At 49.5% G+C, this 71111-nt stretch overlaps 4 protein-coding genes across 4 annotated transcripts; 2 read left to right on the top strand and 2 right to left on the bottom strand.

Annotated features, from left to right (window-relative positions):
* Positions 1-15573: 15573 nt before the first annotated feature.
* LOC123130647 (uncharacterized) lies at positions 15574-16743 on the top strand. The gene is made up of 2 exons (XM_044550480.1): positions 15574-16114; positions 16211-16743. The coding sequence occupies exons 1-2, from the start codon at positions 15752-15754 to the stop codon at positions 16406-16408; spliced, it is 561 nt and encodes a 186-aa protein (XP_044406415.1). The 5' UTR covers positions 15574-15751; the 3' UTR covers positions 16409-16743.
* A 2852-nt stretch (positions 16744-19595) lies between these two features.
* On the top strand, positions 19596-31969 carry LOC123127588 (uncharacterized). Its single transcript, XM_044547337.1, has 3 exons — positions 19596-20474; positions 22546-23522; positions 31267-31969. Exons 2-3 carry the CDS (start codon positions 23162-23164, stop codon positions 31740-31742), a joined length of 837 nt encoding a protein of 278 aa, XP_044403272.1. The 5' UTR covers positions 19596-20474; positions 22546-23161; the 3' UTR covers positions 31743-31969.
* Positions 31970-32060: 91 nt separating this feature from the next.
* Positions 32061-33009, bottom strand: LOC123129612 (uncharacterized). Its single transcript, XM_044549707.1, has one exon. The coding sequence runs from the start codon at positions 33007-33009 to the stop codon at positions 32446-32448; it is 564 nt and encodes a 187-aa protein (XP_044405642.1). The 3' UTR covers positions 32061-32445.
* Positions 33010-45900: 12891 nt separating this feature from the next.
* Positions 45901-50248, bottom strand: LOC123130646 (putative serine/threonine-protein kinase). Its single transcript, XM_044550479.1, has 7 exons — positions 50170-50248; positions 49992-50015; positions 49435-49902; positions 49228-49343; positions 48875-49135; positions 48510-48707; positions 45901-46364 (listed from the first exon to the last, which is right to left on the bottom strand). The coding sequence occupies exons 1-7, from the start codon at positions 50246-50248 to the stop codon at positions 46296-46298; spliced, it is 1215 nt and encodes a 404-aa protein (XP_044406414.1). The 3' UTR covers positions 45901-46295.
* Between the last annotated feature and the right edge of the window lie 20863 nt (positions 50249-71111).

The raw sequence follows: 71111 nt of genomic DNA, 5'->3' as shown, positions 1-71111 counted from the left end.
GAACTCCCGCATGATATAACAATCCTTCCATGCATGACGAGACGACTTGTTAGGATAATTGTGCTTTGGACAAGGGCCATTGAGTACTTCCTCAAGATTTTGTGACCTTCCTTCATTGAAGGGCGGCTTGCCATTACCATTATGACGTTGATTCTTAAATCTGACGATGGTGTTAGCCACAAAGTCTGACCCCCCGTTAGGGTATTTGCGCTTTCCATTGTTGACATGGTTATTCTGATTACCATTCTGAGCCAAGGCATGTTGATGCAGGCCCTTGCCACTGCCGTTTTTCTTGCCCTTACTAGATTTATCATCATCGTAACCCGAATCCTTTGTACCGCCAGAGTCAGAATACCTGGTTAGTACATCCATGAGCTTACCCATGTCCGTGCACCTGCGTTTGAGCCACCCTAGCTTCTGCACCAAAGGCTGAAAGTGACATTTTTTCTCCAAAAGCAACATACCTTGAGCCACCCCAATGATATCTAAAGACTGAATGATAGCCGCAACCCGGCGGACCCAATGATGGGACGACTCATCTTTGCGCTGCACATAATGTTGTAGATCCACAATTGTCATCGGCTGCTTGCAAGTGCCTTGAAAATTCCGGATGAAGCGCTCCTTCAACTCTGTCCAGGTATTTATGGAATTGGGGGCAGGCTCTTCAGCCATGTGCTAGCCGGCCCCTCCAACATCATAGTGAAATACTTGGCACATACTGCCTCACTGACATCCAACATCTCCATGGCCAGCTCGTAACTTTCAATCCAAGCCTATGTAGGGAGATCCGCCATGTAATTGGGCACCTTGTGAGGGCCTTTAAAATCCTTTGGCAAGCGCTCATTACGTAAAGCCGACACTAGGCACGATACTCCAATAGTTCTGGCACTCGACCCTGCTCCTACCGAGGCTGAAGGAATCACATGGGGTGGCTGATAAGCCCCCTGGTTTGCTGCCTCTGCCCCGCGGCGGGCTCTTGCATCGTCCGCAATTGCTTGAGCATTAGTCCTCGGATTAAGGGGTGGGCTATCATGGGACAGGTTACAACGTCGCTCACTGCTGGTGACCGCGGGCGACTCAACATGCCGGCTGTAACTACGACTCGGGAGGGGATTTGAGTACACATGATGACGACTGTATGAATACTTCTCTTATTGTGCAATCGCCATTTGAATAAGTTCAATGGCATTCAGTGCTTCCACCGCGATGGGTGACTCACCAGTAATAGGGAGCATGTTGAGTCGGGTGGCCGTTGCTACTATGTTATCCACCGGGTTAGAAAAGTGACCCGGTGGTGTTGCAAAACGCTTAGGTGGGGTCTGTCCCCGAGGCGGGTTTAGCACTAGTTCGCCCCTGCGGGCTAGCTTTGGCTGATGAGGCTGAGCCGCCGCCCTATTCCTGGGCACCTCTGCAACCAATGGGGGTATAACCGGTGCTCCTGGAGTACTTGGTCCTGGCCCTGGTGTGTTGAACAAATTCATGGGCTCATAATTTAAGGGCAAATGGGTCTGGTGCCTCCTTCGGAAGACTGCATTAGAAGTGTTTTGATCCAGACTTAAACGCCAAGCCTCTGCCTTGAGGCGCTTCGATTCAGCATTAACCTGAGCCTGCAACGCGGCCATCCGGGCACGTTCAGCATTGATATCCTTCTGGGCCTTGGTCATCTACTCCCGGAGTTTCGCAACTTCCGCATTATGCTCCTCTTGGTTTTCCGCCATGACCTCAGTCCCCATTAAGGTTGTCAAAGCATCCATCAACTCAAATAAGACTTGAGCCGGAGGCCTGACTGAGACAGACCCTGAGGGGCCAGTTGTTGTTGTTGCTCCGGCCGTCGTGTTGTTGAGAGCCGGTGTCGTGCCTGCCACGAAGATGGCGGCTCGGCACGGCGGCTCGTAGGGGTCCGGAATACTATCACCATCGGAACAGCCCCAAGCCCGCCGTTTTGAAGTTGGTAGATTGATTCCGTCTCTCCGGTCGAGGACTCATCACCTGAGTAGATGAGAGTCTCTCCTCCAGATGTGGAATTTTTCATAAGTTCCATGCCTTGCGTGAAGCCCATGAAGATGTGTTTCCGACCGGCTTGGATCCGGGCGAGTTGCGTGCGCCGAGCCGGCTCGACGAGGTTGGTGCAGATGTCTGGCTCAGGCTCAGGTCCGCCGATCTTGCCAATGAAGACGTGGATTCCGCCAAAGGGGACCCGACACCCATACTCGATTGAGTCGGCCTCGGGGCCCCAGCCAACGTCGTCGATGTAGAGCTTGTCGAGGCGACTCTTACCCATCCTGCCAACCAGGATTGCTGCCAACGACGTATCCCTCGATCCCTGGGAAAGAGCCCTTCAAGAACTCGAAACCACCGTGCACTGGCCCCACGATGGGCGCCAACTGTCGTGATTTTGTCATGACAGATGTCCTAGTCTGAGGACTTAGACGTGAGGCCATCGCAAACGGTGATTAGCTTGTTGGGGTTGAGTGGGTCAAATGACACGAGTTTACCCAGGTTTGGCCCCTCATGGTGGAGGTAAAATCCTACTCCTGCTTTTTTGCTTATTGCTTGAGTATTCATTACAAGGGAGCAGACTCGCTTGACCTAGCTATCGATTGATTCTCACCTGCCCTATTCTGTGCAGGGGAGTCGCCTTTATATACAGGCTGAGGCCTCTAGCTTACAAGAGTCCGGGTCGGGTCATGACCCGTGACGGAGCCTAACTCTAAGTCGCCTTGCCTTTTATGACAAGACACCGTATGTCGGCTTACACCACCGGGCCGCCTGCCGCCTTCTGGCTCCGGGCCCTAAGTCGGCCCATATTGTGAGCCGCCCTTCTGATCCAGCGTCTTGATCGTTCTGGCCCATCCGAAGTCCAGCTCCAAGAGTTGCCATCAATTTAACCCGGCCTTCACAGAGCAGGTTATACCGTGGGGTTATATCCTCAACACACACCGTCCGTTGAAGCACGCTAGTGACCCCGCACCACTGCCAAATCCACCAACAGAGAGACTGAGGGGCCTCCACTGTAACGCCCTCGATGCGGCTATATCTCCCACGTGTCGAGGCACGACTTAGAGGCATAACCACATTGAAAGCAATGTCGCAAGTGAGGTAATCTTCGCAAACAACCCATGTAATACATAAAGGGAAAGACATACATAGTTGGCTTACAATCGCCACTTCACACCAATACATGAATAAAGCATTACAACATCCAAATACAATCAAGGTCCGACTATGGAACCAAAATAAAAGATCAACCCAACATGTGACACGGTCCTGATCGCCCCAATTGGGCACCACTACTGATCATCAGGGAAAGACACATAGTAACGGCGTGAGTCTTCGTCAAACTCCCACTTGAGCTCACGTGCATCATCTGGAACGAAATCATCAGGCCCTGCATCTGGTTTGGAAGTAATCTGTGAGCCAGGGGGACTCAGCAATCTCGCACCCTCGCGATCAAGACTATTTAAGCTTATAGGTAAGGCAAGGTAATATGTGGAGCTGCAGCAAGCGACTAGCATAAATGGTGGCTAACCTGTTCGCAAAAGAGAGCGAGAAGAGAAGGCAAAGCTCGAACGAAGAACTAGAGAACAACCTACGGCAAACATTACTCCAACACCGTGTTCACTTCCCGGACTCCGCCGAGAAGAGACCATCACGGTAACACACACAGTTGATTGATTTTAATTAAGTTAAGGTTCAAGTTATCTACAACCGGACATTAACAAATTCCCATCTGCCCATAACCGCGGGCACGGCTTTCGAAAGTTCAAATCCCTGCAGGCGAGTCCCAACTTAGACCATGACAAGCTCTCACGGTCAACGAAGGATATACCTTCTCCCGAGACATTCCGATCAGACTCGGTATCCCGGTTCTACAAGATAATTTCGACAAGCTAAAACAAATCCAGCGACACCGCACGAATGTGCCGAAAAATCCCGATAGGAGCTACACATATCTCGTTCTCAGGGCACACTCAGATGAGCAATCCGTACAACTAAAACCAAACCTCGAGTTTCCCCGAGGGGGCGCTGCACAGGACTCTACTTTGGACCAACACTCAGAGGAGCACTGGCCCGGGGGGGGGGGGTTAAATAAGATGACCCTTGGGCTCCGGAAACCCAAGGGAAAAAGAGGCTAGGTGGCAAATGGTAAAATAAGGTTGGGCATTGCTGGAAGAGTTTTATTCAAGGCGATTTGTCAAGGGGTTCCCATTATTACCCAACCGCATAAGGAACGCAAAATCCGGGAACATAACACCGATATGACGGAAACTAGGGCGGCAAGAGTGGAACAAAACACTAGGCAAAAGGCCGAGCCTTCCACCCTTTACCAAGTATATAGATGCATTAATTAAATAAGATATATTGTGATAACCCAACAAGTAAACATGTTCCAACAAGGAATAACATCTCCATGTTCCAGCAAGGAACAAACTTCAATCTTCACCTGCAACTAACAATGCTATAAGAGGGGCTGAGCAAAGCGGTAACATAGCCAAACAACGGTTTGCTAGGACAAGGTGGGTTAGAGGCTTGGCTCAACAATATGGGAGGCATGATAAGCAAGTGGGAGGTATCACAGCATAGGCATAGCAAAAGAGCGAGCAACTAGCAAGCAAAGATAGAAGTGATTTCGAGGGTATGATCATCTTGCCTGCAAAGTTGTCATAGTTGACTGGATCCTCGAAAGCAAACTCAACGGGCTCCTCGCAAACGCGACGTTATCGGAACCAACCCGAAGAAGCAACACCGGAAAGAAGCACACAACATAGTAAACAACCACCACATAAGCATGACATGATGCACAACCAAGTATGATGCATGTCCGGTTTAAATATGCATGGCATGGCAAAGTGCACAAACAATACTACAAATTAAGTGGATCTCAATATGCAACGAGTTGCATATTGATGGAACACCACATGACTTATTTTGTTCTCTCTCGGTTATGTACCCAACAATATTAAATGTTATTAAGCATGGCAAGAGGTGAATCATAAAAGAAACTATCTAACTAAGCAATTTAAATGGGGCCGGATATAATAAACAACAAATCCGGTAAATCCCCATATGCATATATTAGATTTGGTACTGTTCTGCCCTAAACACAATTTTGAGTTATTAAACATGCAAGAAAAGTGCACCATGTTAAACTAGGCATTTTTCTACCCCATTTACATATAAAGTTTATTAAATTTGGAGCTATGGTTGAATAGTTATGAATTAAAGTATTTTAGCATGGCATCGGAGCAAATTATATGCAAACAACATTTTAAACATTTTAAGCATATATGAAAGTTGCAAATTATTAATCTACACAAAATTCTGTGCAAGTTTCATATAGAAATCATTTTAATATGATGCACGGTTATTAAGTTATTATATGCATGAACATGGAGGGTTTTTCTGCAAAACAGGTAAACTCTGGATAAAAGGCAAAATCGCAAACACGGAAAAAAAAACTACATTGGGCCAAATCTGCAGCCTGGCCCAACAGTGGAAAGGGAAAAAAGGGCGCTGGGGTCAGCTCACATTGGGCTGAGGCCCAGTCGATGCAGCAGGCCGGCTTGGGCTCGGTGAAGGAGGCAGGCCCGCTGGGGAGGCGCGATGAGGCACGAGGCGAGGCGCTGGACGAGTGGGCGGTCAACGCGGCTGTGTTCTACTCGCTCGTTCACGAAGCAGAGGACGTAGGGGGACGGCGGCAAAGCAGCAGCGGAGGGTGGCGGATCCGGCGGGCGATGCAGCAGGGGAAGCAGGAGCCATCGACGTCGTCTTCGTCGTGGATGTAGGCGCGCGGCGGTGCAGGCTTCGTCGGGCGCGGAGGACGGAGCTGAATCGAGGCAGAAGAAGGCCCGGGCGGCGGCTCTGCGAGGGGGCTTGGCACGGCAACGGAGCCGGTCTCCGGGAGGGGCGGCGCTTGACGGCAGGGCGACGCGAGCAGGGCTCTCGGTCTGGCGATCGCCAAGTTGGAGGCGGGGGTAGTTCGGTGGCGTCGGCGTGGATCCGGGTCGAGGAGGCTGCAGCGGCTTCCGGGCGAGGGAAAAAACAAGGGCGACGGGGAGGCAGCAACGGAGGGCGGCAACACCACGCGATGAGCTCGGGAGTTTTTCCATGGCGCCATTGTTCTCCTGTGAACAGAGAAAAGAGAGTGACGTGGTGAGGGAGGAAGCAGAGACAAAGGCGGCGGGGAGAGAAGATAGAGATGGAGAGGGGCAGCGGGGTGGAGCTCCTGCTGGTATTGCTCCGGCGAGGGGCAACAAGTGGTGATGGAGCTCCGACATGGAGCTGCTGCTACGCGGGTCAACGGGGAAACAACAACCATGGGGATCGGGAGGAGGAGCGGGGTTGGTCAGGCACGGAAACAGAGGAGGTGGGTGCCGACGGATCTGGGCGATGTGATGGGGAGTGGTGGCGGCAGCTGAGAGGATCCCTAGGAAATAGGGTTAGGTCCAAAATGGACTAGGGATAGACTATATATAAGGGAAGAAGGGATTTTTTGGATCATCCGATCAAAATCCGACAGGCGAGAATAAATATGCTAGGGAGTCCAATTAACAAAACGGAGACGCTTTGTAGATGTTTGGGGATGTTCCGGACACAACGGTGACGACTGCTCGGGTCGGGTCCGGGACAATTTCGGACGCGCACGTGAGGGGTTCGATGCACTGTGCAGAGAGGGTTTCAGACCGTGCGGTCGCATCGGACAACTCCGGAAGCGAAGAGGGGAAGGAGGATGGACTAGGTGGGCTGTGGCGAGACTGCGATGGGGAGAAGAGAGAGAGGGCCCGGCATCTGTTTCCGGAGACCGAAAACGTCCGACGTTAGACCGGCTATAATGCCGCTATAGTTAAACGTTGGGGCGTCAAACGAACTCCGAATGCGATGAATCTTGACAGGCGGTCTATCTACACTATAACAACATCGCATGCCAACTTTCAACCCAATCCGAGAACATTTTCCGGCCACTTATAAAATAATATTTCGGACATGGCGCGGGCGCGTGCAAGTGTGGTTGGGCTCAGAACGGACAACGGAGAGAACTCGGAGAACCCGGACGGATGCAGGTTTTGAAAACATGATGATGCAATGCACAAGATGACATGATAAGATGCGACACGCAAGCAAATGACATGGCAACGACAACGAATAACTGGAAGACACCTGGCGCATCGGTCTCGGGGCGTCACAACACTCCACCGCTACGAGAGGATCTCGTCCCGAGATCTAGAATGGCACCGGAGGGAAGAATGGAAGAGAAAGAGAAGAGGTAAAACTAAGTTGCTTCTTTGACAAAACGAGTGAGACCAAAGAACCTTGAAAAGGTTAAGCCATTTCGAGAAAAGAATACAACGGAGATGAACGAAGTTGAAAACACTCCGTTAGGAAAGAGGAACAAGGAAGAACAAATTCGGACAGCACTCCGGTTGGAACGGAAGTCAAAAACTTGATAAAATGAAAAGAACTTGAGCAAAAGGGCACAACACTCCGGTTAAAACGGTAAGCACGAAAAGAACATTATCTTTGATGAAACGAGATGATGGTTGAAGAAAGCAACATCACAATGCCTCCGGAACAAAAGAATAGAAGATAGATAATTGCCATAGGAGAATTGAGAAGAAAATGCCAACTTCTGCCACAAAAGAGGTTGAAGAGGCATCTTTAGGGGAAGGGTCGAACGGAGTTGTTGGAACACCAACAACGAAAAGAATAAGCTTGATATGGTCTTATGGAGTACCTCTCAAATTATGAGGTGACAACCTGCCACTCACGGAAAAAGAATTGGATTGGTATGAACAAGGAGACGAGGAACTTATTTCACCGGGAGGATAAAGAAGAACTTGGGTCCTTTATAAGCACCATAATAGCAACAATCCTTAGGGAAAAACTTTAGGTGAAATATATCCCAAGATAACTCCAACGAAGAGGTTGATGGATTTAAAATACCCCATTCTCCATAACTTGTGAAACATGAAACAAGAACTCAACTTATCAAGAATGACATAATACCATCTCCGATAATATGGTAGAAAGAATTGCACTCCTGATTGCAAGATGAAGAAACTTAAGCTCCTTGGAAAAGAATCTTGATGAACGCTTCGAGAAGGGAATAAATCCTTGATGAACCATCATGTATAGCCTCCATGAAGAAACTTCGGTAACAAAAGAATAAAAAGAAAGAGAAATTGAAAACACAAGGTGAAACCTTGTAATGATTTAGATGGATCTTTGCGACGAGATAAAGTGGAAACATGGAACTCCAGAAAAGAAAGATGAAACAAGTGAAACCGAGAATTTGAAGAGCCTCCGGAATAAGGAATTGAATTTACTCGATGAAACAAGAATAAGAATTACATTATGCTTATCCTTCACCAATTTAAATTGATGACAAACAATGGATTTGACATATTACTTATTCTCGTAGAAAGGATTAAGATAGATATAGCTTAAACTTGAGAAGGTCTTCCACGAACCACCGATAGGATGAAACAACGAAAGAATGGACCTGATAAACGAATGACGAGAAGTCTTGAATGAACCACCGTAAGAATTAAAATGACCGAAGGAAAGATAAAGGAACACCGGGAAGAATTATGAAATGAACGAGGATACTTGAGAGAATTTAGATACAAGTGAACGAAGGGATCACAAACTGATTAGAGAATATTGAATGATGCACCGGTAATATTGGAGAATGATAATTGATAGCTGAGAATGAATAAACCTGAAATGATGGCCTTCGGGGAATCAAACTGAAAAGACTCTTGAATTGCTCCGGATGGATGAAAAGAATTCTCACAATTGAGATCAATTATGAGAAGATGGCATAAAGCTAGCATCATGAATCTTGAAGAGAATGGATAATATATGGAGGTAAAACTCTTCTTCGGTCTTCAAATGCAGAGAATGACGATGAGAAACACCACCATGAATCATTGATGCACTCCGGAATGAAAAAAAAAGAGGAGAGGTTGAGCCAAAGATGAAAAGAATTTGAACGATCTTGGAGAAAACATAAGACTTATGATAATTCATTCTTACGTCAAACTTTAGAAAAGAATTTGAGAAGCTCTGGAAAAATAAGAAGAGTCAGGTAAGATCCTGGGAAAAGACCTGTGTGTTAGGGCCCACTCAAAAGATACACCATTGAACGATTTGAAGGAGAGATTGCACCGGTTGAATTAAATGACTTGAAAGAGATAACATCCTCGAAAGAGTTTGAACGAATGCAGAGTGGAAACACGAATCTCCGAGATATCTTGAGCACTCCGGAACAATTGAATAGCGAGAAGTGGATGAATATGAGGAGCACCGGCAAGAGAAAGTATTTGAAACGAGGAAAGAATATGATCAACAGAGTTTGAATTGGATCCACCGGAGAAGAAAAAAGAATGAATAATGGTGAACTAGAAACTCCGTTAAAATCTTCATGAGCATCACCGGGTAAGAACATTGATTGAAAAGAAAGAAGAGGCTTCACATGAAAAAGATGGATAGCTGATTAAGAAATCTTAGTCCTTGAAGAAAAAGGGTGGGAGGGTGGGAAAACAAGGTCAACTTGGAACGGATGAAGACAACACCATTGAGAAGAACTAGAAATAGATCTTGCTGATGTTGAAATGACCGGATCCACTTGAAGAGAAACACGCCGGTTGAAAGGATTGACATGACAAACTCGATGACCGAGAAGGATTAGTATTCACATAGGAATACGAGAACACCGCTTAGGAAAGGTATGGAATCAACATTTGACTTCGAAGCAACTCGAATACCACAACTGAAAACAAAACAAAAGATTGGCTTGCAAAATAAGCCGGAACAAACATATGATAGAGATTTCGTCCGAAGTTTTCGTGGTGGGGCCTACACGGGCTCGATCATACATCACCGTCATGTACAAGGTAGTGCACATGACATATGAAGCGTCCCCGAGTCGGCATAGCCAAGGACTCTTTAAGACACAACGAGACCACTGTAAAACCAACCGTGGATAGGCGGACCACTAGACGTCGAACCCCAATTTCATATCATACATCTGTCGGAAAGATATCCTAAGAGCTACTTGAATTCCCACTTATAAACTCCTGAAATTTTCCGGTTATGCAATCAGGTGTTGGGGATACAGGGGAAGCATAATATCTCACCCCAAACTAGCAAATCCTACATCCAGCTGTATCCATCCTTCAACACATAACCGAGAAAAACTTCGGAAATCGTCTACCTCAACCTTTGAAAAGCATCCGTTATACAAGTTATGGCAATACTCCCGAACTCCCGCCCCAGTACAGGGTGGCGTCAAGGTTATCTCACCAACAACTGCATAAAAGAGATTTTCGATGTCGACGAAACTAAACTCAGGTATTCCAGAACTGTAACGATAAAATTGTGACGACAACACCTCGGAGCTCAACTCCCCGGGACACTGCCACAACCCCTAAATGTCAGGAGGCACCAAGAACAATGTTCTCGTCACAAAACCATCGGAACGATTCCAAGATACCTGCGTGATCCTAATTTTTTTAGTGAAATTTGAGAAGAGAAGAGTCAAAACTCTACGTCAGGATGCCTTACCAGAGCGATGAAGGGACTGGGTAGTAAAAAAAATTCCCAACTCTCCGATATATATAATCCTAAATGACTCAAAACATTTTTCTAGACTCAACAAAGCCAGCTATTCGATCAAGCAGGGGTGCTCCTAAGGTCGGGGAAGGCTCTGATTACCAACTTGTAACGCCCTCGATGCGGCTATATCTCCCACGTGTCAAGGCATGACTTAGAGGCATAACCGCATTGAAAGCAGTGTCGCAAGTGAGGTAACCTTCGCAAACAACCCATGTAATACATAAAGGGAAAGAGATACATAGTTGGCTTACAATCGCCACTTCATACCAATACATGAATAAAGCATTACAACATCCAAATACAATCAAGGTCCGACTACGGAACCAAAATAAAAGATCAACCCAACATGCGACACAGTCCCGATCACCCCAACTGGGCACCACTACTGATCATCAGGGAAAGACACATAGTAATGGCGTGAGTCTTCATTGAACTCCCACTTGAGCTCAAGCGCATCATCTGGAACGGAATCATAGGGCCCTGCATCTGGTTTGGAAGTAATCTGTGAGCCACGGGGACTCAGCAATCTCGCACCCTCGCGATCAAGACTATTTAAGCTTATAGGTAAGGCAAGGTAATATGTGGAGCTGCAGCAAGCGACTAGCATAAATGGTGGCTAACCTGTTCGCAAAAGAGAGCGAGAAGAGAAAGCAAAGCTCGAACGAAGAACTAGAGAACAACCTATGGCAAACATTACTCCAACACCGTGTTCACTTCCCGGACTCCGCCGAGAAGAGACCATCATGGTAACACACACAGTTGATTCATTTTAATTAAGTTAAGGTTCAAGTTATTTACAACCAGACATTAACAAATTCCCATCTGCCCATAACCGCGTGCACGGCTTTCGAAAGTTCAAATCCCTGCAGGCGAGTCCCAACTTAGACCATGACAAGCTCTCACGGTCAACGAAGGATATACCTTCTCCCGAGACATTCCGATCAGACTCGGTATCCCGGTTCTACAAGACAATTTCAACAAGCTAAAACAAATCCAGCAACACCGCTCGAATGTGCCGACAAATCCCGATAGGAGCTGCACATATCTCGTTCCCAGGGCACACTCAGATGAGCAATCCGTACAATTAAAACCAAACCTCAAGTTTCCCCGAGGGGGCGCTGCACAGGACTCTAGTTTGGACCAACACTCGAGGAGCACTGGCCCGGGGGGGTTAAATAAGATGACCCTTGGGCTCCGGAAACCCAAGGGAAAAAGAGGCTAGGTGGCAAATGATAAAACCAAGGTTGGGCATTGTTGGAAGAGTTTTATTCAAGGCGATTTATCAAGGGGTTCCCATTATTACCCAACCACGTAAGGAACGCAAAATCCGGGAACATAACACCGATATGACGGAAACTAGGGCGGCAAGAGTGGAACAAAACACTAGGCAAAAGGCCGAGCCTTCCACCCTTTACCAAGTATATAGATGCATTAATTAAATAAGATATATTGTGATAACCCAACAAGTAAACATGTTCCAACAAGGAATAACATCTCCATGTTCCAGCAAGGAACAAACTTCAATCTTCACCTGCAACTAACAATGCTATAAGAGGGGCTGAGCAAAGCGATAACATAGCCAAACAACGGTTTGCTAGGACAAGGTGGGTTAGAGGCTTGGCTCAACAATATGGGAGGCATGATAAGCAAGTGGGAGGTATCACAGCATAGGCATAGCAAAAGAGCGAGCTACTAGCAAGCAAAGATAGAAGTGATTTCGAGGGTATGATCATCTTGCCTGCAAAGTTGTCATAGTTGACTGGATCCTCGAAAGCAAACTCAACGGGCTCCTCGCAAACGCGACGTTATCGGAACCAACCCGAAGAAGCAACACCGGAAAGAAGCACACAACATAGTAAACAACCACCACATAAGCATGACATGATGCACAACCAAGTATGATGCATGTCCGGTTTAAATATGCATGGCATGGCAAAGTGCACAGACAATACTACAAATTAAGTGGATCTCAATATGCAACGAGTTGCATATTGATGGAACACCACATGACTTATTTTGTTCTCTCTCGGTTATGTACCCAACAATATTAAATGTTATTAAGCATGGCAAGAGGTGAATCATAAAAGAAACTATCTAACTAAGCAATTTAAATGGGGCCGGATATAATAAACAACAAATCCGGTAAATCCCCATATGCATATATTAGATTTGGTACTGTTCTGACCTAAACACAATTTTGAGTTATTAAACATGCAAGAAAAGTGCACCATGTTAAACTAGGCATTTTTCTACCCCATTTACATATAAAGTTTATTAAATTTGGAGCTATGGTTGAATAGTTATGAATTAAAGTATTTTAGCGTGGCATCGGAGCAAATTATATGCAAACAACATTTTAAACATTTTAAGCATATATGAAAGTTGCAAATTATTAATCTACACAAAATTCTGTGCAAGTTTCATATAGAAATCATTTTAATATGATGCACGGTTATTAAGTTATTATATGCATGAACATGGAGGGTTTTTCTGCAAAACAGGTAAACTCTGGATAAAAGGCAAAATCGCAAACACGGAAAAAAAACTACATTGGGCCAAATCTGCAGCCTGGCCCAACAGTGGAAAGGGAAAAAAGGGCGCTGGGGTCAGCTCACATTGGGCTGAGGCCCAGTCGATGCAGCAGGCCGGCTTGGGCTCGGTGAAGGAGGCAGGCCCGCTGGGGAGGCGCGATGAGGCACGAGGCGAGGCGCTGGACGAGTGGGCGGTCAACACGGCTGTGTTCTACTCGCTCGTTCACGAAGCAGAGGACGCAGGGGGACGGCGGCAAAGCAGCAGCGGAGGGTGGCGGATCCGGCGGGCGATGCAGCAGGGGAAGCAGGAGCCATCGACGTCGTCTTCGTCGTGGATGCAGGCGCGCGGCGGTGCAGGCTTCGTCGGGCGCGGAGGACGGAGCTGAATCGAGGCAGAAGAAGGCCCCGGGCGGCGGCTCTGCGAGGGGGCTTGGCACGGCAACGGAGCCGGTCTCCGGGAGGGGCGGCGCTTGACGGCAGGGCGATGCGAGCAGGGCTCTCGGTCTGGCGATCGCCAAGCTGGAGGCGGGGGTGGTTCGGTGGCGTCGGCGTGGATCCGGGTCGAGGAGGCTGCAGCGGCTTCCGTGCGAGGGAAAAAAACAAGGGCGACGGGGAGGCAGCAGCGGAGGGCGGCAACACCACGCGATGAGCTCGGGAGTTTTTCCATGGCGCCATTGTTCTCCTGTGAACAGAGAAAAGAGAGTGACGTGGTGAGTGAGGAAGCAGAGACAAAGGCGGCAGGGAGAGAAGATAGAGATGGAGAGGGGCAGCGGGGTGGAGCTCCTGCTGGTATTGCTCCGGCGAGGGGCAACAGGTGGTGATGGAGCTCCGACATGGAGCTGCTGCTACGCGGATCAACGGGGAAACAACAACCATGGGGATCGGGAGGAGGAGCGGGGTTGGTCAGGCACGGAAACAGAGGAGGTGGGTGCCGACGGATCTGGGCGATGTGATGGGGAGTAGTGGCGGTGGCTGAGAGGATCCCTAGGAAATAGGGTTAGGTCCAAAATGGATTAGGGATAGACTATATATAAGGGAAGAAGGGATTTTTTGGATCATCCGATCGAAATCCGACAGACAAGAATAAATATGCTAGGGAGTCCAATTAACAAAACGGAGACGTTTTGTAGATGTTTGGGGATGTTCCGGACACAACGGTGACGACTGCTCGGGTCGGGTCCGGGACAATTTCGGACGCGCACGTGAGGGGTTCGATGCACTGTGCAGGGAGGGTTTCAGACCGTGCGGTTGCATCGGACAACTCCGGAAGCGAAGAGGGGAAGGAGGATGGACTAGGTGGGCTGTGGCGAGACTGCGAGGGGGAGAAGAGAGAGAGGGCCCGGCATCTGTTTCCGGAGAGCGAAAACGTCCGACGTTAGACCGGCTATAATGCCGCTATAGTTAAACGTTGGGGCGTCAAACGAACTCCGAATGCGATGAAACTTGACAGGCGGTCTATCTACACTATAACAACATCGCATGCCAACTTTCAACCCAATCCGAGAACATTTTCCGGCCACTTATAAAATAATATTTCGGACATGTCGCGGACGCGTGCAAGTGTGGTTGGGCTCAGAACGGACAACGGAGAGAACTCGGAGAACCCGGACGGATGCAGGTTTTGAAAACATGATGATGCAATGCACAAGATGACATGATAAGATGCGACACGCAAGCAAATGACATGGCAACGACAACGAATAACTGGAAGACACCTGGCGCATCGGTCTCGGGGCGTCACCTCCACCAACTCCCAACGTCACACCCCACCCCTGCCCCAAATCCGCCCAGATCTGGCCAAAATCGACGCAAACACCGTCGCTCCATCTCCAGCAGTCGCTAGCCACCGGGGCACAGGCGACAACGAGCAGCACCTAGGCCGCTAGCATCCATCCCGAGCCCCCAACCACCAAGGCCACCCACGTCGTCCCGCTCATGTCAAATCTAAAGGGGATTGACACCTCGCCAAACATGCCATCCGCCTTGTCCCGCGCCACCCAACAGCTCTCCACACTGCCTCCACCAACCGTCATCGTCGTTGAAGCCGTTGCTGGTGCCACGCCTTGCAAAGCACCACACATCCATCCGAGTTCGCTACCCCGCGCTACTCAGTTCCGAGGAAAGGGAGAACATGGCCCCGTTGTCGCTTGCACCGACCGGGCTTTGCTCGACGGCGATGAAGGGGAGTGAATGCAAGGATGGAGAAGGTGCGGACACAGGAGGGTCCCCTAGGAGCGGGAGCGGGCTAGGCGAGGTGTTTTTCTTTTTCCATGTATCCTCAGGCAGCCAGGGTGTTTCGTACTTATGGTAAACTTTTTATAATAAATTCGGGTCTTTCTTTGAAAAAAGAAAAAGAAACCAAAACAATTTGGTGGCTCAAGCCGATCTGCTCATAAACAACTCACCACCTCTCTCGGTCCCTAAAAAACTGATGAAAAAAAGAGGCTCACGATCTCTCGGCCGCCACATTTTCGAATTGCCGCTCGGCAAGCCCCAATTTTCGAAATTCCAGGCCCCAAACCCAGACCCCGCTCCTCACCCCGCATCTACGCACCACCACCGGATCCCCTCCTCGCGCTGCCGCGCCCATAGCGCCCCAGCCGATGGCGGCCACCTCCGTCGGCGGCGAGTGGGAGATCGAATACGATGAAGGCTTCGTCTTCAAGCGCCCCCGCGTCCTCTACCCGGATGGCGCCGAAGATACCGGCACGGCGGCGCCCTCTACACCGGCCCCGGACCTCGAGTCCGCCCGCCTCCAGCGCCGCCGCCGCGCGCTCCTCCACCTCCGCGCCAAGTACCAGCCGGAGCTCTCCCGCTGGGAGTCCCTCTCCTCCGACATCCTTGCTCCGCCCCCCGCCTCCACCGCAGCCACTTCTGGAGCTTCGTCCGCTTCCCCTCTTCCCCTCACCCCCTCGGCCGCCACAATCTCCTCGGACCACACTATCCTCGATGACTATCTCGCGGAGGTAAGATCCTAAACAACCTGCTTCGCTCCATCAGCTCACCTAGTCCTCTCCCCGCTGCCTAGCTGCTAATGCGTTCTTTTGGGGGTGGTTGTGCAGGTGGAGGCGCAGGAGGAAATGCTCAAAAGAGCATCAGAGATGTGCGAGGAGATTGTTGAGTTCTGCAATGAGTACGAGGCAGCCGTCGTGGATGCCGTTGCCGCGCTGCCGGTATGGGGGGATCCACGTGACCTTGTGAACTCCCTGTGCAGTGCAGATGAGCAGGCTGCCGGGCAGCCTGTCCCTGGTATTAATTAGGCACTGTGCAATTTAATTGGGGCCATTTGTATTTAACTAGATAGCTTGCTTTGTTGTGTTTGGTGAATTGCAGTTCGATTGGAGGCAGAAACTAGGCTCAATACTTGTAGGATTGGCACAGATTTCCTCCTGTTGTACCTGAGGGGGTTGTGGACATTGCAACTGTGTAACTAATTTAGGGTATGTTGGGCTAAAATATTTTAGATTTATTTTTTATCAGGTGCTGTCTTAAGTATTGGAGTTGTACTTGTGTATGGAAGTGTTTTTGTGCCTGATTTGCACATGACTTAATATGTTTCTTGCCTTCCAAACCGGATGAATTGTGTTGGAGTTAAGCAGATTTTGGCATAATTTTCGTTGTTACTTTCTTATTTTGTACTTCTGAAGTACGACTTCGCTTTTTATGCCAAAATGTGTCTACTTGTAACAAACTGAACTTGTATTAAGAGGGTATTGAACATTGACATAGGCACCGAGTGATGTCTCAGTTTGATGTATCTATGATCTCTTTGCTTATGTACTGTATTAATGGCAGACCTGTATAGCAGCTTAAAACAGAGCTCATGCGCTCCAGATTACTGGTTGCTCAGAAGACCCTTTACACTGCAACTGCCCCAACTTAGTATTTGTTCCATCAAATCTTCTACTGGTCCTTGGAGAATGTGAAGATCTCAAACTGACCCTTTAACAACATAACACCATTGTATTCTATTCTTGGTTATCTTCAATACCCAGGTACATGTCTTTTTTTGTCATGAAAAACAAACCATGGTGTCCTTTTTTAGTATAGTATCGGCCTTCTTTGCAAATGGCGCTCAGTTACTTGTATTGTAACCAATGATTTTCTTGACTTATAGATAATTTTAACTTGATGACAACGTATATTCCAAGCAACCATTTAATGTATGGTTAGCCGGTAATAACTCACGCCTCATGCAAATTTCATGATATCTTTTACTCCAATTTACAGTGACATTTGTGATATAGTTGTGGAATATACACTATCGGCTTAGTTATGTGATATGCTGAACTCTGTTTTCTGCGTTATTTAAGAATGTTTGGTAGTGAAAGAGCATGAATTGTTTAGGTTATCATATTGACGATTTTGAGAATGTTTTTTTTGTGTAGTTGGAACTTATAGGTGACAGCAATTTTGTTCATCTTAAATCACATAATTACATTACTGCAGAAAAGTTTTTATCCATTGTAGTTGAAAAAGCATCCTCCCACCTTTTATTTCCCTAGACGATTCCTTGCCCAGAAAGGAAAAGTAGAACGCAAAAATTGGATGCAAAAGAGGGGACGATAGTCAAAAATGAAAACTAACGACAGTTCAAAGGAAAAAAATGCTGGTAGAAAAAAAATGGCGCAAAAAGTCAAAGGGAAACAGTGACAAAAGTGAGAAGTGACGAATTGGATTGAGTGCTCCTCGCTGTCCAATTTCTGGGGATGAAAATGATACCCGCAGAGTCATTGCTTTTGGTGGTTGCGACTTGCTACATGCAAAGAAGGTGGAACTTTATTTGTCACACAGCTATGATTTTGCAATACTGGATTTCAAGTTTTCAACCAGATCAGAGCTACACTTACATAATGACATACCATGCTTTAATATGTGCAGTTGTGGTGTTTATTACGTACTAGATAATATATTTCACTGTCTTGCATCTCAAATTGTTAACTGATTTGTCATCATAGTCCCTTACAGTGATGGATCTCAAAGAGAGCAACAACACCATATTGAAGTTTGTGTTGAATAGGGCAATCAATATAAGTAGATGAATTATGGCAAGCTATGACATTTGCCATACCTTAATCTAGCCATACATCATAGATGGAGTTTAGTCTGATAATCCTGATTCACCGGACATTGCTGTAACTGGATGCTTGTTAGTAAATAACGGAGTGTATTCCTTGTTACTACTTTTTTTTGTGTACACTTTTTTGGTCTATGGTGCTGACTTTGCCATACCAAAATTTCAATCCGTAGGCTGCCACTGCATGAATCATATTCGACATTTGCTAGATGTTGGCCTGTGTATCAGGAAAGGTTTTAAGATTTGTGGTGTGCCAGAGTATTCATGTTCCCAAAGATTGCCTATTCCCCATCTGTTTATGGACTGTACTATACCTTAACATTGCTCATACTATTTTGTTGCATGTGCGCACTGCTACTGATGAATTTGTTATCCCATGATTTTATCTTCATTTTTGTTGACATATTTTTCCATGGTCAATTTATTTGTTTATACTCTGCTTCATCAGTGAACTACATAGATGTTGTTTGGTCTCGATAGTACAAATTACTCATAAACTATTATTGTTGCTAAGCTAAGCACATCCCAATGACACCGGTTCTTGTACATCAATTTCTGTAATAAATCTGCCATGCTAAGTGTATCTTCATATGTATGCCCAAATTGAGAGCCGTTATACACAGTGGTGCGTAATTCCCCTACTGCTTTCATTATATTTCTTCTCTGTTTCCCCATGAAGAATCATAGTGTACCAATTTCTAAGTTGATATACTTATTTCACTTCCTTTGCACCGAACATGCCTTTAATTCACCATAGTCAGATGTTTCAGTTGCTATAATAAGCAAATATATGGTGCACAGCTGTTAAATGTTGAACTTGCTCTAGTCATATTTTTGCTCACTACAGTTAGATGTTTGGTTCTACGGACGGTCCCAACACAATCAGTCTGCTCGCCAAGAGTGCACTCCGGAATAGATCAGGGGTGGTGGGTTTCTGCTACCAAACTCACACGGATGATAGTATTAACATAATGCTCGTGAAATGTAATTGAGAAAACATAGAATAGATTCTGCAATTTTAGCCCGGTCGATACGTCATTTCTGTTACGCAAGCAAGTACTTACAGAGGGTACCATGCGGCAACAGCGTCAGATGACAAGGACAATAAGAATGGGAAATATTCCCTTAAAAAAGAAGAATGGAAAATAGTTGTACTGTTACAATGCGGCAATTGTGGTGTTTTACAAGAGCGTGACCAGGATGGGGCCGGTCAAATCGGACCCTGGGGTATCAGCGAGTGACTATCTAACTTGGCATGTACGTTTCAGAGGATGCCTGAATGAATTTCAGTCGTTTTCAAACAAGCATAGCAGAGCTCTCCGTCATCGTCCACCAGGTGCGCAGTGGACGACATCCGGCGGAAGAACGGTGGCTCCTTCTCACTAGTCTCCACCACCATGAGACCTTTTTTTTTCCGGAGAGAAACCTTGTTTTTTTTGAACATCAGTACAGACGCAAGCGCTCATACATATGCGCATACATTCACCCCTATGAACGCATACACACACATCCTATCCCTATAAGCACCTTCAAAGACTTAAACCCTGGTGGAGTTAGGATACCACTGTCCTTCTAACCATCCAACCACAGGTTAGTTTACGAAACCCTTGTTGTTAGTGCAATAGAAGCGGCCTTGAAATGACATAGACATATATATAGCTGGCCAGAGTGAATAAGTATTCATTATGGACCAGCGTCCTAACCCTTGTCGAGGTGTATGCATATACGAGCGCTTGCATCTAGTGTGTTAAAAACAAACACTCGTCGCCCGGAGCATAATTCATTTGCGTGCGTGGAAGCGGCGGTCCATTTTTCCTTTGTGATTTTGCTTCCCGGCGCCGGTTCTTGTCTCGTGCCCATCAACTGCAAAGGAAGCCCCACGTATAAAAAATATCAAATGTGGTGGGCTGGGCATCCAGTCCAGCTCAATTTCCTCAGCAGCCCGCTCCGGCGCGAGATCTCTGAGCCCTCCGACCTCCTCCTCCTCCTCTTCCACCGATTTCCGTTGTTGCCGCCCCTCTCCAGACCCGCTCGCCGTCGCCGACTTCCAACCCAGGCCTGGCGCGGGGACGCTACCACAGGACGTCCGACGCCTTCAAGCTGTTCGACAAAATGCCGAATCCGTACGACAATCGGCCAAGTGCCCGTTGTCCGCTACTACCGGTGAGCTGTTGTACCGAGCGCGCCCATGGATCACGGTGCTTGCTCGAGAAAAGGGGCGCGTCTGCAAGGCGAGCTGGTGATCCACGGTACAGTACACATGTCTCATGCCTCGTGCTACTTCGGCATTGATGATTGGTGAATTGACATGAAATGCTGTTTCCGTTTCTAGCCATTCCACAAGCATTGTTTAATGTTTATACAGTCCAACTGTATTGCCAAGTTTAGTAACAAAACACCATGTTAACTCCCAAATAACCACATTTTACAATCACAACATACAACTAGAAGATCAATAGGTGTAGGTGAGTCCATCATCAACGCTCAAGAACCTGCAGCCAAGTTTGGTAAAGGAATAGGCTTTGGTACTTCGTTCGTGGTCTTCTAGCAGCTTCTATGGAAAGCCAATAATTTCTAGGCAGAGATACTATAAACCGTTCCCCCTGTAACTCTACTCTCTGTAATAACTTTGGTTTTGGCAATATAAGTTCAGGCCAGCGTAAGCCCGCCGTTGACGTGTCAAAATAAATAAATATTATAAATCGCTTATTAGCAGTACAAATTATGGGGCCTAAGGAGCAAGTTCTTTGCTTGGCAGAACTCGTTATTGTTTATGGGCCTGTCCTTTCTGTCCGTTCAAATATGTATCAACTGAGCAATATTGTAAATCTTTTTGTTTGTGCACAATAGGTACAAGCTCTACGATTTCATTCTATCAGTGTTAGCCTTATTCACCGTTATTAAAAATATTGCTTTGAATGCCATTTTTTGCCATCTAAGTTTTCTCTCTAATTAGTCGCCATGCAGCTGATGCATAGGAATGTTCATTTTTGCATATCTAGCTGAGGGTCCACGACTGTTGACATGGGAAAATGAAAACCGTTCCCCCAAATTTCCAAATTAAGTTCTTGTTACTTGCATTTTTGTATGACAAACTTCTGTGCAATTCTAGAGAGTACTAATTCTCTTAGAAGACTATATGGGGTAATGGCATTCATTTTGGCCTCGCTTACATGTCTAAAAAATCCGAGGAGTCAAGAATGTTTAAGTATTTCTTAAACTTTAACTGAAAGGAAATGCTTGATTTTTTGCAACAATATAAGAAGAATGGTATACATTAGTATGTAAAATAATATTCCATTATTATTATCTTTCGATATGGATTTCATGCATAGTTACACAAGCTTTATGTTTGTATGGAAAGGTAAGGACATGCCCTATCAGAGTTACATAGATTCCTTAGATGAGGGTTTATATCCAAAATATCGCATAATTCTATTCAAATGGTCCTGACGAGAACACAATATATTCCTTTGGCTTTGAAGGCAGGGATTATAATTGATTTAGTCAATTTCTAAATTAGGAAGCAAACACACTAGGATTTTACTCTATTATAATTTTTCTCAAGTCGAATCTGTTCACCAAATTTCTAAATTAGAAAGCAAACTTACTATGCTTGTACTCCTTTATGAAATTTCTAAAGTCTATCGCCTTTACCTACTTATCACTTGAATTCCGGATCCAATCCAAGATCAAGGAAACCGGTTGCGCAAATTTTGAATAGTACAATAAAGCCATCAGACGGCCAAACATCAAAACCTTGCCACTTGTTCCCCGGCCTTCCTTCCTCCAATTCCCACACCTCAGGTCAGATCCCTTAGATCCAGTTTCAAATCCAGTTCCAGGTTCCTCATTGCTATTTGGTGAAATCCCTCAGTCTTTCCGCCTTTAGCATCGTCCGCTTTGCCATGGCGTCATCAGGTGCTTTTTTCTTCCTTCGCATATTCTTGTTGACATTAAATGCAAAAATTCTCGTTGTACGAATAAATTGGTGCATCCATAGTTGTGCTTGGAGCAACTTTATCGTTTTATTCATTAATTGTCCTTGTATGGAAAATCAGGCATGTTCTTTGGAAAGAATAGTGTGTCTGTGCGAACTCTGCCCTTGATTAGGTGCTAGCCTGCTAGGCATATCAATATTTTGAATCTATTTCTTTGAGCTGATCTGGGGAATTCTATCTGGAAAACATGTTTTCTTCAGAGAGAGTTGGAATTTTTTTTGTGCTGGGGTGGAATACCTATTGTGTTTATGCAGTCTTTGTTTTTGATAGAAACATGGTGTGATAGCTGCTCTTAATCATCATTCATGTGTGTCAGCAGCTTTTAAAAAAGACAGAGACCTGAAGCCGGCCTTGAAGCTGCATTTGATATGCAAAAGAGCGAGCTAATGGTCCGAGAAATGGAGGCTGGAAGGCTTGCTGATAATGCAGTGAAGAAGGAACTGCTACAAGTGTGTCAGCGTCCAACATGCAGAGGGCGAGAGGCAGTGAAACAGCTGTCATGACAGCGAAAGGCAAAGGCACTGCCATGGCAGCCGACCGGGCCACGTTGGCAGACAAGTGGATGAATCAAGGCGAAGGGCGCGTCATCGCCAGGCCAACAAGGATTCGCCACACCAACCGCAGGTTTGTGGACCCAGACTGGGACAACACTACTTAAGCGCAGAATATCGGAGGAGGGGCATCCGGGCTTGGATCACGGTAACGGCAACGGCGCGGCACTTACTTTCGTCTTCCTTTTTCTTTTGGCAAGTTGTATCCAGAGAGTGAATCACTGCCCTCCTGTGGCTGTAATCGAATTGTGAGAGAAACTAGATCGGGTACCTAACATCGTGGTATCAGCTAGCCACCTACCACCCTTCCACGCCGCCACCGCCCAGATCTCCGTCCTAGAAACCCGCCGCCAGAAGCAAGTGCGTGATCACCTCATCGCCACCATGGATCCCGCGCTCAAAGCTTACCTCGACAAGATGAGCGACGAGGCCACCGCCCGCGCCAACAAGCAAGACGGCGACAACAATGCCATCCTCCAGGCCTTGGCGACGCAGACGGCGCGGATTGACTCCCTCGTCACCTGGAAGCCGGAGTTGGAGGCGCGGTTCACGCAATTGGAGCTCTCGGTCGCGGCTCTCCAAGCCGCATCATCTTCAACTGCACCATCCATCGGATCGCCGCCACTTGCGACCCCTCCCATGGTTGCGCGCGAGATCCAAGGGCAATCAGGTCACGACGCGCCACTGCATCCTGGGGGATCCTCGTCGGTGATCCCCGAGTCACCAGCGACTTCCCCGGTCACAGGTATGACCCCTGATTCCGTCCGCATCTCGTCGCCACTATCATCTCAAGTTCTTTTTGCTCTGGGCCAAACTCCGCCGCCGATGACGTTTCCCGTCTTCGCCGGCGAGAACTATAGCTGGCCAAACGGGCCGGGCCAATCAGGCCAGCCCGTGAGCACGTCGGCACGGCCCGCCATGTGCCAGGCATGGCACGGGCTAAACGGGCCAGGCACAACACGCGGCACGCCTTGGGCCATGCCTGGGCTTGGAGGCTGGGCACGCGGGCCGGCACGGCACGGCCCCTTTTGTTTTATTTTTTATATATACGTAAAATACAGTCCAATAGCCCTAAAAATCAGCCCAACAGGCTGAAAATGTGCAGCCCAGCATGCTAAACGGGCCAACGTGCCGGCCCGTTTAGTAAATAGGCTGTGCCTGGGCCTAGAGGCACAGCACGTGGGCCGGCACGGCACGGCCTGCTTACTAAACATGCCTCCATGGGCCGTGCCATGCCGGCCCGTTTGGCCAGGTCCGGCGAGAACCCACAGCTCTGGAAGACGCTCTCAGAACAATACTTCCAGATGTTCACGGCGCACGAATCGTACTGGGTTCCAATGGCGATCCAGAATTTCTCAGGACCAGCCGCGATTTGGTTGCAGTCAGTGCAGCGTAAAATTGCGGGGCTCAACTGGAGTCGTTCACAGCCTTGTAGATAAACATCAGCTATTAATTCGCCAGTTCTATGCTATCCGTCAGACCAATTCCGTCGCAGATTTTATTGAGCGATTTGAAACTCTGATGAATCATATGATCTCATACTCTGAACTGACCCATCCTTATTTTTTCCTGACGCGATTCATTGAGGGACTGCGTGCTGACATTCGAGCGGTGGTTCTCATCTAGCGACCGCCTGACTTGGACACAGCCTGCTCCTTGGCCCTGTTGCAAGAAGTGGCAAATGGCGAGGCCGTCCTACACGCCACCGTTCCCCGACCACCAGCGTCGCGCTTCGCATTGACCAGTACAGCGGTAGTGCCAGTGGCATTCCCTCGACCCACTGCTCCTACTCTGGCAGCTGAAGATGGAGAGGCACTGGCGCAGCCAGAGCAGCGTCTGATAAGAGCAAAATTGCAGCTCTCGGACCATTCTGTAGAGCTCGAGGTCTCTGTTTCAAGTGCGGTGAGCGATGGGGTCAAGATTATACTTGTCCCCCTACAGTTCGCATGTGGTTGAGGAACTGCTCGCCCTGTTCAGTACAGATGCAAATGTACTTGGTGATCGACAGGTCAGTTAACTGAACCCGAAGACGAAAACCTCTGCTTTATATCCGTGCACGCAGTGGCAGGTTCAGAAGGTCCTGGTGTTATGCAGTTGCATGCCAGTTGCATGCCTGGGTCCAAGGCCGAGAGGTTCTTTTGCTGGTGGATTCGGGGAGTACATCATCCTTTGTGGACCAACGTCTGGCTGAGCAACTGAAGGGTGTCTCACCATTAACCAGTCCCTGCTAGGTCAAAGTAGCTGATGGTGCTCTGTTGTTGTGCAATAGTTACATTCCACAGTGCCAATGGATGTGTCAGGGTCAAGAATTCATCACGAATTTCAAAGTCGTATCTCTGGGACTGTGATGCAATACCAGGTATGGACTGGTTCAAGAAACATAGCCCCATGTACATTGACTGGGAAGCACGTCTATCAGTCACAATAGGTACTGGTGCTGTTGAATTACATGTCGTCACTCAATATCTGCAACAATGTGCCACTATATCATCCCAGGAACTAATGCATTCCTGCAAGCAACGGTCGTGGCTTATGTTGTTCACCTCAATACTGTAGCAGACCAAGGGATTGTCGACAACACCATACCCACTGAAATTCTCAGAGTTCTCGAGCAGTACACAAATGTATATGAGGAACCACGCACCCTACCACCTTGGCATGCTTGTGACCACCATATACCACTGATGGCGGCGGGCACTCGTTCCCCGTGGGGCGTGCTCACAAGCTGGGGGAGCTTCGTGTGGCGGCGGCCGGCGTGCGTGACTCCGGCGCGCGGCGGTTCTGCGGGTGGTGGTCGGGGACGGTGGTGAGGATGCGCTCGCAGCTACCTCCTGGTGGCCTCCTTCGTTTCGGTGCCGTCTCCCTGCTGCGGGTGTCGGGGTGGGCTGCTGCGCGCCAGATTGGATCTGGCCGGCGGGGGTGGCCTCTGCGAGGCGCGCATGGTGGTGCTCACCCTCCACCTCCCCTGCGGCGTGTCTGCTGGTGCTGCTGCCTGTTGGCGCGCACAGGTGATAGACGTGCCTGCCGGCTACGGCTTGGCACGATTCTGGCGGAGGAGGGCGGCGTGGGCAGGCTGGATCCGTCGGGTCTGGTCTGCGGTGGCCCGGATCTGGGCACGTGCGGCGGCGGGCTGCAGTGGCCCTTGTTATGTGGTGGTGCAGGGAGCAGCAATTCACGGTCTACCAGTGCCTCTCGAAGGTGGTCGGCTCACTTGGGCGAAAGCTTATGCTCCGGCTGGAGCCAGCGATGGTGACTCCCACGGGTGCCGCTTACCTCCTTGGAGGCATCGCTGCCATGGTGACTTCACCTTCGAGGCACCAGGGGAAGCCCTTGTTCTTGGTCCGCCCAGAACGGTCGATGGCGGCGCGTTTCGCGTCGCATTCCTTCTTGAAGGCGTCGACTCGGTGGATTCATCTGGTGGCTGCTCACTGCGGGGTTGTTGATGGTGGTCTTGCGGCTGGCTGGGGTCGACGGTGGCGTCATCTTGGCTCGGCCACTCCTTGGAGTGGTTCCGATTCTTCCATCCGAAGCCGGGTTAGCGGGGTGTGATCCTCTCTGGACCACCTCGTTCCTGTACGGCACCTCTTCCCTTTGCGGGGTGTTGTTGGGTGGCGACCAGACGGCCAACGTTCAAGGCTCACCTTGCTTGGTCAGATGAAGATGGAAGATGAGATCCCAGGGGAAACCCCTAGCCCGGGTACTCCTGGTGCGGATGATGGCGGCGCAGCTGGCATCGCGACCCTTCTTGAAGGCATCATCTTGGGGTCTGCTTGGGTGACGTGTGGTGGTGCTTGCTGCGGGATGGTGGTGGTGGTGGTGCGGCCGGATGGGCCGATGGTGGTATGTGCTTGTTTATGGTGGTGTTCTTCGGTGTCGTCCCTGTTGCTATGCATGCTCAAGACATGCCATGGCTGCCGTTGTGGTGCGGCGAGCTTCGTGCTCTTGGTGTTATCTCGGTTCATCTTTGCTCAATGATGACGCAAGGTGCCTCCCCAACTTGCTAATCGTTCCTGAATTTTCATGGCGGAGCTCCCAGTCAAGGTTCGTGCTTGTCACTCGTTGAGTGTGGATGCTCCTCTGTTGCGCCGTGGTGTTCGGTACGCACGCCGGTGCGGTGCGTTAGGCTGCTTGCAAAGTCTTGGTATTGTGATCCCTTGACGACTCCCCTCATCTACTTGTGCCTCTCATGCTGTTATCCTTGGTCTGCTAGCTAGGCGCGCCTTGTCTGGGGCGTCCTCTCTTTTTGTTTCTCTTCTTGTTCTACCTTCTCTTGTACGGTTTTCGACTCGGTTTCCTCATAAACGGGGTCAACTTGTTCAGGTTTTCGATCCGGTTTTCCTTATAAACTGGATTAATCTCTTGGCATTATGGCCTTTTGAAATATATTCAGGTGGGGAGCCTTTCCCCCCCGGTGACCATTTCAAAAAAAAAAAAATATACCACTGATGGAAGGTGTTCAACCAGTCAACTTGCGTCTGTATCGCCACAAACCTGAACTGAAGACTGAAACTGAAAGACAAATGAAGGAACTATTGGATGCTGGCATTATTCAGAAGAGCACCAGTCCCTTTTCCTCGCCTGCCCTGCTAGTGAAGAAGAAAGACGGTACCTGGCGCATGTGCGTGGACTACAGGCACCTGAATGCTATGATTATCGTCAGCAAATACCTGGTGCCGATTATCGATGAACTTTTAGATAAATTGGTGGGTGGCCGTTGGTTTTCCAAGCTGGATTTGCGTGCAAGGTACCATTAGATCCATATGGCTGAAGGCGAAGAATATAAGACAACATTCACCACACATTTAGGCCATTGGGAATTCCTAGTTATGTCCTTTGGACTAGCAGGCGAATTGGCCACTTTTAATGGAGCCATGACAACCACATTGCATCCATTGCTGCGTGTTTGTGTGCTGGTCGTTTTCGATGACACTTTGGTCTTCAGCAAGACACTGTTGGATCATGTATCTCACCTCAAGCAAGTGTTATAGCTCCTACGCAAAGATGGCTGGCAAGTGAAACAGTCGAAATGCTCTTTTGGTCAATGGCAAATTGCTTATTTAGGGCATGTGATCAATGCTGATGGGGTGTCGACTGATCCAAGTAAAATTGATTCGATCAGAAACTGGCCGGTGCCAACATCTGCCAAAGAGGTGTGCAGCTTCTTAGGTCTTGCGGGATATCACCGGAAATTTGTCAAGCACTTCGGTATCATCGCAAGGCCACTGTTCAATTTGCTGAAGAAACACCAACCTTTTGTTTGGATGGAGGACACGCAGAAAGCTTTCACTCTGTTACAACAAGGTCTCATTTCAGCATCTGTCTTGCAACTGCCGGATTTCTCCAAACAATTTGTGACTGACACCGATGCTTGTGACTATGGAGTGGGCACTGTGCTACAACAAGGGGGGCATCCCATTTGGGGCCAAAGCGGGGTCTCTCCACTTACGAGAAAGAGTGTCTGGCTATACTGATGGCCGTAGAGCAATGGCGCCCCTATCTCCATCATGACAAGTTCCCGATTCGTACGGATCAACATAGTCTCATCCATCTCGATGATCAACGGCTGTCCACAGTGTGGCAACAGAAAGCTTTCACTAAGTTGCTGGGTCTGCGATACAAAATCAATTATCGCCAAGGCACTGCCAATAGCGTCGCTGATGCGCTCTCTCGCCGCTTACACACTTAAAACCAAGCCATGGCCATGTCAGTGTGCCAACCTACTTGGGTGGAGGACATTCGTGTCAGCTATGCAGAGAATGACCAATCTAAGAAACTGCTCACTCCAAGCGACCCGATGCAAAACAGAGGTTTTCTGTCTCGGACGGCTTGCTGTATTTCCGCCACAGATTATGGCTTGGTGGGTCGCCAGCATTACAGCAGCGTATTCTGCGTGCCTTCCATGACAACACCGTGGGTGGGCACTCCGGATTTCCGGTCACCTATCGTCGCATCCGTTGTCTTTTTGCCTGGCCCAAAATGAAAGACACTATTCGCTAGTATGTGCGCACTTGTGCTGTCTGTCAGCAAGCCAAGCCGGGGCGAGTCAAATACCCTAGTCCGTTAGAACCAAATTCCATTGCCGGAAGGATCTTGGGAGGTTGTTACTATGGATTTAATTGATGCCTTCCCGCGATCCAACAGGGCCAACTGTATCCTCGTCGTTCTGGACAAGTTCACATGGTATGCTCATTTTCTACCACTGAATCATCCTTTCACAGCAGGTAAGGTCGCTCCAGCTTATTTGGATAATGTTTACAAGATGCACGGTCTCCCTAAGGCAGTTATCTCGGATCGAGACCTGGTGTTTACCAGCAGATTCTGGCAGGAATTGTTCAAAATCATTGGGACAGAGTTGAACACGAGCACACCGTATCATCCACAGAACGTGTCAATCAATGCTTGGTGATCTATCTTCGCTGCTTCATCCATGCCTGTCCAAATCACTGGAGTCAATTTCTGGTGCTGGCTGAGTTTTGGTATAATTCGAGCTACCACTCTGCCCTAGACATGTCACCATTCCATGCTCTGTATGGCCATGAGCCGAGGCACTGGGGCATTTAGGCTGCATCTGCTTGTAAGATCCTGCTCTGAAGGAATGGCTGGAGGAAAGAAGAACCATGCAGCAAGTCCTTAAGCAGCACCACATCGAGCTCGCCACATCATGAAGGTGCAAGCAGATAAGAAACGCACTGACCAATCATTTCAACCAATCATTTCAACCTGGCGATGAGGTTTACGTCAAGCTCCAGCCGCATGTACACCGCAGAGCCAACTACAAGCTGTCGTTTAATTACATTGGACCATTTCAAGTATTGCAAGCCATCAACCCGGTCGCTTATGAGCTCGCACTACCACCAGGTTCGCAAGTTCACCCCGTTTTTCATGTCTCTCAAATACGACAAGCTCAGTCTTCAGGTACAACAGCTTCTTCGACTATGCCGGTGCCGCCTAAGGCTGATCTCATTCCGGTGGAGATCTTGCAAACAAGATGGCGCCAAACACCTTCAGGGCGACGAGAGCAGGTCCTGGTACGTTGGTCAGACTATGAGGAGGTGGACACTACTTGGGAGGATGCCATTGCCTTACAGTCTCGTTTCCCTCATCTGCCGGCTTGGGGGCAAGCCACAAGTCAAGGAGGAAGGGATGTCAGTGATCAACATGGAGAGGGCGAGACGGGCAGTGAAACAGCTGCCATGGCAGCGAAAGGCAAAGGTACTGCCATGGCAGCCGATCGGGCCACGCTGGCAGACAAGTGGACAAATCAAGGCGAAGGACGCCTCATTGCCAGGCCAACAAGGATTCGCCACACCAATCACAGGTTCGTGGGGCCTGGACTGGGACAACACTACTTAAGCGCAGAATATCGGAGGAGGGGTATCCGGGCTTGGATCACGGCAGCGGCAACGGCACGGCACTTACTTCTTCCTTTTTCTTTTGGCAAGTTGTATCCAGAGAGTGAACACTGCCCTCCTGTGGCTATAATCGAATTGTGAGAGAAACTAGGGGCCAGTTCTTTTGGCCGCTTAAAAAATAATAGCAGCCTGTATCTCCATGAGGTCATAGGCTATTATATATACATGTACATACATGGTACAATATGCTGAAAACCCCTCATACAACACCCCCTCCCCCTCCCCTCTCAAACTCACGGTGAATCAACAACACAGAGTTTGGAGAGGTAAAAGCCCTGATGTGCTCTAGTCTGGGCCTTTGTGAAGAAATCCAGCAACTATAACTCTGAAGGCACATATTGAAGAGCAATCACCCGATCCTGCACACGGAGTGCACAAATGAAGCATCTGCACCGATATGTTTGGTGAGCTCATGCTTCATAGGGTCACGTGCAATACAGATAGCACATGTGCTGTGTAACATGAAAGGAGTAGATGTAGTCACATAAAAGGAATCAATGCAATGATTCCTTGATTAAGCCTTTCAACATCCAACTCTACTTTGTGCAATTTGTCAAAAAGCTTTTTCAAGTCTTGTTTTTTAACCTCCCACAAATCTTGATAAAAACTCAACAGGGAAACCATTGGGCCTTGCGAAATTAATAAACGACGAGTCCTGGTACATACTTCTCTTCTTTGGACATGGTCCAGCATAGGTTTACTTTTGCAACCCCCCTAATATTCTGGAGGTAGATGCTGATGAATGCACCATGTCAGTCCCTTTTTTGACACATGTCACACATAGTGCTGTGCGTTGTTATTGTGCCCTAATGGGATGCTTAAGTGCTACTGCTATTGCTCATGTAGTCATGGCATTCCATAGACCAACTTTTAGCAAGAAATGCAGTTCCTTGGGGAAATTCTGCGGAAGTATGTGTGATGAGTAAAAATGAATTAGTAGAAATGCCTATTGTTAATATTGGCAATTGATTCAGTGAGCGCCTCTTGTGAGCAGTTCCCCTTTTCATCTGTTATTCTCAGCAGCATGATTCTTGTTATTATGAGTGTGTACCTAATTCTTGAAACAAACTGCTGCAGGACTGGTGCTAGTAGCAGCAGGTCAATCTGTGACGGCACAAGCTCAAGTTGCATATGGAAGTGCATTTAGCAATCTCCCTGCTCAAACAACTCAAGCTTATGGCATGCCTTACGCATACGCTAATCCCATGGCGGGCTATCAAGATGTGCAAGCTAGTGGACATGCTGGCTACCCAGTTGCCAGTTATGATCAGAATGCCATCCCCTACTATACAATCTATCCTGGCTACCCTGCAGGTTATGATCAGAATGGCCTCCCCTACTATACTGGCTACCCAGCAGGTGATGATCAGAATGCCATGCACTTCTATCTTGTCGCCTATGCTGCAACTGCGGTGGGCGTCCCAGCAACTGATGCTGTCAACATGGACGGCAATGCTGGATCTCCTGCCGGCGCCGGGCAGGCCGAATCGATAGGCCGCATCACACTTGCATCAGATGCTCCTCCCGTCGCTGCAATCGACTCTCCGAAGTGAGAACCTGAGGTTTGCAATGCAAATGAGGTTCGGCACCTCATACCAAATTTCCTTTCGTTTACCGGCAAGACATTTGTTATGCCATTCCTGTGGCGTTATTGGGACGTAGGGTGCGATCACCCAAGTTACCTGGATTCTGGATTTGTCATTTTGTTTTTCTTGTCGTCGTTCCTGACTGAATTGTTGGACTGCAGACGCATCATTCGTTATTATCGTACTTGAACTCTGATCGGCGATGTGATTCTGGATTATATGCTTCATTCGCCATATATGTATTTCTATCTGACTGTGTTTTCTCTACCTAAATGCATGCTGTGGTTGGCAATACAGAAAGCTCTGTAATAAGTTGCATATAGACGCTGCCCAAGTCTTTCAGGCAAGGAAGGACTAGAGAGAGAAACATGAAGGTAGAGAGGAGAACACTAGCTAGCTAGCTGCTTGATTCCTCGAACCTCCTGGACGAGGACCGGCGGAACAGGCTCCTGAGGCTACGCCTGCTCTCCCTCGCCCGCTTCCCTCCTCCGGCGCGCGTGGTGTCTTTGTCGGTGAAGGCACGCCTTGCTGGCCTGGCCGTGGCCTCGTCCACGATGGCGAGGCTGGACTCGATCTTCTGCGCCACGGTGACCAGCTCGTAGGTGTCCCACAGCGACTGCGTGAAGTCCCACGGCCTGCTGTTTGGCGGCTTGGCCGCCGCCGCCGCGGCCTACAGCTTGAACCGCGACGGCCTGTAGCGCGGGGCGCCCGCGCGGCGCGCGCCCAGACCGGCGGCACCGTCGTCGTCCGCCGGCGCGCGGGACGGCCGCGGGTTGCCCGCGTGCGCGTACCACGCCTGCGCCACCGCCTTGACCAGCTCGATGTCCACGTCGTCCGCCGAGCTCCTCATGCCGATGCCGATGCCGACGCCGGCGCGGTGCGTGCGTGGGTGGGTGGGGTTTTGTGTTCGGCATTCGGCGGCGCACGGGTGGACGTGAGCGGCTGAGTTTGAGCCCGTCGCTTTGGCGGCGACGGCGTGCCCGGTTATCAGCCTCACGTTCACAAGTGGCGCAAGAGAGAATCCAACGGTAGCCGCATTCGTTTTGAAACTTGAACTACTTGAAAGTTTTGCAAGTGTAATAGGATTATGCGTGTGGGCGGCTGCCCATGTAGTTTTTGTGGTGTATGCAGCACTTGGAGTTGGGTTGACGAGATGAAAGCTACTCCACACCAGTGGCGGAGCTTCAACGAATGGGCAGGCCAAGATAAGACAAAAACATAAATTGTTAGGCATTACTACTCCTTATGGCATCTCCCGCCGTTGGCCCTCAGGGGGCGCCTAAAATCGCCGTCTGGGGATGAGCCGGCGCAAAAATTGAGCCTGGGGGCGAGTTGGTCCCCAGCCGCCGGCTCCAGGGCCGTCCCAGGCACGTTTTAAAATAAAAGAAGTTTGCCTTAAACACGATAAATTTCGATCAAACACGATAAATTTCGGCACATTTCGGCGAAGTTCGCGGATTTTCATTACATAGCACATATACATAAACTAATCTAAAGGAAAAACTGGCCGAAGTCGTCGCCATTGCCGCCATCGTCGTCGTTGGCCTTCTCCTCCTTGACGCGGGCGCCCCTGCTGGACCCCTGCCCGGCGTCGCCATGGCGGACTGGTGGCGGCGCATCGTCGTCGTCATCGTCGCTGTCGTAGATGACGACGACTCCGCCTTCGTCGCGGCCGCGTCGACGCTCCGCGAAGCGAAGCAGGGCGGCGCACTGGCGCTCCTTCGCCTTCTCCAGGCGCTCCTTCTCCATCGCTATGGAGTCCCTGCGCGCCCATTCCAGGGCCGCGTCGTCGTCGTCGAGTTCCTCGTCACCGGCGCGGCCGGCTCCTTCTTCACCGGCGCGAGCCCCGGCTCCGTCTTTGGCTTGACGAAGCGCGGAGGAGCCGACGAGTAGGCGCGCCGGCCGCCCTCGTTGATGACGATGCCGGCGCTGCGAGTGCGCCGGCCGAGCGGCGTCTCCACCGCGGGCTCGGCCTTGACGCCGAGCAGGGCCGGAGTGCCGGAGGAGTGCGATGAAGATCGGGAGGAGGAAGAAGAGGAGGAGGACCCGAACCTCCTTGGCGCCCATGGCCCGACGCGTCGGTGCTGCGCCAGGGCGGCCGCCCTCGCCGGGTACGCCAACGGCGGGTCGTTGCCTCCCTCGAGGTACGTCAGCACGCCCTCGAGTGTGCGGCCGGGGACGCCCCACCACAGGTGGCGCCCCTCGTTGTTCTGCCGGCCGCCGACCACCAGCGCGCCGTTGGTGGACGCCAAGCGCTGCTGCTGGCGGCGCTTGAAATACGCCGCCCAAGCCGCGTGGTTGTCGGCGGCGTACTGGGGGAGGGAGAGTTGGGCGTCGGTGAGGGAGGCGCGCACGACCTCGACTTCCTTGGCGAAGTACTTCGGCTTCGCCACGGCGTCGGGCAACGGGGGAATGGGCACTCCCCCGGCGCTGAGTCTCCACCCCGTCGGCCCGGCGCGCATGTCCGGCGGCGCCGGGATGTTCGCCTGGAACAGGAGCCAGGACTCCTGTTCGCGGAGCGGCCGAAGCCGTTGGCCGCCGCCTCGTCTCCGGGGAAGCGTTCCGCCATGGCGACGGACTCGGGAGAGGTAGAGAGATAGAGGGAGGGGCTGGGCGGCGGCGCTCGGGAGAGGTAGGGAGAGGGAGGGGCTGGGCGGTGGCGAGGGGCGGGGCTGGTGTGGGCACAGGCGAGTACAGGCCATCGGCTATATAGCCGCGCCGCACCCGTGTGTACGCGTGCGAGGGAGGGGAGGCGTCGGCGCGCCGTCCCGTGACGCGCCGCCCGTGAGGAATCAATGGCAAGGCTGACCGGCGGCAGCCTTGGCGTTGATTCCCCGCGGGAACCGAGGCCGTTGGGGGAAGACGAGGCGCCGTGTCGCTGACGCGGCTGGCCAGCGGCTTTTTCGCGCCAAAACAGCTCGCCCTGGCGCCTGATGGGGTTATGTACCTAGGGTAGGGTCACGGACCTGTCCCAAGTAACTTACCCTAGGACATCCCTAGAAGAGGTCGCCTTCCAGTCGACCAACGAGGACACACTCGACTGGCCTGAAGGACTCGACCACGAAGACTCACTCGACCACCAGGAGGTCAAGAGGCACTCTGCACCGCAACGGTCTGTAATTAAGTAGACTTTATGATAGTAAAGGCACTTTATGTGGGGCGTTACCAGTAACGCCCCAGACTTAACTCACCTTAAACCCTCTCCTACGTGGGCTGGCTGGGGTCCTGGCGCACTCTATATAAGCCACCCCCCTCCACAGGCAGAAGGGTTCGGCACCTTGTAATCCATACATTCATAATCCACTCGACCGCCTCCGGGCTCCGAGACGTAGGGCTGTTACTTCTTCCGAGAAGGGCCTGAACTCGTACATCCTTTGTGCTTACAACCTCTCCATAGCTAGGACCTTGCCTCTCCATACCTACCCCCACTCTACTGTCAGGCTTAGAACCACGACAGTTGGCGCCCACCGTGGGGCAGGTGTTTTAGCGATTTTGTGGAGAAATTGCGATTCTTCCGATTATTTTCATCATGGTGTCTGCTGGAGTTTTGATCGAGGGTCAAGAGATCCGTCTCGGCACTCTCACCTTCATCGCTGACGACTCCGCATGGCTCCAAGAGGCTCCACTCGACGTAGATGCGCTCCCCGTCCGCGGTGCGACGCATTTTCGCGCATGTGTCCGCGGCGTTCTGCTGCGGCAACCATCGACCCAGTATCGGTCGGCTCCTCCATCTTCCACCCTCCCAGTCTCCCGCCAGCGCAAGTGCTCAGGCCGGTCGAGGCTTCAGCGATGGGTGAGTCACGCGGTGGCTCGCCAGTCGACCACTACACAAGTTGCGGCAATCGAGCCCAACGAATCTCTCTACGACTTGTTCGATCAGTCGACTGGCTCCGGAGAGACTGCATCCGAGTGCGGAAGCAGTGATCCAGCGGCGGAAATCCTGATGGTCGACGGGCCCCACAGCCCTCCTGGCTTCGCCCGCGGTGGTGGAGCAGGTGACGGCGGCGACCCTGCTCGAGGCTACGAAGAGTACCAGCCCGAGCCACTCGACTCTCTGCAAAGAGAAGAGCTTCGCCGCAGGAACGAGGATCCCCTGCGTGTACCCATCGCAGGAGAAACCCCCGAGGCTCGTGCCTTGGAGGAGGCGCGTCTGGCCAATTTGGCCGAGCGCACTCGACTGGAGAACCTTCAGCGAGCACTCGACGAGCGCGCGCGGCAACGAGTTCCCGACACCAGTCGACGACAACTCTTCCCGCCGACTCAGGTATATCGAACCCCAATTCAGAATTTAGCAGCTGCGACCCGTATAGCAGAGTCCATTCAGCCTTCGCAGTCAGAAGCTGGCAGAGGTTTGCTGCAGATCAGGGATCTGCTCCGGGCAGCAGGAGATCAGAATTCAGCCGTGTCTCAGTCGCGCAACAGAATTCACAGTCGATCTGTCACTGTGAATACGGTTCAGTCGGCTCACAGCCCCAGATCGCCTCCGCGGCGCGAAGGGCGTGAGAATCGACGAGATCAATATGGCGACAGACTCGACCGAGATGATAGGCGTCGAGTGCCCTATTCCCCTCCGAGGGGTGGGTCTTACGCTCCTCGGCAGCCAGATGATAGGCGTCAATACAGTACAGGGCGTAGGGTTCCAGTTGACCCCAGAGAGCCAGGCTTCGACGCGCGATCCATTATCGTGCAAGGATTGGTCGACCGGAACAGAGCCCATCGAGGTGCACTCGACAGAGATGTGCCCACGAGCAGTCGAGTACATGTTTCTGGTCCTGAATGTTTCAGCAGAGCTATCAGAGCCGCTGTTATCCCCCCCAATTTCAGGTTGGCAACAGGAGTCAGCAAGTTCACCGGTGAGTCTAAGCCTGAAACTTGGCTAGAAGACTACCGAGTGGCAGTTCAGATCGGTGGTGGGAACGACGAGGTGGCCATGAAGCATTTGCCCCTCATGTTGGAAGGTTCTGCCAGGGCATGGTTGACTCAATTGCCTCCTAGCAGTATTTACACTTGGGAAGATCTGTCCCGAGTGTTCGTCAGAACGTTCGAAGGGACTTGCAAGCGACCAGCGGGATTGACAGAGTTGCAAGTCTGCGTGCAGAAAACCAATGAGACTCTCAGAGAGTATATTCAGAGGTGGATCACTTTGCACCACACTGTGGAAAACGTCTCTGACCATCAGGCAGTATGCGCCTTCAAAGATGGTGTCAAGAACAGAGAACTGAGCTTGAAATTTGGTCGAACCGGTGACATGACCTTGAGTCGGATGATGGAGATTGCTACCAAGTACGCCAACGGCGAAGAAGAAGACCGACTCCGAAGCGGCAAGCACAAGCCGAGTCAGTCAGAAAAAGGAAATTCCAGTCGGAAACAGAAGCGGAAGGCTGAACCGGCAGCTCCTGGAGAGGCTCTGGCCGTGACTCAAGGAAAGTTTAAGGGGAAACCAAAAGGATCCTGGAACCCCAAGAAGGTGAAGGATAAAGAAGGGAACGACGTGATGGATATGCCGTGTCATATTCACACAAAGAAAGATGAAGAGGGGAATATCATTTACCCAAAACACACCACTCGCTAATGTCGACTCCTGATCCAGCAGTTTCAGGGAAAACAGTCTAAGGACAAGGAGAAGGAGTCGGACAAAGCCGAAGACAAAGAGGACAGTGAGGGAGGATATCCGCATATCAACTCCACTCTGATGATCTTCGCAGATGTGGAAAGCAGAAGTCGACTGAAAGTGATTAACCGAGAGGTTAACATGGTTGCCCCAGCAAAGGCAAATTATCTGAAGTGGTCTCAGACACCCATCACATTCGACCAATCTGATCACCCGACTCATATTGCCACCCCTGGGAGGCAAGCTTTGGTGGTCGATCCAGTTGTCGAAGGCACTCGACTGACAAAGGTGCTGATGGACGGTGGAAGTGGCCTGAATCTGTTATATGCAGACACGTTGAAAGGTATGGGCATTCCGATGTCCCGACTGAGCACTAGTAACATGAGCTTCCATGGAGTTATACCAGGGAAGAAGGCCGAGTCACTCGGCCAAATAACTTTGGACGTAGTGTTTGGCGATTCAAAGCATTTTCGCAAAGAAAAGTTGACGTTTGAGGTCGTGGATTTTCAAAGTGCATATCATGCCATTTTGGGGAGGCCAGCCTATGCACGGTTCATGGCTCGACCATGTTACGTGTACCTCAAATTGAAGATGCCCGGTCCCAAAGGTGTGATCACTGTCACCGGAGATAGGAAAAAGGCAGAGGAGTGCTTTCAGAAGGGCTCCAAAATTGCCGATTCCCAAGTGACAGCGGTCAAGTTCGAAGAATACAAGCAAAACGCAGATCCGAGTGACTTGCTGCGGTCCAAGAAGCCCGCCACAGAATCTGCATTCCAGTCGTCCGGTGAGACGAAGCCTGTTCACATTCACCCGACCGACCCCGAAGCAGCCCCGACCCGCATCTCCACAACACTCGACCCAAAATAGGAAGAAGCGCTCATCCAGTTCCTCCGTGAGAACTGGGACATTTTTGCATGGAAGCCCGCTGACATGCCAGGTGTTCCCAGGGGACTGGCTGAGCATCGCCTAAGAGTCGACAAGTCTGCAAAGCCAGTCAAAGAACATCTTCGGCGGTCCGCCGTCCAGAAGAGAAAGGCCATTGGTGAAGAAGTGGCTCGACTGTTGGCGGCAGGATTTATCCGAGAGATATTCCACTCCGAGTGGCTCGCTAATGTCGTCATGGTTCCTAAGAAGGACAAGTCGCTCCGAATGTGTATTGATTTCAAGCACATCAACCGGTCCTGCCCGAAAGATCACTTTCCTCTCCCTCGCATAGATCAAATTGTTGACTCGACCGCGGGATGCGAAAGGTTGTCTTTTTTAGATGCTTACTCTGGGTACCACCAGATCCGTCTGTATGGGCCCGATGAAGTAAAAACAGCTTTCATCACTCCATTCGGGTGCTTCTGCTATATCACCATGCCATTCGGCCTCAAGAATGCCGGAGCCACATTTATGCGAATGATCCAGAAGTGTCTACTCACTCAAATCAGTCGGAATGTGGAAGCTTATATGGATGATATTGTTGTCAAGTCACGAAAAGGTTCCGACCTGCTCGCTGACCTCGCCGAAACATTTGCCAACCTCAGAAGGTATGATATCAAGCTCAATCCATCAAAGTGCACATTTGGAGTTCCTGGTGGCAAGTTACTCGGTTTTCTCGTTTCCGAACGGGGAATCGACGCCAACCCAGAAAAGATTGGCACTATTCTCCCTCTCACTCGGGGGCTTAGCTGCAGTCCAAGCACTCGCCTAAGTTATAAAAATCCTACCGAGTGAAGAGCAATCCTCTCACTCGGGGGCTTAGCTGCAGTCCAAGCACTCGCCTAAGTTTATCAAAATCCTACCGAGTGGTAAGCCAGCCTTCCACTCGGAGGCTTAGCTGCAGTCCAAGCACTCGCCTAAGTTATAAAAATCCTACCGAGTGAAGAGCAATCCTCTCACTCGGGGGCTTAGCTGCAGCTTCGTGCTCGCCTAAGTTTATAAAAATCCTACCGAGTGAAGAGCAATCCTCTCACTCGGGGGCTTAGCTGCAGCTTCGTGCTCGCCTAAGTTATCAAAATCCTACCGAGTGGTAAGCCAGCCTTCCACTCGGGGGCTTAGCTGCAGTCCAAGCACTCGCCTAAGTTACAAAAATCCTACCGAGTGAAGAGCGATCCTCTCACTCGGAGGCTTAGCTGCAGTCCAACTGCTCGCCTAAGCACAGGCACCTTGCTTTGAACCTGCAAAAGACATTTTGAGCCGAAGGCAATCATATTCAAGTGCCAAATTCAAGTTTGAATCGATATCTAAAGGAACCGAAAGTGCTTAGGCGTCAAGCCTGTTAAGGTTTGTCGGTTACAATTCCACTCGGCATACCGAGGCAAATTTAAAGTGTCGAGCCAGAAGAAGTTTTTTACCCCTCCTGTGGAGGGCTGGAAGGTGCAACGAATTCATCAAGGTCAATTCCGTCGGCGATCCGAGTGGCAGCTGCAAGGAAAGTCTCCATAAAGGACCTGAAGTCATGCTTCTTGGTATTGGCCACCCGAAGGGCCGCCAGCTTCTCTTCTCGTGCATCTTTGCAGTGGACTCGGGCCAGACACAGAGCGACATCTGCACCACACCGAGCCGAGGACTTCTTCCACTCCTGCACTCGACCAGGAATCGCGTTCAAGCGGGCCATCAACGACTCAAGGTCATTCTGAAGTGTCTCCTCAGGCCAGAGCGTCGAGTCGATGCGAGATGTGGCGGCCTTCAGCCTTGCGAGATAGTCCACGACAGCTGCGACACGAGACTCCAGTCGGAAAACATCCATGGCAACTTCGTCGTTCACCGGAGAATTGACGGGGTCAAGGTTCGGCTCCAGTCGGCTGGTTTCCTCTTCAAAGTTTTGACAAAATTCTGCAAGGGTGATCACTAAGTCAAGGGAATAGTCGAATGGAAGAAGCCACAGTTGGAAATATTTGCCAAACATGGAGGTTTACCTTCAAGCATAAGAAACAGCTTCTTGGCAAGGCCACTCAGGAAAGCCTCCAGTTCAGTCTTCTTCTCAGTCAATTTGCTGACTTGGTCGGTCAAGGCAGCTTTGTCAGTTCTCAGTCGACTGACTTCCTTATTGGCAATCCCAAGAGCAGTTTTCAGATTGGTATTGTCTTGTTCGAGCTTGGTGACTGAAGCCAACTTTTCGTCAGCAAGCTTGATCTTATCAGCTAGCTCAAGGTCTTTCTTCTGCTGGGCCTCCCTTACCTTACCTGCAAGTTACAGCGAGATCAGATGCCGAAACAAGCAAGGGGAAAAGCAGTCGTCAGGGTCTCACCAAACATACCTTCGGTCTCCTCCTTTGCCTTTGTCAGCTTCTCCTGAACCAGCTTCAAGCTCAGCTCGACTTGAGTATGTTTTTGTTCCAGCTCTGAGTAGCGAGCCACGAGATCACAGGAGTTCTGCAAAGAACCAATCGACTAAACGTCAAATGTAACTCACTTCCGAGTGAAAAAGGGAAAAACACAAGTTTCTAAGACTACAGCCGAATACAAGCATTCGACCGTAGCCTCGGGGACTACACCCAGTGGGTGCACTCAGCGTGCCCCCACTAATCCTGTTGAAGACAAAGTCGACCAGTCGACCTCAAAAAAAAAAAAACAGTGTGCGAGACGCATTCTCTAAGACTGTGATCAACTGCAAGCAGTCGACCACAGTCTCGGGGACTACACCCAGTGGGTGCACTCAGCGTGCCCCCACTGGTTTGCGAAATCCAGTCGACCAGTCGACTGACAGAAAGATTGACATTATAAAGCCTAAGGCCGACTGCCAGCAGTCGACCTTAGCCTTGGGGACTACACCCAGCGGGTGCACTCAGCGTGCCCCCGCTAACACGGAGTTTATTCGACACACCCACTGGGTGACTAATATAAATCCCGGAAAAGAAAAGTTTTTGGTAGCATATCCAACAGAACAAACAGCAGTCGACTGACCTGGACATTGCTTTGGAGGGCAGAGCTGGCGTCATAAGCTGCCTGGCTCGCATCCCGGATGGTCTTCAGCTGCTCCATCATGAGTCCCGCCTGGCGTATTGCCTCCTTCGCTGCACCAGCTTGGTCCTCTGGGACGTGGTGAGTCGTGAAGAGGGAGGGCTGCTGAGCACTCGTCAGTGGGGTCGCGAAGGTCATCGTGTGTCGAGTGGTGTTCTCTTCCTCCACAGTCAGAATTTCAGGCGCTGACACATCCTGAGACACCTTACTGACGGACGCTTTTCGACTCCTCCTGTGCTTCAGCGGCTCTTCATCCTCATCATCATCAGGAAGATCGATAACAGTGTTGGGTGGAGCTGCGGAGAAGGGTCAGGATCAGAGATAGCGAGTCAGTCGACTAAGAATGGTATTAAGAACACAGTACCTGGATTCGAAGTTGCTGCATCCTCCATCTCGTGGTCATCGGCCCGGGCCGAGGTCTCAGAAGTAGCAGCACTGCAACTCCAAAGGATCAGTCGACTAACCTCAGCGTCGACCAGAGATAAAGTTCGCACAAGGATAAGAAAATATGAGCAACACAATTACCCTGATATGGTGGGGATGGACACCTTCATCTTCGGCAGGAGCTTGGTCGGCTTCGAGGAGGCCGCCCTGGGCTGCTTCGGCGCCTTTTCAGTCGGCGCCGGAGAGGTGGTCCGAGGGCGCTTGGTCGACTGAGCGGCAGTCGCAACCCCCTTACCACGTTCGGTCGAGGGGTCGTGGACAAGCTTCGACCGCCTTTCTGAGCGCGGTGGAACGACCTCCTCCTCCTCTTCTTCCTCGTCCTCGATGTCATCTTCATCACCTTCATCATCATCGTCGTCGTCATCCCCTGCAGCATCCGAGTCCCATTCCTCCTCTTCCTGGCTCTCGCCCCCGCTCGCCTCGCCCCCGCTCGCCTCGCCCCCGCTCGCCTCGCCTTCTTCAGTCGGAGCTTGCGCCCCATTGGGCATCGAGTACAGCTCGGTGAAGGCCTAGCAGATGCCCAAACAAGGGTCAGTCGACCAGTCGGCAGGGTTAGCAGAAATGAATACAACAAGGACACAATGGAAAGCAGAGCAAGTGTACCTTGTTTGGGACGCTGTCGTGGTCGAGTGGAGGAATCCTTCTGGCTCCGCGCGGGTTGTCCCTGTTCCCAGTAACGGCTACCATCCACCTTTCCAGAGTGGCGTCGTCGACTTCTTCTGGATGGACTCTAGTCTCGTCTTCGGGCCCACAGTACAACCACATGCAGTGGCTCCGGAACTGGAGAGGCTGGATGCGACGCTTGAGGAAAACCTCCAAGAGGTCCATGCCTGTCACACCCTCCCGAACCAGCTGCACCACGCGCTCCATCAACATCTTCACGTCGGCTTTCTCCTCCGGAATCAGCTTCAGAGGGGAGGGCATGTTCACTCGGTCCATGGTAAACGGAGGGAGTCCACTCGACTGCCCTGGCGTCGACTGGACCTGGCAGTAGAACCAAGTCGACTGCCAGCCTCTGACGGACTCGGGAAAGGACATGGGCGGGAAGGTGCTATTATTCCTCACCTGAATCCCCAGCCCCCCACACATTTGGACGACTCGGGTCTTCTCGTCACCTGGGCTCGCCTTCTTCACGGTCTGAGAGCGACACGTGAAGATACGTTTGAACAAGCCCCAGTGCGGTCGACAGCCCAAAAAACCCTCACACATGGACACGAATGCAGCAAGATAGGCAATGGAGTTTGGGGTAAAGTGGTGGAGCTGCGCTCCAAAGAAATTCAAGAAGCCACGGAAGAAAATGCTTGGCGGCAAGGAAAACCCGCGGTCAACATGAGTGGCCAGAAGCACACACTCACCCTCTTCTGGCTGTGGCTGCCACTCCTTCCCCGGCAACCTCGCAGCTCCGTGAGGGATCAAGCCCTCGTTGGCCATGTCGAGGAGGTCCTCCTCCGTGATGGTCGACTGGATCCAGTCTCCTTGGACCCAGCCTTTCGGCAGGCGGGATCTGGACGAGGACCCTCTGCGGCTGGTGGATCTCCCCTTCGCCTTCTCCGATGCCGACGCCTTCTTGGCACGCTCCAGCGCCGCCGTCTTCTCCTTGGCCATGGTCGCCGGTGAGATGCACGAAGTGAAGTGGTGCGGGGGCGAGGGCGAGCACGCTGAGCAGGGAGGAAGGAAGCAGAGGAAGAGAGGGAGAATGCTGAGGCGCAGCACAGAAATCCTCGCCGGGCACATTTATAAGGTCCCTTCCGAGTGGCTGACATGTGGGCCCGATCGATCTAATCATATCTGTGAGCAGTTATGAGGACTGGATAAGTGGCGAAAAAGGCGGCGCGGAGATCGAGGCGTCTACGCCCCGTCCCATCCGAACGCCGCGGTCTGCCCCACTTCGCGCGCGCCCCCAAATTTCGCACCCCGCAGAATCCGCGAGCAACAAATCAGCCTGTCAGACGCGGTGATTCCGGCGATCCGTCGCTCGGAGATCGACGAAGCTCGAAAGATCACTCGACGCAAAAATAGAACGGATCGAGTCGACCGAAGACAGATTGCTCCCTGTCAACGAAGAGATTCTTTGATCCAGAACAGCGCACAACTAGAACGCAAAGGTTAATCGGAAACGACATCAACTCCTTCTTCACTCGAAGTCTCAATCCATTCGGGGGCTAATGATGGGGTTATGTACCTAGGGTAGGGTCACGGACCTGTCCCAAGTAACTTACCCTAGGACATCCCTAGAAGAGGTCGCCTTCCAGTCGACCAACGAGGACACACTCGACTGGCCTGAAGGACTCGACCACGAAGACTCACTCGACCACCAGGAGGTCAAGAGGCACTCTGCACCGCAACGGTCTGTAATTAAGTAGACTTTATGATAGTAAAGGCACTTTATGTGGGGCGTTACCAGTAACGCCCCAGACTTAACTCACCTTAAACCCTCTCCTACGTGGGCTGGCTGGGGTCCTGGCGCACTCTATATAAGCCACCCCCCTCCACAGGCAGAAGGGTTCGGCACCTTGTAATCCATACATTCATAATCCACTCGACCGCCTCCGGGCTCCGAGACGTAGGGCTGTTACTTCTTCCGAGAAGGGCCTGAACTCGTACATCCTTTGTGCTTACAACCTCTCCATAGCTAGGACCTTGCCTCTCCATACCTACCCCCCACTCTACTGTCAGGCTTAGAACCACGACAGCGCCCCCGGGCGCCCCCCAGCGCGCCGGGTTCGGTCTGGGTCCGCCGGCGCTGTTTTCGGCCCAGGCCGACGAAAATCGGGCTCCTGGGGGCGCGACTGGGCCGTTTTTTTGGCGTTGGCGCGAAAAAATTATCTGGGGAGGCCTTTCTAGAGGCGCGGCTGGAGATGCCCTTACTCCCTACCTTTTGTTTGTTTTCATTGGTTAATAAACAAGTTACTACCTCCATTTCAAAATATAAGATGTTTTGGTAGGCTACTTTATATTTTAGAATGGAGGTAGTACATGCAAGATGATCTTCATACACCGAATGACTTTTGATTCCTCGATAAATATATATTTCCCCATCTTATATTTCTAACAAAATGCATTAATTTACACTCAGTTCATCCAATGGATTAAAAGAAACAGCGCTCCTTCGTAGATAATCAGAACTTACCTAGTGGAATCGGGAGGTGAACATTGAGCTCGGAGAGACATGGGGCTATAGTCATCACAGACAATTGTCTTTCTGGAACCGTGGGTTCTATGTTGCCATGTCGTATACAGTTTTCTTTTCTTAATCGTGTGCGATGACCCTTTGATTGTACGCATTTATTTTTTGGACAAACGGTTTTATATTTGTACCGTCTGCAATGTTGACATTGCACACAATGATTCCCATCGTGTGCGATTATGAGGGCTTAATAGTCCGCTCGTGTATCAGTGTTATGTTTCAGCCAACTATTCAAAAGTCCGAATTGATGAAGAAAGACGACAGTATATTCCAACACTCCCCTCATCTCTATACTTATTTAGTTCTTAGACGTGGAATTGATGTAGGCTGCAATTTTTTTTAATACTATGTTGAGAGGGTTCTTTTGATTCTGATACCATATTGAATTCATTCACAAGCCAGTTACTCTAAATGTCCAAACTAATGAAGAAAGGTGAGAAATATATTTTTAACAGTAACAACTATTACACATATACCCTGATTTAGCAAATATATGTAGGGTTGTACATTCCCGTATAACAAATTCACGGGACAATAGAGCATTGATGCCTCTTTATGTGTGAAAGTGTCCTTCTCAGCTTGAGCTCATATGAGTTCGGGTGAACAATAAAATCCAAAAATAATTAAAAATTTATAAAATTCTGAATTATTTTTGTGATAAATTTTGACAAATTCAATTCTTGCAAAGTTTCATCATGAAGAGATTCGTGGAAGTCATGGCAAAAAAAACCGATGCTCCAAAATGCTTTTGGAAACATTTTTTTTGCATCAATATTTTTTTGTCACAACTTCCATGAATGTATTTTACGACAGAACTTGGCAAACATTGAAAACATTTATCAAAGTTTGACACAAAGAAAATTCAGAAATTTTTGATTTATTTTCAATTGTCTCAATTTACTGTTCACGCGAGCACATATGAACTCGAGCTCAGTTAATCTACGGCCCTTTATGTGCTTCTGTCGATGGTAATTCCACTGTGTTTGCAGAGTAGCATTCTGACCATGAACAGAAACGCAATCTTTTGTATTGGGCCTGGAAGGTATACTTTAGGACAGTTTGACAGAAACCACCCTATCATGCTGTGTGCCTGTGTTAGGTTTCGGTGAATTACATAACTGAACTTCTACTCGGAAGTTGCCGTTTCATGCTCTTTGTACTGTGCATATACAACTAAGTACGTAGGAAACCTAGAGGGAATATCACAGTTCCTAAGTGCAATACTCCTTTTGCATAGCTTTGGCATATTAAGCATCTTCTGCAGTTCATGTGAAAAGTGTGCTCTTGCATATTCCACGCTATTGTTCTTCTTTGTTTGGACAAAATGTGAACTACACATCTATCACTTTTGCATACTGTGCTGTATTTGACGAATTTATCTCCTTCCTTGACCTAGTAGCCTGCGCAAGTATAAAAGTAGGATTTTAAGAAACAATGGACAGTGAGTTCAGAAAATACTCCCTCGGATCAAAATACACAACCTTCAGCCGCAACTTTGAGCGTTGGTTTTTTATATGAATATATGCAAGTAAAATATTATAGAACGAGACTAACGTCCGGACGGCAGGAAATTAGCAACGGATCCGCACGATCTAATCCCACTTTGCTCCTGCAGCTTGCGATCTCACTAATCACACATGCAGTGCAAACTTCCTCGCGTGCATATGTAAACTCCTTCATGTTAGAGAATAATTGCATGTAGAAGAAACAAAAAAAAATGATGTCATCAAGATTCCATCTAAAAATAATATTCAAAATGTTTTATAGCTCAAACCACCGCTCCGATCGAAAAATTGTTTTCACATAAAAGATTCGTCACGACGAGACCTTCAAAACTAGATCCCATGTTGGTATGTTTTGATGACTTTTTTTTTCAGGTCAAAAATTACTAGACCCGGACTAAGTAAGTTATCACGTCTATGATACATAAGTTACCATCTCATTTACAAAGAAATTACCGAGGCATCAAAAGTGGTCCTCCAATTCTCCCATATGCAAATGAATTAGAAGACTGAAACGTTGATGTCATTCTTGCTTCCTCCTTATTTTGAAACTTCAAAATGTTTTGTAGCTCAAACTTTCGGTCTGATCAAAAAATCGTTTTCACATAAAAAACACGCCGCGGCGAGATCTTCGAAACTAGATCCTATGTTGATATGTTCCGACGACTTTTATTCGGATCAAAAGTACCACTTGTGGGCTAAGCAATTTATCACACACATGCTACATATGTTACTGTGTCGTTTACACAAATATTCCCGGGGCATATATCTTCTAACCTTCTTATTAGCTCGGGTTAATATTATTGCGGTGATTGTGCATGTGTTATCACGTATACGATGCGTATAGTACCAAAAAAGTTACACAAAAGTTATCGGGGATATGTTTTTAAACAACTCCCGCACCAAAGTTATCAGGATCGAAGCACATAAGTTACCAGGTATGAGATGTATGAGTTACCATGCTATTCACATAAAAGTTACCGAGTTGATATTTCATCAACCCCTCCCCCATGCCAAAGTTATCAGGACCGAGGTACACAAGTTAGCAGGTCTACGATATGTGAGTTACCATGATATTCAGATAAAAGTTAACGGTGGTATATTTTCATCACCCCCCTCCCCACGCACACACACCATGCTAAAGTTATCAGCACCGAGGTACACAAGTTATCAGGTCTGCGGTCAAAAGTTACCGCGGTGTTTGAACGTGGGTTATCAGCTTTGATGTGGGTGTGTTAACATGCTATTTACACAAATTTTTTCAAGTGGTATATTTTTCAAAAAAAATTCTGGGTCAAAAGTTATCATGGTTTTTTTGTTCCTCTAGTTTATTTGCATGTGAGGAGAAGGTTGGATGACCATTTTTATGGCTCCGTAATATCAAAATGGTAACTTATGTATCACAAGTGTGATAACTTACGTAACACATACGTGGTAAATTTTGACCTGAAAAAAAAATCGTCGGAACATATCAATATGGGATCTAGTTTCGAAGGTCTCGTCATGATAAATCTTTTATGTAAAAACGATTTTTCAATCGGACCTACGGTTTAGGCTACATATAATTTTAAATTTTTTGCATTGGGAAGAATCTTTGATGACATCATCATTTTTATTTTTTCCATGGATGCATGCATACATGTAAGTGAGAAAGCGAACATGCATTGGCTAAAAGTGATATGCGCGTGTGATTAGGAAAAAAGAAACCGACATGCGCATGATTAGATAAAAGGAAACTGTCATGTGTGTGATTAGCAAAAAGGGTGCAAATGCATGCAGCCCTTGATACAAAAATCTGACGGTAACGCGTCCGTGTGAACCTGTTGCAATCTGCCGGTCGGCAGGATTTTAGTTTTTCCGAATATTATAACATATCATATTCAAGAACTGCTTTTAGTGAAAAATATAGTTGCAACATTTTTATCTAACCAACCTAAACATTTTTTTAATGAATGGTGGTCAAAGATAAAGAAATTTGGTTGCGCTAACAAAGGTAGCATAATGTAGTGTGTGTGATGCAAAAATCGTGTCAATGACGCAAACCTTTGTGTTTGTATTTCTCCATGCTTTGTCCATCTCCTCGTACACATCTTTTATTGTTGGACGTCCTACGCTAGAGTGTGCCACACAGAGGACTCCAATCTTTAATATCAATACAAAATCTTCGATATTAACTTCATCTCGAACGCGCGAGTCTATGAATTCATCCAGTGGTTTTTTCCCAGTTACGACATCTTTTGCCTTGAGACAAGAACGGAGAGCAAATTAGGTGCGTCAAAAACTTGAGTTCCTTGACTGTAAGTCAAGATAAGAACAACCAATGGTGAGAATAACTTCTGAAATTTACTTGCCGAGTTCCTTCTCAGTGTAATAGGGATATGATTCTGAAAAGATATGGCTGAACTTACCTTCTTGGTGAGAGAATCGCGCGCAACAATGTCAAGCTCTATGACCTTTCTTCCTGACAGAAGCTGCAGCACAACCACACCAAAGCTGTAGATATCACTTGCGCAGGTAAGCTTGGAGTGTGTTATGTACTCCGGATCCATGTAGCCGATGGTTCCCCTCACATCGGTGAAGACCTTGGTCTCCTCCATTTGCAGCATTTTTGCCAGCCCAAAATCAGACAGCTTAGGCTCCATGTCCTCTGTCAGCAAGATGTTGGTAAGCTGTAAAAATGAATTAAGCACACAAAAGATAAGATGGCTTCGCAAATTTGCTTGCTTATGTTGAGGGATCGAATATACAAGGATATTCTCACCTTAATATCTCTATGTACAATGCACCCATCGGAGTGTGTGTGAAGGAACCTTAGTACAGATGCACAGTCCCTAAGGATCTTCACCCTTGTCGGCCATGAGAGCACAGAGTCACTTCCTGCCAATCAAGAGCATGCAAAACTTGTAGTAATTCAACACTCTAGCTAGCTTAAATACAGTATTAAACATGATGGATGGATCCTTCTTACTGAGGAGATTCTGGGCAAGGTTGCCATTGGCGCAGTACTCGTAGACGAGGTACTGGTCGCTGCCGTCGTCGCAGTAGCCGAAGAGGCAGACGAGGTTGGGGTGCCTGACCTTGGACAGCCCGTCCGCCTCCCTGGTGAAGGAGCCGGACATGGCCGTCCGGTGGATGTGCTTGATGGCCACGAGCTGGCCGCTGGGCAGCACCCCCTGGTACACCTGCCCCGCGCTGCCGGACCCCAGGTAGATCCGGCTGTTGGCGTAGTCCAACGCCCGCTCGATCTCGGCCTTGGTGAACCTGTACAGCCCCGACCACCGGTTGATCACCTCCCCGCCGTGCACCTTCATCTCGTCGTCGGACGAGCCGATGGTGTCATCGTCTGATCTTCCCTTGGGCGTCAGGTACTTGACGATGGCGAGGGCGAGGGCCAGCATCATGACGGGGAACACTATCAGGATCGCCAGCAAGCTACCTGGAAATGTGTTAGGCTGGATCAATTCATTCATCGACTATTAATCCTTCATTAGTTAAGTATGCATGTACTCAAGCTAGAAGGCGTACGTTTGATCCTGACGTAGTCGCCTTCTGCAATTTCCAAAAGGAAGGATAGTGTTAGTGGTCCTTGAGATGGGTTGTTAAAAATTACTCCCTCCGTCTCATAATATAAGAATGTTTTTAACACTAAGGGAGTACTTGAGAGAGAAAACCTCTCGTGATTGACGCTTTTCAGAAATCGAACCTGTGACAATATCTGGATCACCCTTGCAGCCAAGCAAGGCTACCAAGATCAAGACTAGGCAGAGCACCGCTTTCTCCATCTTCAGTTTGTAGTTCCCTGCAATCATACGGGGACGAACTTTGCGACTACTCCCATGGAGCCTCATTTATAGGCAGTCTCACCCTAGTTACCATCGTTGGTAACAGCTAGGTGTATGTGTCCGAGCTGGATATTCTTCTTGCAGGGTCCGGTACTCGACTAGTTTAAGGACCTCTCGCCTTCTCGTATGCATTGGTCTTGGCGCACCTAGCTAAGTATGCACCGTTGCTCACTGTTTACCCTTTTGTTTGGGCGGGGAATCTTGGGCGAACTGTGTCTTGTACTATTAGCTTGCTTTCAGTTTCAGGGCATAGTTCGGACTTTGGACCAATCGTTCGTGGTCACAGAGGCGTGAGATTGAGGTTCTGCTTGTATTGTGCACTCCAAAGAAATGTGGTGCACTAGTGCAGGAGCGAGGTCCAGTCTTGGCTGAGTTGGACTTGTAGTTTGTAAACCCCAACGAACACACCAGTAACAACACTGTTCATTCATACAATTAAAAACATGCAGTACAATTGTAAGTTAATGCATCAAGAGAGATATGATCCGTTCCAACAAATCACATACAGGCTAAAATAGTAGCAAGGAAAATTAGCCAACTTACTTAGTATTTTCTGAGCTTCCTTACAAAAAGGGTCCCCCCGCTTTATATTATAAAGCATAACCGCCAAGCATCCAACAATTATGAGAGTACAAGTTCAGGGTACGAACAACAAATAAACGAGGTCCGGCTGGGGGCACAGCCAAACAAGCCCCAAAGACAAGAAAAAAGCGACTCTAATCAGGCTCCAGTGGTGGGGGAGGTGACGGCGGGGCCATTGCGGCTGCAGAGGAGCGAAGACCTGAGGCGATGGAGTTGATGAAGCCACGATCACACAGCTTGCTGAGCGGTCTCCAGAGCTGTAGAAATCCACACATTTTAAAGATGGAATTAGTCACACGGCAATGAATCATGTGCTTGATCACCAGTTTATTGCGACAATTTCAGAGGGTCCACGCAAGGGTACCCACCGCCACCCAAATGGAGGGTCTACTAATAGGGGGGAATTTAGGATCTCCCTAAACAAGTCTGGGAGATTATCATGGCACCACGTCCCACCCACGACATCCCGGAAGCAACTCCATAGGAATCGCGCCACCAAGCACCGGAAGAAGATATGCTTGGAGTCTTCCGGAACTCCACATAAGGGACAAAGGCCATCACCCAGGCCATTACGCTTCTAGACCTCCGTGCCCGAGGGCAGGCGGACACGAACCCATTGCCACAAGAAGATACATATCTTAAGTGGTAACTTGATCTCCCATAGTACCATAAGCTCAGTGGGACCCGGAGTCGGCAAAATTGCGCGGTATAAAGATTTAGTGGAGAATGTCCCACTTGGCTCAAGGTGCCACGCAATAGAGTCCGGATCGAGCGAGGGAGTGTGCAGAGCCACGCACTCCAAAAGCTCGCCCCATTGTTCTCGCTCAAGCTCCCCAAAGGTGCGACGAAAGGCGATGACGCCTATGAAGGAAATATGCCCTAGAGCCAATAATAAAGTTGTTATTTATATTTCCTTATATCATGATAAATATTTATTATTCATGCTAACATTGTATAAACCGGAAACTTAGTACATGTGTGAATACATAGACAAACAGAGTGTCACTAGTATGCCTCTACTTGACTAGCTTGTTAATCAAAGATGATTAAGTTTCCTAGCCATGAACAAGAGTTGTCATTTGATGAACGGGATCACATCATTAGAGAATGATGTGATTGACTTGACCCATCCGTTAGCTTAGCACTATGATCGTTTAGTTTATTGCTATTGCTTTCTTCATAACTTATACATGTTCCTATGACTATGAGATTATGTAACTCCCGAATACCGGAGGAACACTTAGTGTACTATCAAACGTCACAAGGTGATTATAAAGATGCTCTACAGGTGTCTCCGATGGTGTTTGTTGAGTTGGCATAGCTCGAGATTAGGATTTGTCACTCTGATTGTCGGAGAGGTATCTCTGGGCCCTCTCGGTAATGCACATGACTATAAGCCTTGCAAGCAATGTGACTAATAAGTTAGTTGCGGGATGATACATTATGGAACGAGTAAAGAGACTTGCCGGTAATGAGATTGAACTAGGTATTGAGATACCGATGATCGAATCTCGGGCAAGTAACATACCGATGACAAAGGGAACAAAGTATGTTGTTATGCGGTTTGACCGATAAAAATCTTCGTAGAATATGTAGGAACCAATATGAGCATCCAGGTTCCGCTATTGGTTATTGACCGACAGTGAGTCTCGGTCATATCTACATAGTTCTCGAACCCGTAGGGTCCGCACGCGTAACGTTCGATGACGATCGGTATTATGAGTTTATGTGTTTTGATGTACCGAAGGTATTCCAGAGTCCCGGATGTGATCACGGACATAACGAGGAGTCTCAAAATGGTCGAGACATAAAGATCGATATACTGGAAGGCTATGTTTGGATATCGGAATGGTTCCGGATAAGTTCGGACATTTACCGAAGTACCGGGGGGTTACCAGAACCCCCCGGGGAGTCAATGGGCCTTATTGGGCCTTAGTGGGAGAGAGGAGGAGGCGGCCAAGTGGAGGGCGCCCCCCAATCCCAATCCGAATTGGGTGGGGGCCGACCCCCCTTTTGTTCCCTCTCTCTCCCTCTTCCTTCTTCTCCTACTTCAACTAGGGAAGGGGGGAAACCTACTCCTACTGGGAGTAGGACTCCCCCTTGGGCGCGCCATAGAGAGGGTCGGCCCTCCCCTTCTCCCCTCCTTCATATACGGGGAAGGGGGCACCCCATAGACTCACAAGTTTTGATAGTTGTCTTAGCCGTGTGCGGTGCCCCCCTCCACAGATTTCCACATCGGTCATATCGTTGTAGTGCTTAGGCGAAGCCCTGCATCGGTAACTTCATTATTACTGTCATCACGCCGTCGTACTGACGAAACTCTCCCTCGACCTCAGCTGGATCAAGAGTACGAGGGACGTCACCGAGCTGAACGTGTGCAGATCGCGGAGGTGTCGTGCGTTCGATACTTGGATCGGTTGGATCGCGAAGACGTTCGACTATATCAACAACGTTACTAAACGCTTCCGCTTTCGGTCTACGAGGGTACGTGGACACACTCTCCCGCTCGTTGCTATGCATCACCTAGATGGATCTTGCATGCGCGTAGGATTTTTTTGAAATTACTGCGTTTCCCAACAGCCTATGTCATGAAGGGTGGCTCCCACCGAAAGACGTGGGTGGGAGCATATCGAGAATAGGGCATGGAACCTTTTCGCGAACGGGCTGGTTGCGGACCATCTGTCCAGCCAGAATAAGGTATTGGAGCTAGAGCCCACAAGATGTGCCAATCCGGAGAACCGACATCAATTGAACAATTGACTGCCAGAACTGGGATCCCCCAACCCGGGGGGCAAAGGCGAGAGGTTGTCCGCGTAGGTATTTTGCGCGGATAATATCCAACCACAGGCCACCGACACCCATCTCAATGGGCCATAGCCACTTGGCGAGAAGTGCGATATTCATACGCTTCGAGGAGATAACACCAAGGCCACCCTGATCCTTGGGTTTGCAGATCTCAGACCACTTGACCATGTGGTATTTCTGCTTATTGCCTTCTCCCACCTAGAAGAACCGGGAGAGGTACTTGGCGATCTCCTGATGGAGGGATTCGTGCAGACTATAGAATCCCATAATATACATGAGCAAGCTAATGAGGGATGAGTTAACCACCCATACTGCCTTGGAGAGCCACCGCCCTTGCCACGGTTCCACCCAAAATTGGAGTTTGGAAACCATAGGGAGGAGGTCCTTTTCCTGAAGGCGAACATCACTAATCGGCATGCCCAGATAAGTCGTCGGGAAGGATCCCAAGCGACAGTTGAGGCAGTTAGTTATACGGTTCGCCTCCTCCCCGGAGTATCCAAGTACCATCACCTCGCTCTTCGCAAAGTTAATAGTAAGACCCGACATCTCCTGGAAGCAGAGTAGCATGAACTTGAGGTGTTGGATGTCCTCATCTGAGCCCTCTACCATCAGAATTGTATCGTCCGCATACTGAAGATGCATTAGCCCCTCATCTCCGGTGAGATGGGGACAAATACCTCTAATGTGGCCTGCCCGCCGTGCCAAATCCAAGATTGTAGCCAAGGCGTCGACCACCAAGTTAAAAAGGAAGGGGGAGAGGGGATCTCCCTGGCGCACCCCCTGACCCGTGGGAAAATATGGCCCCACCTCCCCGTTGATGTTAATCGTCGTGCGTCCACTGGTCACTAATTGCATTACGCGGGTAACCCAATGAGGGCCGAATCCGCGTTTCAACATAACCTCCCGAAGGAAGGACCAGTGTACTGCGTCGTAAGCCTTGTGAAAGTCTATCTTAAAGAAGACCGCACGGAGGTGTTTATGTCTAAGCTTCCTTCACCCCTCCAAATAGCATTCAAACATTATTCGGGATGTGGCTAAATGGATAGAGACCAATATTGTGAGACATGTTCAGATAGAAGTATGTGCATTACTTTTGGCTATATAGAACTGTAGAAATGACATGTTTTTTAACAGACAAACTTGTATCAATTTCCCGCAGGTTATCTATAGGGCCACTGTTTGGATCTGTATGTAGTCGTTACTCACTCCTGTGGAAGTCAGGGAGCCTTTGGTTACTGGGTCTGCTCGATGGGAGATAGCTCAGGATATCTACAATCGGTTTGGATGACGGTCCAATAATATGATAGGTGTTTAGTCATCTCCTCTTATTTTCGCCGGTTGTGGCATATTAGATTTTTTTATTTTTCTTCACTCTGAGCGAGTTTGTTGTGGATTACAGACTGACTTGTCGGTCACTTTGCTTAATAAAAAGATTACATGCATCACTTTGATGCAGAGGCCAGAGGTAATTCTCTTTCTCTAAAAAAAATATGCTTCGTCGCTCAACCTTTCAAGAAGAGGCATCCTGACCTGACCATAGAGAAAACTAGCACTCATCACTTGGAGGAAAAAAGGAAAGAGAAAAATCAAGACTTGTAATCCAGCATCTATTAGAACATCGAGAACACAAGCATGAGTAGTGTTTCATCACACCGATGAGCTGAACCTGTGTAAAATAAAAATAAAACCAGGTTTCTGTGCATTTAATCTAATTATTTGAAAATTAATAAAAATACACAACAGAGTCTTGCTGATTCCCTAAAGAAAAATCTAAGAAAGAACATGCAGTGGTTTAGCCCCTGGCCGAACAACTAAAGGGGGTCGCCTTAATCACCAATATCGATGAGCTCACTGTCGTGGTTCTAAGCCTGACAGCAGAGTGGGGGGTAGGTATTGAGAGGCAAGGTCCTAGCTATGGAGAGGTTGTAAGCACAAAGGATGTACGAGTTCAGGCCCTTCTCGGAAGAAGTAACAGCCCTACGTCTCGGAGCCCGGAGGCGGTCGAGTGGATTATGAATGTATGGATTACAAGGTGCCGAACCCTTCTGCCCGTGGAGGGGGGTGGCTTATATAGAGTGCGCCAGGACCCCAGCCAGCCCACGTAGGAGAAGGTTTAAGGTGAGTTAAGTCTGGGCGTTACTGGTAACGCCTCACATAAAGTGCCTTTACTATCATAAAGTCTACTTAATTACAGACCGTTGCGGTGCAGAGTGCCTCTTGACCTCCTGGTGGTCGAGTGCGTCTTAGTGGTCGAGTCCTTCAGGCCAGTCGAGTATGTCCTCGTTGGTCGAGTGAGTCCTCGTTGGTCGACTGGAAGGCGACCTCTTCTAGGGATGACTTAGGGTAAGTTACTTGGGACAGGTCCGTGACCCTACCCTAGGTACGTAACCCCATCATTAGCCCCCGAATGGATTGAGGCTTCGAGTGAAGAAGGAGTTGACGTCGTTTCCGATTAACTTTTGCGCTCTAGTTGTGCGCTGTTCTGGATCAAAGAATCTCTTCGTCGACAAGGAGCAATTCGTCTTCGGTCGACTCGATCCATTCTGTTTTTGCGTCGAGTGATCTTCCGAGCTTCGTCGATCTCCGAGCGACGGATCGCCGGAATCGCCGCGTCTGACAGGCAGATTTGTTGTTCGCGGATTCTGCGGGGTGCGAAATTTGGGGGCGCGCGCGAAGCGGGGCGGACCGCGGCGTTCGGATGGGACGGGGAGTAGACGCCTCGATCTCCGCGCCGCCTTTTTCGCCACGTATCCAGTCTCCATAACTGCTCTCAGATATGATTAGATCGACCGGGCCCACACGTCAGCCACTCGGAAGGGACCTTATAAATGTGCCTGGCGAGGATTTCTGTGCTGCGCCTCCGCATTCTCCCTCTCTCCCTCTGCTCTCTTCCTCCCTGCTCAGCGTGCCTGCCCTCGCTTCCGCACCGCTCCCCTTCGTGCATCCCACCGGCGACCATGGCCAAGGAGAAGACGGCGGCGTTGGAGCGTGCCAAGAAGGCGTCGGCATCGGAGAAGGCGAAGGGGAGATCCACCAGCCGCCGAGGATCCTCGTCCAGATCCCGCCTGCCGAAAGGCTGGGTCCAGGGCGACTGGATCCAGTCGACCATCACGGAGAAGGACCTCCTCGACATGGCCGACGAGGGTTTGATCCCTCACGGAGCCGCGAGGTTGCCGGGGAAGGAGTGGCAGCCACAGCCAGAAGAGGGTGAGTGTGTGCTCCTGGCCACTCATGTCGATCGGGGGTTTTCCTTGCCACCGAGCATTTTCTTCCGGGGTTTCCTGAATTTCTTTGGGGCGCAGCTCCACCACTTTACCCCAAACTCCATTGCCTACCTTGCTGCGTTCGTGTCCATGTGCGAGGGTTTCTTGGGCTGTCGACCGCACTGGGGTCTGTTCAAACGTATCTTCACGTGTCGCTCTCAGACCGTGAAGAAGGCGAGCCCAGGTGACGAGAAGACCCGAGTCGTCCAAATGTGTGGGGGCCTGGGGATTCAGGTGAGAAACAATAGCACCTTCCCGCCCATGTCTTTTCCCGAGTCCGTCAGGGGCTGGCAGTCGACTTGGTTCTACTGCCAGGTCCAGTCGACGCCAGGGCAGTCGAGTGGACTCCCTCAGTTTACCATGGACCGAGTGAACAAGCCCTCCCCTCTGAAGCTGATTCCGGAGGAGAAAGCCGACGTGAAGATGTTGATGGAGCGAGTGGTGCAGCTGGTTCGGGACGGAGTGACAGGCATGGACCTCTTGGAGGTTTTCCTCAAGCGCCGCATCCAACCTCTCCAGTTCCGGAGCCACTGCATGTGGTTGTACTGTGGGCCCGCGGACGAGACCAGAGTCCATCCAGAAGAAGTCGACGATGTCACTCTGGAAAGGTGGATGGTAGCCGTTACCGGGAACAGGGACAACCCGCGCGGAGCCAGAAGGATTCCTCCACTCGACCACGACAGCATCCCAAACAAGGTACACTTGCTCTGCTTTCCGTCGTGTCTTTGTTGTATTCATTCCTGCCGATCCTGTCGACTGGTCGACTGATCGTTGTTTGGGCGACTGCTAGGCCTTCACCGAGCTGTACTCGATGCCCAATGGGGCACAAACTTCGACTGAAGAAGGCGAGGCGAGCGGGGGCGAGGCGAGAGGAGGTGAGGCGAGCGGGGGCGAGAGCCAGGGAGAGGAGGAATGGGACTCGGATGCTGCAGGGGATGACGACGACGATGACGATGATGAAGGTGATGAAGATGACCTCGAGGACGAGGAAGAAGAGGAGGAGGAGGTCATTCCACCGCGCTCAGAAAGGCGGTCAAAACTTGTCCACGACCCCTCGACCGAACGTGGTAAGGGGGTAGCGACCGCTGCCCAGTCGACCAAGCGCCCTCGGACCACCTCTCCGGCGCCGACTGAAAAGGCGCCGAAGCAGCCCAGGGCGGCCTCATCGAAGCCGGCCAAGCTTCTGCCGAAGATGAAGGTGTCCATCCCCACCATTTCAGGGTAATAGTGTTGTTCATATTTTCTTATTCTTATGTGAACTTTATCTCTGGTCGACACTGATGTTAGTCGACTGATCCTTTGGAGCTGCAGTGCTGCTACTTCTGAGACCTCGGCCCGGGCCGATGACCACGAGATGGAGGATGCCGCAACTTCGAATCCAGGTGCCGTGTTCTTAATACCATACTTAGTCGACTGACTCGCGATCTCTGATCCTGACACTTCTCTGCAGCTCCACCCAACACTGTTATCGATCTACCTAATGATGATGAGGATGAGGAGCCGCTGAAGCACAGGAGGAGTCGGAAAGCGCCTGCCGGCAAGGTGTCTCAGGATGCGTCAGCGCCTGAAATTCTGACTGTGGAGGGAGAGAACACCACTCGACACACGGTGACCTTCGCGACCCCACTGACGAGTGCTCAGCAGCCTTCCCTCTTCACGACTCACCACGTCCCAGAGGACCAGGCTGGTGCGGCGAAGGAGGCGATACGCCAGGCGGGACTCATGATGGAGCAGCTGAAGACCATCCGGGATGCGAGTCAAGCAGCCTATGACGCCAGCTCTGCCCTCCAAAGCAATGTCCAGGTCAGTCGACTGCTGTTTGTTCTGTTGGATATGCTCCCAAAAACTTTTCTTTTCCGGGATTTATATTGGTTCGGGATTTATATTGGTCACCCACTGGGTGTGTCGAATAAACTCCGTGTTAGCGGGGGCACGCTGAGTGCACCCGCTGGGTGTAGTCCCCAAGGCTAAGGTCGACTGCTGGCAATCGGCCTTAGGCTTTATAATGTCGATCTTTCTATCAGTCGACTGGTCGACTGGATTTCGCAAACCGGTGGGGGCACGCTGAGTGCACCCACTGGGTGTAGTCCCCGAGACTGTGGTCGACTGCTTGCAGTTGATCACAGTCTTAGATAATGCGTCTCGCACACTGTTTTCTTTTTTTTTTTTGAGGTCGACTGGTCGACTTTGTCTTTGACAGGATTAGTGGGGGCACGCTGAGTGCACCCACTGGGTGTAGTCCCCGAGACTACGGTCGAATACTTGTATTCGGCTGTAGTCTTAGAAACGTGTGTTTTTCCCTTTTTCACTCGGAAGTGAATTATTTTTGACGTTTGGTCGATTGGTTCTTCGCAGAACTCCTGTGATCTTGTGGCTCGCTACTCAGAGCTAGAACAGAAACATACTCAAGTCGAGCTGAGCTTGAAGCTGGTTCAGGAGAAGCTGACAAAGGCGAAGGAGGAGACTGAAGGTATGTTTGGTGAGACCTTGACGACTGCTTTTCCTCTTGCTTGTTTCAACACCTGATCTTGCCGTGTCTTGCAGGTAAGGTAAAGGAGGCCCAGCAGAAGAAAGACCTTGAGCTAGCTGAGAAGATCAAGCTTGCTGACGAGAAGTTAGCTTCAGTCACCAAGCTTGAACAAGACAATACCAACCTGAAGACTGCTCTTGGGATTGCCAACAAAGAAGTCAGTCGACTGAGAACTGACAAAGCTGCCTTGACCGATCAAGTCAGCAAATTGACTGAGAAGAAGACTGCGCTGGAGGCCTTCCTGAGTGGCTTTGCCAAGAAGCTGTTTCTTATGCTCGAAGGTAAACCTCCATGTTTGGCAAGTATTTCTGACTGTGGCTTCTTCCATTCGACTATCCCCTTGACTTAGTGATCACTCTTGCAGAATTTTGTCAAAACTTTGAAGAAGAAACCAGCCGACTGGAGCCAAACCTTGACCCTGTCAATTCTCCGGTAAATGACGAGGTTGCCATGGATATCTTCCGACTGGAATCTCGCGTTGCATCCGTCGTGGATTATCTCGCAAGGCTGAAGGCCGCCACATCTCGCATCGACTCGACGCTCTGGCCTGAGGAGACACTTCAGAATGACCTTGAGTCATTAATGGCCCGCTTGAACACGATCCCTGGTCGAGTGCAGGAATGGAAGAAGTCCTCAGCTCGGTGTGGTGCAGATGTTGCTCTGTGTCTGGCCCGAGTCCACTGCAAAGATGCACGAGAGGAGAAGCTGGCGGCTCTTCGGGTGGCCAATACCAAGAAGCACGACTTCAGGTCCTTTATGGAGACTTTCCTTGCAGCTGCCACTCGGATCGCCGACGGAATTGACCTTGATGAATTCGTCGCACCTTCCAGCCCTCCACAGGAGGGGTAAAAAACTTCTTATGGCTCGACTCTTTTAAATTTGCCTCGGTATGCCGAGTGGAATTGTATCCGACAAACTTTAACAGGCTTGACGCCTGAGCACTTTCGGTTCCTTTAGACATCGATTCAAACTTGAATTTGGCGCTTGAATATGATTGCCTTCGACTCAAAATGTCCTTTGCAGGTTCAAAGCAAGGTGCCTGTGCTTAGGCGAGCGCTTGGACTGCAGCTAAGCCTTCGAGCGTGAGGATCGCTCTTCACTCGGTAGGGTTTTTATAACTTAGGCGAGCACGAGGCTGCAGCTAAGCCTCCGAGTGGAAGGCTGGCTTACCACTCGGTAGGATTTTGATAAACTTAGGCGAGTGCTTGGACTGCAGCTAAGCCCCCGAGTGAGAGGATTGCTCACCACTCGGTAGGATTTTTATAACTTAGGCGAGCACGAGGCTGCAGCTAAGCCTCCGAGTGGAAGGCTGGCTTACCACTCGGTAGGATTTTGATAAACTTAGGCGAGTGCTTGGACTGCAGCTAAGCCCCCGAGTGAGAGGATTGCTCACCACTCGGTAGGATTTTTATAACTTAGGCGAGCACGAGGCTGCAGCTAAGCCTCCGAGTGGAAGGCTGGCTTACCACTCGGTAGGATTTTCATAACTTAGGCGAAACGGATTCGCAGCTAAGCCTCCGAGTGAGAGGATTGCTCACCACTCGGTAGGATTTTCATAACTTAGGCGAAACGGATTCGCAGCTAAGCCTCCGAGTGAGAATCTGGCTCACCACTCGACAGGATTTTTCCAAACTTAGGCGAAACGGATTCGCAGCTAAGCCACCCACTGAGGGGGAGTTTTTATGTGGACAAAAAGAAAAAGTGCTGACACAATTATTTCTAAACCCATGAATTATAGACGTTCTTTATTGCAACTCATCCGAGTGATACAACTTAAGTGTAAAACGGGCGGAGTAGCTCCGCGTTCCAAGCTCGGGGCTCGTCGATATTATGCTCGACGTTGTAAAGACGGTATGCCCCGTTGTGGAGAACCTTGGTGACGATGAAAGGGCCTTCCCAAGAAGGAGCAAGCTTATGTGGTTTGTGCTGATCCACTCGGAGAACCAGATCCCCTTCCTGGAAGGCTCGACCTCTCACATTTCGAGCGTGGAAACGGCGCAGATCTTGTTGGTAGATGGTCGACCGGATCAGAGCCATCTCCCTTTCTTCCTCTAAAAGGTCGACTGCGTCCTGCCGCGCTTGTTCAGCTTCTGCTTCGTTGTAGGTTTCGACTCGAGGAGCATTGTGGAGAAGATCACTTGGCAAGACTGCTTCGGCTCCATAGACCAAGAAGAATGGAGTTCTTCCGGTCGACCGATTGGGCGTGGTCCGCAGTCCCCAGAGCACAGATGGAAGTTCATCGACCCAAGCTCCAGTCGCGTGTTTGAGATCACGCATCAGTCGCGGTTTCAGCCCCTTGAGAATCAGTCCATTAGCTCGCTCTGCTTGTCCATTCGACTGCGGATGGGCGACCGACGCGTAGTCGACCCGCGTGCCTTGGGAGTTGCAGAAGGTTCTGAATTCCTCTGAGTCAAAGTTCGACCCATTATCCGTGATGATGCTGTGCGGGACTCCATATCTGAATACCAGTTCCCTGATGAAGCTAACAGCAGTACCGGTGTCGAGGCTCTTGATCGGTTTAGCTTCGATCCACTTGGTGAACTTGTCGACTGCCACCAGTACATGCGTGAAGCCACTTCGTCCTGTTCTCAAAGGACCGATCATGTCCAGCCCCCAAACTGCAAAAGGCCAGACGAGTGGGATGGTCTTCAAAGCTGACGCAGGCTTGTGCGACATATTCGAGTAGAACTGACATCCTTCGCACTTATCTACTATCTCCTTTGCCATCTCATTCGCCTTGGGCCAGTAAAATCCGGCTCGGTACGCTTTGGCCACGATGGTCCGAGAGGACGCATGATGACCACAGGTTCCCGAGTGAATATCGTTGAGGATGAGTCGACCTTCTTCTGGTGTAATGCACTTCTGTCCGACTCCAGTCGCGCTTTCTCTGTATAATTGTCCTTTGATGACGGTAAAGGCCTTAGATCGACGGACGATCTGTCGAGCCTCTTCCTCGTCCTCCGGAAGTTCTTTCCTCAAGATATATGCAACATATGGAATCGTCCAGTCGGGAATGACTACCAAAACCTCCATGATCAAGTCGACCACCGCTGGGACTTCAACTTCAGTCGGATCTGTGGCACTCTTGGGCTGCGGAGTTTCTTCGGTAAAAGGATCTTCTTTGACCGATGGAGTATGTATATGCTCCAAGAACACACCACTCGGAATGGCTTCTCTCTTGGAACCTATCTTTGCTAGATCATCAGCTGCTTGATTCTTCAGTCGGGGTATATGATGGAGCTCCAACCCCTCGAACTTTTTCTCCAGCTTCCTCACTGCACTGCAGTATCCAGTCATGGCTGGACTTCTTACGTCCCACTCTTTCATCACTTGGTTGACCACTAAATCTGAGTCGCCATAAACCATTAGGCGACGGACGCCGAGTGAAATGGCCATGCGCAACCCATATAGGAGGGCCTCATATTCTGCCTCATTGTTGGAGGAATCAAAGTGAATCTGGAGCACATATCTGAGCTTATCTCCTCTGGGGGAAACCAGGACAACCCCAGCACCGGAACCATTCAACATCTTAGAGCCATCGAAAAACATGGTCCAATGCTCCGAGTGAACTTCAGTCGGCTGTTGCTGTTCGACCCATTCGGCTAGGAAATCTGCTATTGCCTGGGACTTAATGGCTTTCTTTGCCTCAAACTTGATATCAAGGGGAAGAAGTTCAATCGCCCATTTGGCCACTCGACCAGTTGCATCTCTGTTGTGCAAAATCTCTGATAGTGGAGCGTCGCTGACGACTGTGATTGAATGGTCAGAGAAATAATGAGCAACCTTCTTCGTGGTCATGTATATTCCATACACAAGCTTCTGATAATGAGGATATCTCTGCTTGGATGGAGTCAAGACTTCAGACAAATAATACACTGGACGCTGAACTTTGAGAGCTTTTCCTTCTTCTTCCCGCTCGACCGTTAGCACAGTACTGACGACTTGTCCTGTGGCTGCGATGTAGAGCAACAGAGGCTCTTTGCTGATTGGAGCAGCAAGCACCGGCTGGGTGGAGAGCAGAGCTTTTAGCTCGGCAAACGCTGCGTCAGCTTCTGGAGTCCACTCGAACTTGTCAGCCTTCTTCATCAGTCGGTAAAGAGGCAATGCCTTTTCACCGAGTCGCGAGATGAATCGACTTAATGCGGCCAAGCATCCAGTAAGCTTCTGGACATCGTGCACTCGCACAGGGCGTTTCATTCGGAGAATAGTGCCAATCTTTTCTGGGTTGGCGTCGATTCCCCGTTCGGAAACGAGAAAACCGAGTAACTTGCCACCAGGAACTCCAAATGTGCACTTTGACGGATTGAGCTTGATATCATACCTTCTGAGGTTGGCAAATGTTTCGGCAAGGTCAGCGAGCAGGTCGGAACCTTTTCGTGACTTGACAACAATATCATCCATATAAGCTTCCACATTCCGATTGATTTGAGTGAGCAGACACTTCTGAATCATTCGCATAAACGTGGCTCCGGCATTCTTGAGGCCGAACGGCATGGTGATATAGCAGAAGCACCCGAATGGAGTGATGAAAGCTGTTTTTACTTCATCGGGTCCATACAGACGGATCTGGTGGTACCCGGAGTAAGCATCTAAAAAAGACAGCCTCTCGCATCCCGCGGTCGAGTCAACAATTTGATCTATGCGAGGGAGAGGAAAATGATCTTTCGGGCAGGCTCGGTTGATGTGCTTGAAATCAATGCACATTCGGAGCAACTTGTCCTTCTTAGGAACCATGACGACGTTAGCGAGCCACTCGGAGTGGAATATCTCTCGGATAAATCCTGCCGCCAACAGTCGAGCCACTTCTTCACCGATGGCCTTTCTCTTCTGGACGGCGGACCGCCGAAGATGTTCTTTTACTGGCTTTGCAGACTTGTCGACTCTTAGGCGATGCTCAGCCAGTCCCCTGGGAACACCTGGCATGTCAGCGGGCTTCCATGCAAAAATGTCCCAGTTCTCACGGAGGAACTGGATGAGCGCTTCTTCCTATTTTGGGTCGAGTGTTGTGGAGATGCGGGTCGGAGCTGCTTCGGGGTCGGTCGGGTGGATGTGAACAGGCTTCGTCTCACCGGACGACTGGAATGCAGATTCTGTGGCGGGCTTCTTGGATCGCAACAAGTCACTCGGATCTGCGTTTTGCTTGTACTCTTCGAACTCGACCGCTGTCACTTGGGAATCGGCAATTTTGGAGCCCTTCTGAAAGCACTCCTCTGCCTTTTTCCTATCTCCGGTGACAGTGATCACACCTTTGGGACCGGGCATCTTCAATTTGAGGTACACGTAACATGGTCGAGCCATGAACCATGCATAGGCTGGCCTCCCCAAAATGGCATGATATGCACTTTGAAAATCCACGACCTCAAATGTCAACTTTTCTTTGCGGAAATGCTTTGAATCGCCAAATACTACGTCCAAAGCTATCTGGCCGAGAGACTCAGCCTTCTTCCCTGGTATAACTCCATGGAAGCTCATGTTACTCGTGCTCAATCGGGACATCGGAATGCCCATACCTTTCAGCGTGTCTGCATATAACAGATTCAGCCCACTTCCACCGTCCATCAGCACCTTTGTCAGTCGAGTGCCTTCGACAACTGGATCGACCACCAACGCCTGCCTCCCAGGGGTGGCAATATGAGTCGGGTGATCAGATTGGTCGAATGTGATGGGTGTTTGAGACCACTTCAGATAATTTGCCTTCGCTGGAGCAACCATGTTAACCTCTCGGTTAATTACTTTCAGTCGACTTCTGCTTTCCACATCTGCGAAGATCATCAGAGTGGAGTTGATATGCGGGTATCCTCCCTCACTGTCCTCTTTGTCTTCGGCTTTGTCCGACTCCTTCTCCTTGTCCTTAGACTGTTTTCCCTGAAACTGCTGGATCAGGAGTCGACATTGGCGAGTGGTGTGCTTTGGGTAAATGATATTGCCCTCTTCATCTTTCTTCGTGTGAATATGACACGGCATATCCATCACGTCGTTCCCTTCTTTATCCTTCACCTTCTTGGGGTTCCAGGATCCTTTTGGTTTCCCCTTAGACTTTCCTTGAGTCACGGCCAGAGCCTCTCCAGTTCAGCCTTCCGCTTCTGTTTCCGACTGGAATTCCCTTTTTCCGACTGACTCGGCTTGTGCTTGCCGCTTCGGAGTCGGTCTTCTTCTTCGCCGTTGGCGTACTTGGTAGCAATCTCCATCATACGACTCAAGGTCATGTCACCGGTTCGACCAAATTTCAAGCTGAGTTCTCTGTTCTTGACGCCATCTTTGAAGGCGCACACTGCCTGATGATCAGAGACATTTTCCACTGTGTGATGCAAAGTGATCCACCTCTGAATATACTCTCTGAGAGTCTCATTGGTTTTCTGCACGCAGACTTGCAACTCTGTCAATCCCGCTGGTCGCTTGCAAGTCCCTTCGAACGTTCTGACGAACACTCGGGACAGATCTTCCCAAGTGTAGATACTGCTAGGAGGTAATTGGGTCAACCATGCCCTGGCAGAACCTTCCAACATGAGGGGCAAATGCTTCATGGCCACCTCGTCGTTCCCACCACCGATCTGAACTGCCACTCGGTAGTCTTCAAGCCAAGTTTCAGGCTTAGACTCACCAGTGAACTTGCTGACTCCTGTCGCCAACCTGAAATTGGGGGGAATAATAGCGGCTCTGATAGCTCTGCTGAAACATTCAGGGCCAGAAACATGTACTCGACTGCTCGTGGGCACTTCTCTGTCGAGTGCACCACGATGGGCTCTGTTCCGGTCGACCAACCCTTGCACGATAATGGATCGCGCGTCGAAGCCTGGCTCCCTGGGGTCAACTGGAACTCTACACCCTGTACTGTACTGACGCCTATCATCTGGCTGCCGAAGAGCGTAAGACCCACCCCTCGGAGGGGAATAAGGCACTCGACGCCTATCATCTCGGGCGAGCCTGTCGCCATATTGATCTCGCCGATGCTCATACCCTTCGCGCCGCGGAGGCGATCTGGGGCTGTGAGCCGACTGTACCGTATTCACAGTGACAGATCGACTGTGAATCCTGTTGCGCGACTGAGACACGGCTGAATTCTGATCTCCTGCTGCCCGGAGCAGATCTCTGATCTGCAGCAAACCTCTGCCAGCTTCTGACTGCGAAGGCTGAATGGACTCTGCTATACGGGTCGCTGCTGCTAAATTCTGAATCGGGGTTCGATATACCTGAGTCGGCGGGAAGAGTTGACGTCGACTGGTGTCGGGAACTCGTTGCCGCGCGCGCTCGTCGAGTGCTCGCTGAAGGTTCTCCAGTCGAGTGCGCTCGGCCAAATTGGCCAGACGCGCCTCCTCCAAGGCGCGAGCCTCGGGGGTTTCTCCTGCGATAGGAATACGCAGGGGATCCTCGTTCCTGCGGCGAAGCTCTTCTCTTTGCAGAGAGTCGAGTGGCTCGTGCTGGTACTCTTCGTAACCTCGAGCAGGGTCGCCGCCGTCGCCTGCTCCACCACCGCGGGCGAAGCCGGGAGGGCTATGAGGCCCGTTGACCATCAGGATTTCCGCCGCTGGATCACTGCTTCCGCATTCGGATGCAGTCTCTCCGGAGCCAGTCGACTGATCGAACAAGCCGTAGAGAGATTCGTTGGGCTCGATTGCCGCAACTTGCGTAGTGGTCGACTGGCGAGCCACCGCGTGACTCACCCATCGCTGAAGCCTCGACCGACCTGAGCGCTTGCGCTGGCGGGAGACCGGGAGGGTGGAAGGAACCGACCGATACTGGGTCGACGGTTGCCGCAACAGAACGCCGCGGACACATGCGCGGAAATGCGTCGCACCGCGGACGGGGAGCGCATCAACGTCGAGCGGAGCCTCTTGGAGCCATGCGGAGTCGTCGGCGATGAAGGTGAGAGTGCCGAGACGGATCTCTTGACCCTCGATCAAAACTCCAGCAGACACCATGATGAAAATACTCGGAAGAATCGCAACTTCTCCACAAAATCGCTAAAACACCGGCCCCACGGTGGGCGCCAACTGTCGTGGTTCTAAGCCTGACAGCAGAGTGGGGGGTAGGTATTGAGAGGCAAGGTCCTAGCTATGGAGAGGTTGTAAGCACAAAGGATGTACGAGTTCAGGCCCTTCTCGGAAGAAGTAACAGCCCTACGTCTCGGAGCCCGGAGGCGGTCGAGTGGATTATGAATGTATGGATTACAAGGTGCCGAACCCTTCTGCCCGTGGAGGGGGGTGGCTTATATAGAGTGCGCCAGGACCCCAGCCAGCCCACGTAGGAGAAGGTTTAAGGTGAGTTAAGTCTGGGCGTTACTGGTAACGCCTCACATAAAGTGCCTTTACTATCATAAAGTCTACTTAATTACAGACCGTTGCGGTGCAGAGTGCCTCTTGACCTCCTGGTGGTCGAGTGCGTCTTAGTGGTCGAGTCCTTCAGGCCAGTCGAGTATGTCCTCGTTGGTCGAGTGAGTCCTCGTTGGTCGACTGGAAGGCGACCTCTTCTAGGGATGACTTAGGGTAAGTTACTTGGGACAGGTCCGTGACCCTACCCTAGGTACGTAACCCCATCACTCACCGCGACAACTTAGTGAGTTCCGTCGGTAACACGTGTCGAACGCCGTTCCACATGCTCGATGAACAATATGAAAAAGTGGAAAACTACAAGGACGGTGCCCATATCGTACCCATCCACATACCCTGAATTACAAAAAGCAAGCCCACATACTCCGCAGGGAAGTTAAAAAAAATCTCAAAAAGACCTGAAAATTGTATCCTACGAAAACTGAGTGAAATCACTGTTTAGAAGTACCCCTGGTAAAGGTCATCTCACCCTCCCATTTTTCGTAGATTGATTTATTTAAAACGTTTTATCACTTTAATCGTGCGTCCAAACCGTGAACTGTTTTCACCATTGAATTTCTCATGTAGAGATCTTCAAAACTAGATCCCACGTTAATAGATTTTGGTGAACTGTTTTTCACAAAAATTGAATACCGAAAAAACCAAAAACCTTCAAAAATAAAATCCGGTCAAAAAATGAAAATCGAAAAAAGCACGCAACCGAAAAAGAAATACTGAAAAAAGCAGAAGAAAAAACCGAGGCCCAGAAGCACGATTGTGGTTTTTCAATTTTCCTTTACCTTTTTGAGAAGCACGAGTTTTTTTCCGAGAAGCCTAACATGCAACATTTTTTTTACCTTTTTTGTGAAAACAAATCAAAACCCAAAAGCAAAAACAAAACATCCAATATTTGGAAACACGTACAGAAAAATACAAATAAAAATAAAACAAAATCTAAAGGTAGGGCCCAACACGTGACACTTGACGATGGTAGGGCCCACCACTTGGTGGACTCACATGCCAAGAAGGGGAGACCCACAAGGGATAATCCTTAGATAGTTGCTCGAAATCACTAACAAAGGAGCACTCTTTGCAAAAGTTACTCCCACCTCCTCAGGTTACGATAAGTGGCGCACTGGGCCACTTGTCGTAACTTGTGAGTTTTTTCTTTTTTCGTAAATCTGTTTATTTAAAACATTTTATCTCTTAAACTATGCGTCCAAATCTTGGACCATTTTCACCGTTAGATTCCTCCCGTCGAGGTCTTCAAAACTAGATCTCACGTTGATAGGTTTTGACAAACTTTTTTCAAAAAAAAATGATGAAAAGAACCAGCGAGAAAACTAAACCGGGACCACGTGTTTTTTCGGAAAGAGGCACGGCTATGCCTCTCACCCAAGAAAATCCAGGCCTCTTGCAAAAGCAAAACGTGCCTCTCGCGAAAGCAAAAGAAATGAAAACACATTTTTTTCATTCCGAGAGGCACGTACCGAAGCAAAACCGTACTTTCTGCGGAAGGAAAAAAAATAAAACACATTTTTTCCGTTTCCGAGAAGCACGACCCACAGAAGAAAAACGTGTTTTTCATAAAAAAAATAAATTATTTTTTCAAAAGCTAAGAAAGACCGGTGAAACACCGGAAAAAACCTATCTGAAAAAGCAAAAATGCGTGCGAAAAACAATCCGAAAGGAGCACCCAGAACGCGACACATGGTGGCGGCTGAGAACGCGTCGCGCTCTAAGCCCACCCCAAGTGACACTTAGGGAGGCTCCCAAACAAGGGCACCCCTATTTCTCGCTTTAAGCGAGCACATGAGATGCCTCGCGCTGGGAGGAGCCCAGATGGGCCGGCCCAGCAGCGCGGGACGCCATGACCTGTTTTTGTGCTTTTTTCTTGTGTTGTTCATTCTCCTTTTTTGCTTCATTTTGTTACTATTTTATATACTTTAAAATATTATATATATATATATATATATATATATATGAAAAACACATTTGAAAAATATTAAAGAAGTATTTGGAAATGTTAAATCAGTATTAAAAAAATTTCACCAAATATTTGTAAAATGTTGAACAAAGTATTTGAAAATTTTGAATATGTATTAAAAATGTTGAACAAGTATTTGATGAATGTTGAATAAGTACTAAAAATTGTTCAATGAGTATTTGAAAATGTTGAATAAGTATTTGAAAATGTAAATAAATATTTAAAAACGTTGAACATATATTTGAAAAATGTTGAATAAGTATTAAAATGTTGAGCAATTATTTGAAAAATGTTGAACAAGCATTCGAACAATGTTGAACGAGTATACAGAAAATGTTGATCACTTATGAAGGAAATGTTTTTGACATATACGGAAATCGGTAAAACCCGGGAAAAAGAAAAACGAAAACTTGAAAAGGTAATGGATATCCGGTATTTCTACTTCATCATGTACGCGTTGTAATTTCTTGATATGAGCTAGGTGGTGGCTTAGTGGTAGCATCGCAATCAAGCAATGAAAAGATCTGGGATCGAACCCTTGAGCGACCTTTTCTTGTCTAACCTTTATTTAGTTTTTTTCTTTATTTTCTTTTATTGCGCTAACGGGCCGGCCTGTTACTATAGACCTCGACGCGACAAATCCCTATGACTCGCATAACGCAAGAAGTAGTCCCCCTGCCCAAACAAGGAGCGGGAGTAAGGGGATTGGGGAATTTCCTATTCGCCCCTCGCTGCGGCAAGATGTTGCAGGTTCGCACAGGCGGTCGACCGATAGTTCATATTTGGCTGGCCTGTTTAACCTTTATTTTCTTTTATTGCGCTAACGGACCGACCCATTATTATAGACCTCGACGCGAGAGATCCCTACGACTCGCATAAAGCAAAAAGTAGTCCTCGTGCCCAAACAAGGTGCGGGAGTAAGGGGATTCGGGAATTTCCTATTCGCCGCTCGCTGCGGCAAGATGTCGCAGTGTAACATCCCAAATTTTCAATTTGGAATATTATACATAGATCATTCTTGCATATTATATTTTATTGCATTTCGTCTCGCGATCTTCAAAACTCCTAAGCAACTCAAGGACCCTCGAAGAGAGTTGGGAATTTTCCCAGTTTTCAAATTTGATTTTATCAAATTTTGAAACGAGGATTTTGGTTTTAAATTATTTTTCTCTCCAAAAATATTTCATATTAAAATATATGAGAGGAGATAATATGACTTCTCCAAGATAATTGAAATATTGGAAGAAAAATATTAAAATCAAATATTTGTTTTATTTGGATTTTATTGCAATTTTGTTTGCATTAGAAAAATTGCACGTTTTCAAAAACC

The sequence above is a fragment of the Triticum aestivum genome, chromosome 6A, assembly GCF_018294505.1.
Source record: "Triticum aestivum cultivar Chinese Spring chromosome 6A, IWGSC CS RefSeq v2.1, whole genome shotgun sequence".
In the NCBI taxonomy this organism is placed as follows: Eukaryota; Viridiplantae; Streptophyta; class Magnoliopsida; order Poales; family Poaceae; genus Triticum; species Triticum aestivum.
This window is presented reverse-complemented; position numbering and strand designations above follow the sequence as displayed.

What these genes read in the sequence shown, in the direction of transcription:
- LOC123130647 (XM_044550480.1), top strand. Translation starts at nt 15,752, where the DNA reads ATGGCGGCCACCTCCGTCGGCGGCGAGTGGGAGATCGAATACGATGAA. An exon ending in TCGATGACTATCTCGCGGAG is followed by an intron (nt 16,115 to 16,210) that starts GTAAGATCCTAA and finishes GTGGTTGTGCAG; the next exon opens with GTGGAGGCGCAGGAGGAAAT.
- LOC123127588 (XM_044547337.1), top strand. Translation starts at nt 23,162, where the DNA reads ATGGATCCCGCGCTCAAAGCTTACCTCGACAAGATGAGCGACGAGGCC. An exon ending in AGCGACTTCCCCGGTCACAG is followed by an intron (nt 23,523 to 31,266) that starts GTATGACCCCTG and finishes AAACTGCTGCAG; the next exon opens with GACTGGTGCTAGTAGCAGCA.
- LOC123129612 (XM_044549707.1), bottom strand. Translation starts at nt 33,009, where the DNA reads ATGCCTAACAATTTATGTTTTTGTCTTATCTTGGCCTGCCCATTCGTT.
- LOC123130646 (XM_044550479.1), bottom strand. Translation starts at nt 50,248, where the DNA reads ATGGAGAAAGCGGTGCTCTGCCTAGTCTTGATCTTGGTAGCCTTGCTT. An exon ending in TTGTACATAGAGATATTAAG is followed by an intron (nt 49,136 to 49,227) that starts GTGAGAATATCC and finishes TCATTTTTACAG; the next exon opens with CTTACCAACATCTTGCTGAC. An exon ending in GCGATTCTCTCACCAAGAAG is followed by an intron (nt 48,708 to 48,874) that starts GTAAGTTCAGCC and finishes TCTTGTCTCAAG; the next exon opens with GCAAAAGATGTCGTAACTGG.